We start from the raw sequence: 60,948 nt of genomic DNA on the forward strand, positions 1-60,948 counted from the left end.
GGAAACAAGCATCCTAGGACCGGTTTCGGGCTTTCAGCCCTCGTCAGCCAGGATAGCTTGATTCCAGTGGCATGGAGAGCAAGGGACTCACGTCTGAGCATACCCTTCCCACTCGGGGTGACAAATACAAAAACAACAATTGATGGACAGAATGCAGAACAATGTCATACATTCACCCCAGTACAGAGATCTGGGCCTAAATCCATCGTTTTTTTTGCTCACCATGCCATTCCAGTTTGAACCCAGCCATATGCAAATCAGTCTTGACCCTGTGCCCCATGGGAACAGTCCAGCCCGAACTGCCAAGCCAGGTCCTCCCTGGACTGGAAACAAGCATCCTAGGACCGGTTTCGGGCTTTCAGCCCTCGTCAGCCAGGATAGCTTGATTCCAGTGGCATGGAGAGCAAGGGACTCACGTCTGAGCATACCCTTCCCACTCGGGGTGACAAATGCAAAAACAACAATTGATGGACAGAATGCAGAACAAGGTCATACATTCACCCCAGTACAGAGATCTGGGCCTAAATCCATCGTTTTTTTGCTCACCATGCCATTCCAGTTTGAACCCAGCCATATGCAAATCAGTCTTGACCCTGTGCCCCATGGGAACAGTCCAGCCCGAACTGCCAAGCCAGGTCCTCCCTGGACTGGAAACAAGCATCCTAGGACCGGTTTCGGGCTTTCAGCCCTCGTCAGCCAGGATAGCTTGATTCCAGTGGCATGGAGAGCAAGGGACTCACGTCTGAGCATACCCTTCCCACTCGGGGTGACAAATGCAAAAACAACAATTGATGGACAGAATGCAGAACAATGTCATACATTCACCCCAGTACAGAGATCTGGGCCTAAATCCATCGTTTTTTTGCTCACCATGCCATTCCAGTTTGAACCCAGCCATATGCAAATCAGTCTTGACCCTGTGCCCCATGGGAACAGTCCAGCCCGAACTGCCAAGCCAGGTCCTCCCTGGACTGGAAACAAGCATCCTAGGACCGGTTTCGGGCTTTCAGCCCTCGTCAGCCAGGATAGCTTGATTCCAGTGGCATGGAGAGCAAGGGACTCACGTCTGAGCATACCCTTCCCACTCGAGGTGACAAATGCAAAAACAACAATTGATGGACAGAATGCAGAACAATGTCATACATTCACCCCAGTACAGAGATCCGGGCCTAAATCCATCGTTTTTTTGCTCACCATGCCATTCCAGTTTGAACCCAGCCATATGCAAATCAGTCTTGACCCTGTGCCCCATGGGAACAGTCCAGCCCGAACTGCCAAGCCAGGTCCTCCCTGGATTGGAAACAAGCATCCTAGGACCCGTTTCGGGCTTTCAGCCCTCGTCAGCCAGGATAGCTTGATTCCAGTGGCATGGAGAGCAAGGGACTCACGTCTGAGCATACCCTTCCCACTCGGGGTGACAAATGCAAAAACAACAATTGATGGACAGAATGCAGAACAATGTCATACATTCACCCCAGTACATTATTCTCTAAAAAATAAAGAAAACAGACAAAATAGAAAGAGTGAACAGTCAGTACTTTGAAATGATTTTCTATTGTGTTCAGTTTACACATACCACCAACTTCCAATGTATATGTGTGAAACAATGTGTTAGAAAAGAGTAAGTATCTCACGTGCGCACCACCAGAGGAGCTACTGGCAGGTTCTCACCAGCTTGGCCACGTTTGTTTCATCATTGATAACTTTCTCAAAACAAAATGGTATGTCCAGTGACTGTTCACTCTTTCTATTTTGTCTGTTTTCTTTATTTTTTAGAGAATAAGGCACGCTGGATTGGGTCATACCAAGATATTAACTAGGTGATTGAGGTTTATGATAAAACTATCTTCCCTCTTCCTAATCCTAGCTAAATCAAAGAGTGCCTTCTTGTGCCAGATCTTTGTTGTTAATAACAGTGGGGGATAGTGACTTCTGTATTATAATGCTATGATGTCCCACCCTGTGACTAAAAGCACTGTGTATATAGACATTGTTTTAAAATTGTATTACATAGAGTATAAGATAGAATGACGCAAAATATGCAGAGAACCAGTGGCTATTATAAAGGAAGTGCTTAACTTCCATTTCAGGGGTTTTGCAGCAGTTTCAAGATATTTTTCGAGCTTCTCATTTCTCAAAAGGGTGTAATTTGTGATATGTACGTACATCTTTCAATGCACTTTGTTGCTTGGTTTTACTCCAAAGTGTCACTCTAAGTGTCAAACATGTGGCAGTTCAAAGTGACTCATAAGGGCACATAAACCAAAGAAATGTCACACATAAGCAATCTGAAAACTTGGCAGCTATGTGTATATGTTTACCTCATCTTCATTGCTTGATTTTGCTTGTGAGGAAGTGTCACTCCTAGTCGTTGAAATTATAAAAATGTCACACATAAGCAATCTGAAACCTTGGCAGCTATGCTTGTAATGAAACTTGAAGCAACCATTTTGTGTCTGTTTCCAACAAGACAAAAAAAAAGCGTTATTGTTTGCAATAAAATATGAGCGATTAGCGTATCTTGCATACACATATGTATTAACATTAGGCATATGTTGTATCTTCCAAATAACACAAGTCCAATAAAGTAGATTTAAGCAGGATTCTTTATTTCCAGCCCCTGCACAGCAGGCACACCCAACACGAACGGTCTCCCAGCAGAACTGACTGCGAAGAGAATCCTAACAACATAATACAATTCTATGGTTCTAGATCCTTAGTACAATTCTAACATTGACTTACAACTTACCAATGAAGCACACTACACAACCCCCCCCAAAAAGGAAAACAACAACAACAAAAAACTTAACTACAATCAAACATTTCTAGACATTTAGGTTTCTTAACAATCCTCCCGCTAGAAGTTTTCATAACATTCTTATCACTGGAGGGTACAACAGAGCTTGGGGAATATTGTAAGTTTTCATCTAACACAGGATTGAGAGTGGAAAAGGCTTCTCGAGTGTCAACAAGTTCAGGAACAATAGTACCCCTATCATCAGTAAGATTTGAATTTCCAACTTCCGGAGTGATATCTAAAGTGTCTAAGCACCCAAAAAAGGTTTAATTACACACATTATCCATTTTACTACCATTGCTAAATCTAACTTGTGCCAGGCAGCTAAAGTGCCAAACTTCACCATTTTGTAGCAAGGCAGTGTTATTCATGACCTTTACAACCAACTTCGGTTCGCTAAACTTACTTTCTCCCTTGGGAACTTTCTTAGCATTTTTCACACGGACCCATTGACCTTCACTCAAATTTACTTGCTTAGTGCCATGCTTTTGGTCATAATAAGTTTTGTTTTTCATTTGATATTCTTTGATACACTCTCTCACTTCAGGTATGTCACACTGAATCATTCCATTTCTGTTCAATCAGCCAGGATTAATTTTGGAATGAGGAATCCTACCTCTCATTAAGGAAAAAGGACTTTGCCAATAGTACTATGGATAGTACTTCTATAAGCCCAAAGCAACTTCTTCAACGCCTCATCCCAAGATAAGTTACTTTTATTGGCTAGTTGAAGAACTCCTTTAATACTGCGGTTGGCTCTCTCAACGATACCATTTCCGCTAGGATGATATAGAGCAGTGGACTTTTGTTGTATACCAGAAGCAGCTAAATAATTCTTCATTTCAGATATTTGAATTATACACCATTATCAGATAAAATTAACTTGGGAAATCCCTCCCTTAAGAAAATGTCATCTAAGAATGTGATTACAGTTTTGGTGTTGATTACATTCACCACACATACTTCTAACCACCTGGAAAAAGGGTCTACAAGAACTAAAAGGTACTTTTGTGAACCATCTTGCCATAAGACAGGTCCCATGAAGTCTATAGCAACTACTTCCCAAGGAAGTTTTGGGAAATTAGAGGAAGCTAAGGGTGGATTAAACGTTTTGAGGGTTTTATCAGAAACTTCACACTTGATGCATGATCTCACACACCTCTCCACCTCAATGTCTATTCTAGGCCACCAATAAAGTTCTTTCAAGCGGAGTTTGGTGCGTGTAATACCTGAATGTCCTTCGTGACATAAATCAAGTATTCTGCTTCTTAAACTCTTCTGAGGAATTACCTTGTCACCTCGTAGAACTAATGAATCATAATGGCTGAGTTCATCATGAACCTCCCAGAAACCTCATTGGCAAACTTCTTGTCCATACCACTCCAACCTTTCACAATTAATTGTTTAAGTACAAGTAAGATTTGATCAGAGTTTTCAGCTTCGAGACATTCTTCCTTACTAAAACTACTCTGAGTTTTGTCAAATGAAATAGAGGCGACAGAAAAATAATTCCAAGAACTCTTATTCACTTCAGTTAATGGTAAGGACATACGGCTTAAAAAATCAGCAGTGAAATTTTTGACACCAGGTACATATTGTATATCATACATGAAATCCTATAGTATCATAGAGAGTCTAGCAATTCTAGCTGTGGCATTAGTCAAACCCTCAGTGGTTAATAGTTTAGTAAGGGGCTTGTGGTCACAACGCAAGACACTTTTTCTGTCCCACAGAAATTTCCTGAAATGTTCTAGGGCCCAAACACACGCTATGGTCTCACGTTCGATTACAGAGTAGCGTTCTTCAGTGGGGGTGAGGGAACGTGATGCAAAGGCAATCATAACTTCGTTATTATTGTCATCTAATTGGGTTAAGACACTATCTAAGCCTTTGCTCCTTGCATCAGTGGTGACTATAGTATTTCAAAAGGGTTGAAACCTTGAAGGTTAGGTGCTTGAGCAATTGCTTTCTTTATCTCTTCAAAAGAGTGTTGACAAGAAGCACACCAAGTGACTTGTACCTTGTTTTTAAGTAGAGACCTCATGACATGAGTTTCTTCAGAAAACGTATCTAAAAACTTAGAATAAAATTCACAAGTCCCAAGAAAGATCTGAGATCCCCCCTGGACTTGGGTGCAGGAGCTTCAATAATGGCATTAACCAAACTGGTTTTAGGTATGATGCCTAAAGAACTGACTTCATGTCCCAGGTAAGTAACTTTCTTTTCTGCAAATTTGCATTTAGAGAGTTCTGCTGTCACTCCCTTGTCTTGTAGTATACTCATTACTTTTCTTAAATGTTCATAGTGGATTTTCTTGCTAGCTCCCATAACCAGGACATCATCCTGGAAAAACACTAGTTCCTGCATATCACCAAACAACTCATACAGGAGTCTTTGGAATACCGCAGCTGCGGATGCTAACCCAAATGGCAAACGGCGAAATTGAAAACAACCAAAGGGGGTGCAGAAAGCTGTAATATGTTGACTCATAGGATGCAGAGAGATTTGGTGATATGCACAGGATATGGTTGAAAAACATTTAGCACCTTTAGTTAATGAAAGCATTTTGTCAATCCTAGGAAGAGGAAACTGATCAATTATAATATTATCATTCAAATATCTGAAATCAATACACAAGCGAATTTTCCCATTGGCACGTCTGGTGATCACAATGGGAGCAATCCAGTCAGATGCCTCTACTGGTTCAATTATATCAGCATCCTGTAATTTTTTGTGTTCTTTTTTTACTTCATCTTGTACGATTATGGGAATATGACGTACTTTGTGAATTTTGGAAACAGCATTGGGTTTGACCAGGATCTTGTGTGTGAAAGCATCAAGTTTCCCAATGCCACCATCAAAAACTTTAGGAAATCCTTCCAAAACCCACCTCTTTGTATTCTCAGCATCGCACTTAACTAAAACTTGTTCAGGGCTGTTAGGATCCAAGATAATATTAAGTGAACATTGATCCTTCCACCCTAGAACAGAAGGTCCATCAGTAGCTACATATAATTTGCACAACGCTCTTCTACCTTTAAATTCAAACATGAGAAATCTATAACACAGCATTTCAATTTTTTGTCCAGTAAAGCTTTCTGGATTTACATCAGTAGGCTGCAAGTAAAAACCAATGGTGTTAACAAATTTATCATCCCAAATGGATCGAGCAATGATGGTGAATGGAGATCCCGAATCTGCTGCAACCTGCAGAGTTATACCACCAAAAGAAATCATGCATAAAGGTTTGTTACTATCACCACCGGTAATGTTTACAACAACATGTTTCATTGCACTAGAGGAACTAATGTCAGAGTTCTCAGGAGATTCATCATCATCATTATTATCTGATAAGTCTGAACCATTATCTGTAATACAGGTAACACAAGACTTTTTGGAACGTGTTCTTCTGCACACTCTAGAGAAATGACCTGTAATTCCACATTCAAGAAATTTAGCTGATTTTGTAGGACATCTGTCAAATCTTGCAGTGTGTGATGTGCTTCCGCACATCACACACACGAAACCTGATTGGGTGATGTTTTCTTCCTTCCTCAGGTTGGTATTTTGATATGACTTCGGGTTGGTATTTTGATATGACCTTTGTAGTTTGTAAGTAGGAGTCTTTCCTCTTTTATTGTCACTGATCTTGTTCAAAGATATAGCTTCATTGGAAAGAGTTACAGCTTTAGCACATCTTTGAGAAAGTTCCGCTTTTTTAAACTAATGTAATGATATCCTTGAGACTTGCTTCACCCTCAATCCACACCCTGTCCTGGATACTTTTGTTTTTGGTGCACATAACGACTTGCTCCCTGATCATGTCATCGTGTAAAGTGCCAAATTTTTTAATGCAGACACAAAATCTTTAATAGACTCATCGGTGTCTTGTTTACGTTTATAGAATGTGTGTCTGGATACAGCCACACACACAACTGGTGAATGAATAGTGGTCATAAAGATCAGCTATTGCATATTTGAAAACATCTAAGTCACCACTTCTTTCTATTTTCTGCATTTGATTGTATACCCAGAGACCTTCAGGTCCTAAACAGTGCATTAAAAATCTTTTTTTCCTTTCCGGGGACATGACACTACCATTGTCTTCAAGAGTTGCAATGCAATTAAAAAAATATTCCTTCCACTCCTGCCATTTTACATTAGGTTCCCCTGGGCTAGTTAAAAATGCTTTGGGATTATTGAGGTTAATGCTGACACTCAAGGTTTGTGCAGAGCTGGTTACTACAGACATTGTGCTGGAATTTCCTTCCATTTGATATTAAACTATGTCACAATAAATAATGGGGCAGATTTATGAGGCCCTTGCGCCTCATTTACGCCACCATTGCGTCACTTTTGTGACTCAGCGGCGGCGCAAATCCTGCGCCATGCTGCGGGGTATTTACAACGTGACGCATCTGGGAGATGCGTCACGTTGTAAAGCCCTGCGCCAGCAGTAGGCGTACCTGTGCAGGGGGGGGCGTTCCGTCGCAGGAACGCCTCCTAAAAGTGGCTGAGTGAAATCTACAAGATTTCACTCAGTCACTTTTGAGCCCATGCTGCGTCAAAATCCTGCGCCTGCTTGAAGCAGGCGTAAGGATTGACGCAGCATTGTGAAGATAGGTCCCCCCAAAGCATTGCTGGAGCTGCGTCGTGCTTGCGACGCAACTCCAGCAATGTGCCACTTTTACGGCACAGATGCGTCACGCATCTGTGCCGTTTTTGCCCCATGGTGCGCCGCATTGTAAATGCGGCGCATCCATGGTGGCGGAGCTGTGGCGCACAATAACTGGCGCATCCCTGCTGATATGCAGGGATGCGGCAGTTATTATAAATCTGCCCCGATGAGTAAAGAAAATGTATAAGTTAAAAACAATCTTACTGTGATGTGTAAGCACACTGCAAACTGCTAGAATCAACCGCTGAATTTTCTTCAGAAAGCGGTTGAAATCGCCGAAATAGTAGGAGAAAATGAACAGTGTTAGTGATAAAGTAGGTACTCAGTAAAGCGAAAGAGAGAGACAACAAAGATGGCCACTGGGGTCACGCAGAGTGACCTCGTACTTTTAAGCGTTGTGGCGTTGAGACGCTGAGGCATATAAAGAGCCAGGAACGCAATCGGTGTAACGCAGGAGTAGGTCCGTAGAACACTTGTCCTTGTGTTCATGAAAACTGCCCGTGGATTGACAGCTGAAGGCAATTTGAAAGTAAGTAAAGCGCAGCGTTGTAGCGTTGCAGAATGGGGTCCCAAGGGGATCGGTGCACGAGCAGCTGTCCCCTTGGGAAATTTCGCGCGGTGGAACAGTCCACACAGCGCGTGAGGGCTCTAGGCAGGCAGGGGGCGGGGCTTAGCAGCACGAGCAGAGCAGGCAGCAGTTAGGGAAAACGGTGTTTTTTTCTTTGAGGAGATTGGGAGGCTGTTGTTTTTGTGACCCACCCACCCTCCCTATAAGAATACAATAAATAAAAAATAATAATAATAAATAATAATTTAAAAAAATAATAATAATAAAAAAAAAATAAAAAAACAATAAATATATATATATATATATATATATATATATATATATATATATATATATAAAGTCACGTTAGGTCAGGTAGCATATTCCTGGTTCACTGATTTTCCTTTGGGGGCGTTTTTTCTTGGGGGTTGGATGGTCTGGAGCGGGCTTATCCTTCCCTCTGGGGTGGGGGAGGGGCGTTGGAAAGGTTGATTGGGATTGTGCATTTCATGGGGTATTTTTGATGAGAAGTCTTGTGGGGAATATTTGGTTGGATAGCAAAAAGTTTCAAGAGTAATGACAATGGGGTTTTTGTTCCAAGAATGTTTATTGTAGCAAGATTCTAATTTATGTTGCCTGGCCTAATAAAGTGACCTTTTATGCTAAGTGCAAATATTTGGTGTGATTGTTCTTATTGCGCGAGAAAGAACACAAAAAAAAATATCAACTCACAAACTGGTAGAGTTCTTTGGCAGAGTTCCTCTTCTGGTTGTTACGTGTGAATTTTAAATAAACACACTTTGTAGAAAATGTCGAATTTACAGTGTGGTAAAATCGGACACAAAAGAATTTCTTGTAATTGGTTGGCACTGGCTGGACAATCGGTCGTCGCCGAAACGATGTTGTGTCTTCCAAATAAGACGAGTCCAATAAAGTAGATTTAAGCAGGATTAAAAATTTGCAAACATACGTGACAAGAATTTTCAATTCTATTAAGGACAAGGAGGCGAGGATTATGCTTTCTCATTTCTTTACTAGAAATGCTCAGCAGCCAATAAGAACACAGTATATGTAATGAAAAAACTACAATACCCATAAACACCAGGGTATGACGTATATAACCATAGAGTCCACAGTATAAAAGGTAATATGGCAAGTACAACATCCTCTTTCTTTGGTGAGGAGAGCAGTTCAAATATAAGGGAACAGTTCAAGAGTCACGATGACCAACAGGAGGAACAACCATCAGTAACCGCAGGAGTCCATAAGGAAAAAACATGCAGCACTGGAAGGCCACAGGACCCTGGTAGCAGAAAGCCATCGGATGCAGAAGAAACCAGAAGAAGCAGTAACATCGTCACTTCGGGTCAGAACCTGAAAAGAGACAGACTGCCGTAAAAAACATCCAATATATAATAAAATATAAAAAGGGGGGGTAAAAATATCAGAGAGCAATGAATTATCAGAAAAATATATAGTACATATGCAAAAAACATCAGTATAAATGCAAATAAATACATCAGAAGAAACACAATGGGTGGGATAATCCTCGCCTCCTTGTCCTTAATAGAATTGAAAATTCTTGTCACGTATGTTTGCAAATTTTTAATTCTATGTCAGGACAGGAGGCTCCAATTATGCTTGTTCAAAGCTTATCCACCACTACTGAGGCCACATGATCAATAGGTTTATAATAAAAAGATTTAAACATGGAATCAGAAGACCAATCTGCGGCCTTCATAATGTCAGACAAAGTAACACCCATTGAAAAAGCTTTAGAAGCCATAGCTCCCCGTGCCGAATGAGCACCAAAAATGGACACATCAATGCCGGCCTCAGACATAAGCCAGCGAACCCAACGAGCTAAAGTAGCCGGGGTAACAGGGCGAAAGGGCTTCTGCAAAGCAATCGACAGTTGACCCTGCAAATCAGAACGTAAAGAAGCAGTACATACCTCATAATCCTTGACGCATTGGACCACACAAAGGTTGGGATGGAGAGGAAAAGAAGGATAGGAAATCAATGAAGTATTCGTTTTGGTACGACGAGAGAGTCGAAAAGTGACACCCTCAGGGGTAAAACAACGGCCAGCCAAGTCTAATGCTCGAACATCAGACACCCGTCTGCAAGAGACAAGGCATAACAACATGGTCAGTTTAGCTGACAACTGTTTGCGGGAAAGCAAGGAGTTGGAAGGCCAGGCGTCCAAAAACTTCAAGACAATGGATACATCCCATAAAGACGTGTATTTAGGACAAGGGGGAGTCGCCAGGCGAATACCCTTGAGCAATTTAGTAATCAAAGGGTGTTCACCAACGGGTTTACCCTCAAGAGGTCTATGGCCTGCCGAAATGGCAGAACGGAAGTTGTTAACCGTCCGATAAGCTAAGCCTGAAGAGGCAAGAGACGCTAAAAAATTAATAATTAGAGAGACATCCGCTGTAGCGGGATCAGCCTCCCGTTGAACACACCAATCACACCATCGTTTCCAAGAACCTGAGTAGCGTTTGTGAGTGTTGGGTGCCCAAGAGTCACTGATAAATTTGCAAGCGTCGCCTGGAAGGCCTGGGACCGACCAACGGTCCCCGAAAGTCGCCAAGGCAGAAGACGGAGAGAGCCTGACTGGATCAGGGGATGCGGATTCCCGAGAGGGTCCAGCAAAAGATTCCACTTCTGGGGAAGAAGGATCGGCACCGCACAACACCTTTCCAGGAGAACTGGGAACCAAGCCTGAGCCCTCCACAGAGGAGCAATCAGAATCAGCTCTGACTGATAACGCTTTGTGCGAGCTAGGACTCTCGGAATCATCATGAACGGAGGAAAGGCATAGCACAGAAGGGCAGGCCAGGTCTGGAGAAATGCGTCCGTGGCCAGGGCTTCCGGATCCGGTCTCCAGCTGAAGAACCGGGGAAGCTGCGTGTTGAGGCGAGAGGCAAACAGGTCGATGTGACTCTGCCCCCAAAACCGACGGAGGGAGCGAAAGATGCGAGGATGAAGCCTCCAATCGCTGAAATCCCGAAGGTGACGCGAATGCCAATCCGCAATCCGATTGTTGCGGCCTGGAAGATACTTGGCAATAACAGTGATCTTCTTCTGTAGACAAAAATGCCAAAAATCTTTGGCGATCTCTGCCAGGAGCTTGGACCTCGTGCCGCCCAACTTGTTGACATAACGAACCGCGGACACATTGTCCATGCGGAGAAGAATGCAACAGTTGGACCGAAGAGGCGTGAAGCAACGAATCGCAAAGGACCCCGCCAGGAGTTCCAGACAATTGATGTGAAGAGACAACTCCTGAGGGGACCAACGACCCCCGTTGAAATTGGACCGCACCGGGCTCCCCAGCCCCACAGGCTGGCATCGGACTCGATCACCATCTCCGGGGAAACCCCGAACAGGGCTCGCCCATTGCAGGCCTCCATGTTGTCCAGCCACCACTGCATCTCGCACCTCGCCTCCTCTGAAAGAGGAATCTGATCTGAATAGCGAAGACCCTGCTGGAGATGATGGATCTTCAACCGTTGTAATGCCCTGTAATGCAGAGGACCTGGGAAAATCGCCTGAATTGAAGATGCCAAAAGACCGACTACACGAGCTATAGATCTCAATGACACAATCCGTTTGGAGATAATCGAAACCAACTCCCGTTTGATGTAACTGTTAGAAGGCGACCTCAGAGGGGCCCGGAGGGGGCCCTGACTGCCCTGAGACCCACCCTCGAGGTATCGTAGCCGGGCACTGGCGGGAGACTCCTCAGGGGAGGAACCTCGTATCTAGGATCGCACACTCGGCACCACACGACAGAGAGACACCACACCAAGAGTTCTTACGAGCAAATCTTTATCAGATCAAAGTGGTAAGATCTTTATGATCAGCTAGGCAAATATATACAAGCAGAGCGTGGGCTCACAGAGTCTTGGAGGGGGTTCAGGAGGTAGCGGGACAGTCTTTGTGGATAAGAATCAAAATGCAGGAGCGTACCCGGCGCACAGCTCACAATCCTCGAGCTGGGGGATACGCTTGTCGTCGTGGGGTCCGGCGGGACCAAGAGAGTCTGTGGGAGCCACGAGTCACTCAGCGGGGCTCGGTTACCAGTTCGGTGGTCTTACGATCTTCGAGGAGCCGCGAGTCACTCAGCAGGGCTCAAGCACAAGTTCGGAGGTCTTACGATCTTCAGGGAGCCGCGAGTCACTCAGCAGGGCTCAAGCACAAGTTCGGAGGTCTTACGATCTTCAGGGAGCCGCGAGTCACTCAGCAGGGCTCAAGCACAAGTTCGGAGGTCTTACGATCTTCAGGGAGCCGCGAGTCACTCAGCAGGGCTCAGGTGTTCCAAGGCGAATCTGCCGGACAGTCCCAGAGCACCCCTTGTTATAGGGCGACTCCTCTTTGATGTCCGGAGTCTGTGCAGGCAGGGGTCTTGTCACCTGGGGGTCGCTTGTTGGGGTTTCCTGCCATTGTCTTTTGATCCTTTCAGGGCTGGGTCGGGAGGAGTCCCAGACGCCCAGCAGGCGTGGAGCCAGCCCTCGGGGAGGCCGGCAGGTCGATCGAAACCCACCGTCCCAGGGAAGCGCAGAGGTGTGATAGAAACTGCTCCTCCCTCTCTCATCCCAAGGGGAGCGTGGTGTCCTCCAGCCGGAGTGGCGCCTCTAGGCCCGGGTCGCGCTGGGGCCGGGCGGCCATCTTGATGCATGAAGTGGGCACGCGGGCCCGGTGTGGCCGAAGGGAGGAAGGCCACGGACGGGAAGTCTGGGTTGGGTGCGTGTGAGTTCTGGTGGGAAGGATCGGCTAGGCCGTGGGTTTGGGGGCTGGTGTGAGGTGCAGGGGTCATGTCTAGCTATGTTACGAGGGCCGGGTCTAACAGTAACAAATCTTCTGATTGGGTAAAAGAAGCTGACAGGTCATAGAATTGACCTGGAAGCCTAGAAAGTCCATCACCTGAGAAGGAATGAGGACAGATTTCTGCGGGTTCACAAGAAATCCCAGGGATTGTAGAAGATCGATCGTCCAATCGAGATGCAAGATCAATTTGTGAGGACAATCTGCCATGATCAGAATGTCGTCCAAATAAACAATCATGCGGAGACCCCGAGCGCGTAAGTGTTCCACCACTGGCTTCAGAAGTTTCGTGAAGCACCAGGGTGCCGACGAGAGGCCGAACGGGAGGACTTGATATTCGAACCAGTTCCCTTGCCACTGGAACTGGAGAAACCGCCGATGTGGCCTGAAGATTGGGATTGACAAATAGGCGTCCTTGAGATCTAGACGAACCATCCAATCTCCCGCTCGGAGAAGATCTCGCAAAAGATGGATCCCTTCCATCTTGAAATGTCGGTAAACCACTCCGCCGTTGAACTCTTTTAGATTGAGGACCAGGCGGGATCTGCCCCCTCGTTTCTGAACCAGAAACACAGAACTCACAAACCCTCTTGGATGACGGGTAGTCTGAAGAATAGCCCCTTTCGCAAGAAGGGAGTCGATTTCCGATTAAATGATCTCCTGATCCTTAAGAGAAAAAATCAACTGGGTGGGAAGGAGGGATTGATGCGTGGGCTGATAAAATTCTATTTTGTAGCCCTGAACAGTTTCGAGAACCCAAGCATCGCTGGAGATTAACTGCCAATTGTGGAGAAAAAACTGGAGCCTTCTCCCCAAAACCACTTCGGAAAAAGGAATCAGCCTCACCTGAAGTGTTGGAGTCGTGATGACCTCCTTGTTGTCCTCCGAAGCGACCCTTCCGGAACTGTCCCCTCCCTTTACGGGAGGGATAGAAGTTGGAACGGGTGGTAAAGCCGGAATCCTGTCCACCTCCACTGTGGGACTGAAATCCTCGCTGGGAATTCTGCTGGGATCCTCGGCCGAACGAACGTCCCCTAAGACGTCCGGCCTTTGCAAAAACCGGCCGAAACGCCCGCCGCAGCGAGGCTTGGGCCTTGTCAAGGCCACTGATAGTGGCCACAAAACTAGAAAGCTCTTTGAGGCTGACCAATTAAGAGCCCCTGAGCCAAGGGACCGGCCTCTGAAGAGGAGAGCTCCGCCAGCCTGGGATCCAGGCGGAGAAGGATGGAGCGGCGTCGTTGGCATGAAAGCGCTCAATTGGCATTGCCCAATTGACATATGGCCCTCTGAGCCCATTCAATGAGTTCATCCGGGTTTACAAGAGCTGATGACTCCTTAGCAAGAACACCCAAATCCAAAATCCAATAAATCCAATAATTTATCCTGGCAGGAGCGCCAAGATCTGTCCAAACCTTTTTTGGGGTCTCTGGCGTACTTCTTAAGGTAGGTGACCATGGTAGGGTCAACCTCCGGGGTCTCGGCTAAATGGTCCGCCAGATCTGGACGGGGACACTCAGATCTCATGCGGGCCCGGACATCCTTATCAAAAGGCTGGCGAATGTGTGATTGCACATAATTCGCCACCGCTGGAGAAGGCAACCAAGAAGAAGGGGATGCATAATTTCCGAAGGTTCAAATGTTAGAATGGGAGGATTGGAAGGAGCGTCTACAAAATGCTCCTTGCGAGCCTTTTTTCGAGGAGGTGGTTCGAACTCTGAAGAGGAGGAATGCGCATCGTCAGCATCAGGATCAATGAGGGATGAAAACGAGGTCCCAGCCGTCCTCTTAGTAGAGGCTGTGTCCGAAGACAGTGTTTTAGCCAACCTCTGAAAATCAGACCTATGAGGGTTGACAGGGGACTTTGACGCACGTGCAGGCGGCAACCAACCCTGTTGCTGTGCGTAAAGAGATAAATGACGCTTCAAAGGATTAATAGCGCGCAGAAGCGCCTTATTCACGGAGTGTTGCACCCCTTGATCCAGCGCCTCCACCAAATCATGCTCCAAAGAGCCAGAAGGATCCTCCTCATAATAATAGTAGTCCTCCTCATAATATTCCTCCATCCTGACACAGAGTGTAACAATATTCAATGCGCACAGGAATGACGAAAATCAATAGTGGCCAAAGGCACAATGCAGGGGGAGTGAAAAAACCCCACAGCAAGCCAAAGTGTAGATTAGAAATCTGAACACTTAATCAAATTAGTTCAAATGTGGAGGGAGGGCTTGCTGTCAGAAAAAACTAGCACTCTAGGCAATGCCTATGCGTATTTATGCAGCCCAAACGTTTTAAATATCAAATGGGCGTAAAATGGGGCAAATACTCAGGCTGTGGGCTCTCGGCGCGAAGCGACCGGTCTGACAGGCGAGAAACACCTGATTCTGTAAACAAATATGGCCGCCGCGCATGCGCGGTAACGACCGCCCGGTATTTCAAAAGACGGAGCACTCGCAGCGCTAGCGAGAGCCTCCCAGCCCCTGTCTCCCTCTCCACAAACAAAGACGCGGGCGCGAAGCACCCGTCCCCGGGAGGTGAACCACACGCTCCCCGCACGTTAAGACAAGCGCGGCGAGCGGAAAGAAAAAAGCAATGCGTGCCGATAAATAGTAACCATGGCGATGTAAAGACAAACACTTTGAACGCTACAAAGCATTGAAACCCTGGAAGCAATATGCTACAGTATCAAGCATGTATACAAAATCACAGCGAATGCATTAGAATATGAAAGAAGCACTTAACTGGCTGCGGAGCAGCAAAGAAAGAGGATGTTGTACTTGCCATATTACCTTTTATACTGTGGACTCTATGGTTATATACGTCATACCCTGGTGTTTATGGGTATTGTAGTTTTTTCATTACATATACTGTGTTCTTATTGGCTGCTGAGCATTTCTAGTAAAGAAATGAGAAAGCATAATCGGAGCCTCCTGTCCTGCATAGAATCCATAACACGATTCTATGGTTCTAGATCCTTACTACAATTCTAACATTGACTTACAACTTACCCATGACGCACAATACTACAGCCGCCCGATCACATTGTCTGATAACCTATGGCTGCAGTCCTGGTTCAAAAACTACAGCAAGCTCATGAAATATCAAATTACTGCCCGCCAAAACATCAATGAAATCACGAGAGGAAAATAGCTGGCAAAAGATGGGGTAAATCTTTAGTAATGTACATGCTGGATGGGTTAGAAGAAACTGCCAAGTCACGACTGATAAATATGACGCTGACATCATCGCCGCGCGAAGGCAGGCCTACGGGATAAAAGGCAAGTCACTGTCATCTGATCAATTACCTAAGTCCCCAGTGCTCTGAAAACGTCACAGTCGAAGGGTAGAAAATGCAAGTCATCGTTAATGAAGAAGTCAGTGTGTTTCTAGCAGTAAAAGCAGCTGGACTCCCTAAAGAAACGTACTGTTTTGGAGCAAGCGTAAATAATATTTCCACAGCTGATGTTCGAAATGTATTTAGTGAGAAAAGGAAACTTAGGACAGTTCCAAAGTACTCTGAATGTAAGCATATATGCGAGGATCATATTCGAGGGGCACGAAAGTTGACAGTGTGTACGTTTTTCTTTCGATGTTTTGATTCACTGGAAGCCTCATTGTTTTCGTAAAGACGTTTAAATAATTATTTTAGTGGATATTATTTTTGTTTTATTCACAGTAGCATTTCATTTTTAGTGAGTTAAAACATTCAACAACTTTTATTCCATTTTGAGAAACCCGTTTATCCCTTTGCTGCGTACACTATTATTTGGACCATGTAGGCGATTACCATACAAGGATTTCCAGCAAAGGTATTCGTCTGGGGTTCAGCCGTATTTGTCCTTCATCGATGTCTCTGGCTACGTACGTATGCTGAGGACGCGGGTGCTCGTAGCCATAGAAACAGAGTCACAATTCTGCTTGTCAGTCTCACGCCGTACGTCATTTATGCGACGTGATGCAGCAGAAAAGGCGTGGTCGTTCAGTTAACACTGGCCCTAGAAAGAGCTGGAAGGCTTCTTTGTAAGCGGATATTAAAGTCTACGCGAGCTATGACTCAGCACAGGCGGATGGATAAATACTGCTGGTGTGGCAGTTTCGGACAGTGCATGCCCAAAAGAAGAACGAAGACTTTCAGTACCCGAAGGAGAGCAGTTTCCAGGTGACCCAGGCTAGAGACATTAATTGCAATCTTACTGTGGACAGGTAGACTTTCAAGAACGCGCAGACCCGAAGGCTCCTGAGGCAGCCGGACCACCACACAGCTGTTTTTGAGGGAATAACCAGCAGAGGTGAGCTTCTTCATAGAGTTTATTTGAATGTTGTTGAGCTGAGCTTTTTTTTCCGCAAGTGTTATTTATTCTCTTTTCTGTCGGCCGTGTTTTTCGCCGCTTGCTGAATAAGTCAACTAATGTAGCAGGACGACTGTGTGTGTGTGTGTGTGTATATATAGTCCTCCCTATATTAGCACACTCACCATAACCATATTGGAAAAGAAAAACATTCCGTATAAGCTCCCCTGGAGTCCTTTTCCAGGGTGGGAAACCTACTTTCGTATTCATATTCCTTCTCATTTATTTTCTGTCTCTCTCGATAGATAAATAAAACAATTCAAGTCGTTAAACTTGCTTGGAATCCGATTTCCATAGTTTCTACAAGTGTTTCATTTGTGAGTGTTTTTACAGTGTTAAAGTTGTTTCTGCCCCCTTTCTTTAATTTCCATGTGTTTTTACTATATTTTTAAATTCTATATTGTAATTTGTTTAAGAAAATTAATATATCGTAGATTTTATGCATACTGTTGTATGGTTAAATCCGAGAATTTGAAAAAAAAGTTGTTTTGTAACATTGCTTGTTTTGAAGGAGACCAATGGCGGTCAGCTTTTGAGAATTAGCTTCTGTTGGCCTAGAAATAGGGTAACTGATCATAATAAATGGGGACGGTTTGAGGAGTGTGATTGTAAGCTACATTGTTTGAGATCATGCAGTAATAGCAAGGAGGAAAACAAGCATTGGTATATCCAATAGGTCTCGCCTTTGGGGCCTTATAAGTGTTTAGGCAGAGCTATTGACTTTGCCAATGTGTTTAAGCTGGCAGATTCCGAGAGCAGGCTGAGGTGGTGTTGAGTGATGTTGAGGTGGTAGTGGTGGTGACTGGTGCTGAGACGATGCTGAGGTGATGCTGAATGATACTTAGGTCTTGCTGAGTGATGATGATGTAGTGGTGTACTATTGCCAATGCGATGCTGAGTGATGCTGTGGAGGCGCTGAGTGATGCTGTGGAGGTGCTGAGTGATGCTGTGGTGGCACTCAGTCAGTGAGAGAGTCAGTCAGTGAGAGTGTGCGCCTGTGAGAGTGTGCGCCTGTGAGAGTGTGCGCCTGTGAGAGTGTGCGCCTGTGAGAGTGTGCCTGTGAGAAGAGTGTCTGAGAGAGTGGGGTAGAGGAGGGGTAGAGGAGAGGTAGAGGAGAAGAAGAGAGGTAGGGATATATAGGCAAATGAAAAGGAAGCTATCGACTTCAGGAATGTGAAAGAAAGCTGTCCTATCTTGAAAGCTGATTACAAGCATTTTCTGAGAAACGCTGCGAAACTTTCAAACCACGGAGTCGTTTGAAAGTTTCGCCGCGTTTCTCAGGAGATGCTTGTAAACACGAATAACCTGATTTCATTTAATTTAACAGTTGGCTCCGCCCAGGATTGCTTAGTAACGCAAATGACAAGGAAGTTATCGACTTCAGGAATGTGAAAGAAAGCTCTCGTATCTTGAAAGCGGATGACCCATGACGAGAGAGGAAAGTCATATGGCGCCTCTGCACGTAAGCATGCGCCCGTAACCGCAAGCTCTAGGCCACATAGGTAGCATTTTCTGAAGCCCTTACTAAAAGTCTCGCCAGAGCAGCGCATGCGCTGGCGAGACCTAAAAAAGGGGAGCTCATTTGACTGTGGAGGAACTAGGAGGGTCCTTACTGAAGTCAATGACGAGATCCTTCAAGAATGGGCTGTTTAGTTCCTTTTTGAATAGTAGGGACACAGGAAGAGGTGTTCAGCTCCTCATTCCTTAGTGGCAGGTTTGGCTTGAGCTCCGTTTTGGATTTCTTGCTTTCAAGTCTGGCAATATCATGAACAGCAGCATCAGTTGGTTAGTGTTTTACATTAGTGGGCTATTTTCACTGATTTGTAGTTGCAGTTCTGAAGGGGTAGCTAATGAAAATCATTTATGGTGTTGATGTGGTCCTATTTCTTCAGTTGTTTGAGGGAGCCGGTTCGGCAAACAAGACACCGTTCACTGGGGCCCAAGTATCCGGGATGATGGCGAGTAGGGCGCAACCCTCATCCAGGTGGGAGAGTGCAAGGCATCTTCCCTGGGGCTGTCAGTGGTTACTGGGCATTATTTGCGTTGAGTACTGTTGTTTACCAGGGTTTTCCATGGCTCCCAGAAAGAAAATAAGGAGCACCATAAAAGTAGAAGACATAGTATATATCAGCCTTAAAAGGTACTATCTTGCATATTGACTGGCTATATTTCAAATAACACGAGACACCAAGGTTCATGCAGTACTAGATGAAATGATACAGGTTTTCTTGTCCAAGCTCATTAACTCTCTTTTTTTGTCTTGGGTTCAGTCTACTAGTGACACCAATGGGCCAGATTTGCCATTCAAAATCCTACAAGTTGGTTATATGTGCACTTTTGGCCTTATTTTCTCATCTGTTTTTGGTACAAGGCTTGGCAACTTAATGTGTTTTTTGTTGTTGTTGTAAAATGGCACTAAAACACACTACAGAAAATAATTGGAGAGAGAGTGGAGAAGAGTAGTTGAGCGTAGGCCTCGGCGGAGTTCCGCATAACCAAAAAACTCCGCCTTTCTACGTGGAGTTCCGCAAGCAGCAGAGTGCATTAGGTCGCACTGATTTTTAGCGCAGAGTATTTGTCCCGCGCTAGAAAATCAGTGTGAACTGCACTACGCACAGCACAAGAGGGTGCTGCTTCTTTGTGCCGCTCGAGTAGATGTTCTACTTGAGCGGCAGCTTCCTCAACGTGAACTGAAGGTTTCTCAACGCGACTGCCCGCATTGAGAAATCTCGCTGGGAGGTGGTCCAGCTTTGGATTTTCCACGCTCATCAACTTGATGTTGGCGAGCGAGGAAAGGAGTGGAGTTTTTCAGAACTCGGCGTGCCCCGCGGAGTGCAGAAAACACCGTGAGCGGAGTTCACCGCCAAGGCCTAGTTAAGGGTGAAACTGGTCTCTCAGTTATAGTTCACATAAGAATCACTGCTGGTGCCAAAATTTTGATTGTTCCCAAAGACGTCACCCAGGGGTGTAACAACTTAAACTGCGTATGAGCCAAAACTGTTAGATCAGTCAGAATGTTCAGTTAGTAGGACATTCATGAGACCGGTGGCACCATGTGGACCTACAGGCTTGCAAGTTAGGGCTGGGAACTGTGATAGAATGTTAGTACACAATGACAGTTGTAGAGTGGGATATCTGGCAATTGTTATAGCTCTCAAGATGATGAGTATGATTCTGTAGCCAGTGTTGACAATACTTTCAGATAAACATTGATAATGAAAAACCACTGCTACTGGAAAAGGGCCCATACATGGTCCCATTAATTATGTAAGGGTACCAGGCAAGGTACTGATCGCCACATTTGCAGCCCTGGGGTGCTCCTCTGCAGGTCCTTGATCTCTGGTCACGTTGATGCTTCTGTGCTATGCTCTGTTGAGCTGAGCAGCAAAGGCCTTATGTCGTCTAGATGACTCATTCCCACAAAACATCTACCTTGCAGACTTCAGTTGGCTAGGCCTTGTTCTTTGCCAGAAGACTGCTCATCTCACACCAGGCAGTAATGTCACCCTTTTTCAATGGTGAGGCCTCTCCATGCTTTCTCGTCTGTTCCTGGCCTTCAGAGAAAAAGTAAACAGAAGGTTCCTGTCTCATAAACCTTACTGAACTGGTCCTTGGAGTTTCCAGCAGAAGTCCAGACTAATGGGTGGAAGATGCCAGCATTTGACCTGCTTTGGTGTCCCTGACCTGAAGGCAGGGCCACACAATTTCTGTAGCCTACTGTTCGAGTTCCACAATTTTTAAATAAGTTTAGTGCCTTGGAGCTCTTATATCACAAAAACACAGGCCACCTAAAGTGTAATCTTGGTCCAAAATGTAAACAGTCTTTCAATTTGGACACCATGCAGGCCAGAATGTGTCAAATGGGCAGGATATTAAATGTTTCCTTGCCATCTGTGGACTTATGTTCCTACAGATAGGAATAAATATTGGCCTGTGCTACTACAAAAGTTGTTCTCTCTTTTGTCAGCAGTACGAGCTGGTCCCGGGCTGTCTCGGATTGTTTGGAGAAAGTGTCTTCAAGGGTGAATCCGAGCAATTTTTCATTTGTGGATAGTAAATTTGCGAATCTGTCTATGCGAATGACAGATATACTTGCTGGGCTTGTCCGTTGCTGAAAGCAAAGAGGAATTCAGTCCTTTTTGGGTCAGATACACACTTGGCATGGAATTTTATTACAGTCCATCCGGTCTTTCTCGCCTGAATGTAACAACCCACTCCCTGTTTTTAAGGCCACAGACTTCTGCAGGTAGCTTTATATATAAGAGAATATTGATATAGAACCAAATACTGCACTATCAAAGACTATAATTGACAACAAATGATTTTATCTGGATTCCACTACGCAGCAATATAGATCTTTTTATGTTGTCTGCTAAATAGCTAACTTGTTAAATATTTGTACATGTTTTGCTTGTGCCACAATTTCTAAACATTCACGAAGGCCAGCCATCGGCACATAAAATGCAGATCTTAAAATGTGTTCCTTAAAAGTGTAAATAATATACTGTGAGTCTGCTAAAATCCACATATGTGGAATTCTTGATTGTGGGTTTGCTTGTGTTTGTAGGGAAGTTGTGACACCACCCATTGTTTGACCAAGGAAATCTTCACAGACTCATATCTTAAAATGGAGCTTCCAGACTTGGGAAAGCATTGCTCAGAGAAAACATGCAAACAGCTGGGTAAGAAACTGTACACTATATACATAAACGTTTGTACAAGCAGCAACTAAGAAATGTCTTAAACATCTTCTGATACTCGTTTTGAATGTGAGGGTATCATAGACATTGCTGCTTCCACACTAGCAGAGAGGAAGCAGTCCTATTCCTCCTATTGAAAATGGTGTTGCTGGTATGGGACTGGCATACATTTTCACAAAACACTACTAATTTCATGTTCTCGCAATGAGTAACTACGACGAGCGAGAGAAAAGGGAAACTGGATGGGGTGGATGGGGGTGAAAAATTAAGTGCTAATATTTTTGAGCTTTGGATGTAGTCTATATTGCATGTTAATTATTTTGCCCTTCTGATGCAACCTCTCTTGTGGGTTTAGAGCTTCAGATGGGTGAGGATCAAAACAAAGGTTGTGTGGACTGGATTCACAGTCCGTAATGCTACATTTACGAGCCAAGTTCCTTCCTTACCATTTTATATGATTGGAATTGATGGTCAATGGAAATCCATTACTCCATTTAAAAGATGTGCCAGATACTGAAACACACAATTTTGGGTTGTTATGTGAAATGATAAAGCTTTAATGATTATGATGGAGACGCAGCAATTCATAACATTGTATTAATTAACTTGCTTTATCTTTGCAGATTTCCTGCCCTTTAAATGTGACGCATGCAAAGACGTGTTCTGCAAAAACCACTACAAGTATGAGCAGCACAAATGCAGCTCAGCGTACAAGAAGGTAGCGTTGCCAAATAAATATTTATTTGTTTGCACTCAGATTATTTCCACAAGCAAACCCCAGGACAAAAGGTGTTTAAGGTACAATCTTCTAGCAGCAGGAACATTCTCATGGCTTCCAGGATGAAATGTTAACTGTAACTAAATTTAATATATGTGGTTTGCTGACACTGTACAAAGCTGTGTTTCTATGTTCTAATACATCTTAATAGGACCCACCTCTATCAAATAAAACCAAAGATCCACCTTCATAAGTATGTTGGCTCTCTGCTATAACACCAGTTAATGCGACAGTCAGAATCTTTTGTTTAATTAGTGGGTATGACAATCCCTGCAACTCGCACTTATCCCTATGGTGTATTCGAGCAGGTTAAACCTCCTGAAATACACCTGGGTAAAGCATGGTTTGTATCAGGACATGCTGGATGCTACGCCCCCTTATGAAGGATAAAATTTGTAATTGGAGCTGTCGCACCCAATAAATTCTGAACCTTGTGATGTATTATTTCACCGTGTGCAAAAATGATCTCCCCCGATCTGTGTGGCACTCTTAATTACGACTTTGCCTTTTGAGGTCTCACTGAGTTCCAACACCAGCCTACGTGCCCATTTGCAATTGGTCAAAAAAACCATACCAGTAGAAAATATTTGAGAACTGTTGAGGGTGCAACCCATGTATTGTACTGGGAGTGCCATAGCTGTATAGGTCTCACTTACACATGCAAAGTACTGACTGCACAAAAATCTGTGTTAACTATGAAGCCGTTTCTGGTTGGTTATTAGGTAGTACAGCAGTTGCAGGCTGAAAATAGTATAGCCCCAATGGATCACAACTTGGCTTAAAAGTAACTCTTCCCCCCCCCCCCCCCCCTTTCCAAATTGAAATGCCAATTCTGGTTTGGCGCTGGACGTACGTATGTATTTCATTGTTTATTAACCTCCAAAATTGTACACTTGGGAGTTCCTTAAATTCAATTTGCCTGCCACTATGGCTGCCATATGTTGTGAAAAGTCTTTAATGTCTGAGAATTGCAAGTCATGCTCCCGTGATATTGCAAGTCAAATGTATAGTTAGTTGCTTCCTGTGCAGGGATCGGAGCGATTCCATGTTTTGCGCCACTGCTCCTCGCCTACAGGCTTCATTTAGGGCCTGCTGATTGCAGGTTGAAACCTTCATTCCATTTGGTTTTAACAGTTTATTTTTTTTAAAACATTTAAAACTCAGCTATGTTTGCACACAGAGTGTATGTTGATAAGTGTCTACAACAACTAAACAGGAAGCCTAAGAGTGTGTTAACAGCCGATTGTATTGACTGATGCTGGAGGCAGGTACACAAAAAAAATATTCAACCAATTGAGTGCAATTCAGTGTATTCCATAAAAAGTGTCACTCCAACCAGTTTTTTCATAACCAGAAGTATTAATGTGTAATATCCCTGATTCAATGTGTTTTCAATATTTAATTTTAAAGCATTACTTGCAATTAATGTGCTGTAGCAGAGTACATCCCACAAGTGACTGGTTGAAACCCAGATGAAAGAAGAATGCAATGTGACCATTTCAGCTACTTCATGCATAGGTTTTAAAATCTTGATAAACTTCTGTTAGCTGCTGTAAGAAAATACATTATTTTTTAGCAGCTCCCCACTTTGTTGTCTATTTATCCTGGCTTTAGAATTCTGTTTACTGTGCCACACCAAACTGTGGTATAGCAGCTGCGATTCTCCATGAAACCAAGTGCTAGGCATTTGTTTCACCTAATAGGCATTTTTTTTTTTTTTTTTTAATATAAATCTTTTTTATTAACAATCATCGACTTTCAAGGCTCATAATAATGGTACAATCTCTGTCCAGGCGAGGCAGAATCTGACAACACTTATAAACATCGCACACAGGTAGGACAATTTCAAGGAGAAAGCGGGTTGTCGAGGGCAATGTCTTGGGGTGGAATACAGATGTTCCCTCTGAGTTCCAGGGCCCCCAGAGACGGGACCACTTTTTGGGGCAGCCCGAGCAACAAAAACCGTCTTCTCACGGAACATTCACCAATCCATACTTATCTTCCATGCACCCAGACCTAATAGGCTTTTAAAAACATTTTTAGGTCGAGCCTAGAGCAGTGCATGCGCTGCTTGCTCGACTTTTAGTAGGGGGTAAAAAAAAGTGCTACCCACAAGCTTTTGGTGGCCTAAAGCTTGCGCGCAGCCGCCATCTGCCTTTCTCTCATTAAGCCTTCAAGCCGTCATGGCTCATTAAGTGATTTCGCGCGCAGCGCGCACGCACACAACTCCCTCCGCCTCTCTCTCCCGCTGCAGCCCCCATCTATACATTCCGCGCGGCCAATGCTTGTTGCTTTTTTCGCCAATTCACGCCTCTTTTTACCCTCTTATACCCAACTCTCATCACTCATTTTGCCCTTCAATGTCTCCGCCTGTTTCTTCCTCCCCTTTGCCTCTCTTCCGTCTGTCAATTTCGTCTCTGTCCTCTCTCCTCGTCCCTTCCTATCGCAGTCGCTCTCCTGTACTAGTTTTGCTTTCCCTCCCAACTCCTGCTCCTCTGCCTCCACCCCTCTTCAACATTCCTTCTCAGTGTGAAGCGGTCATCTAACCCCTAAACCATTCCTCTTTTCTGCTCCTCCTTTCCTCCTTTTCTCTCCACTTGCACCGCTTTCTTTTCCTGCTCTCCCTTTTCTCACCTTTCTTTGGTTTCCTCTCAGCCCGCCTCTCCTCCCAGCCCCCTCCCCCCCCCTCCGTCTACTGTTGCCCTGTAATCCCCCCTTCTTGTAGGCGGGAGGCAGGCTCAATGAGCCCCTTTGGGGATGGGGCCGGACTGCGAAGATACAGCACGGATTGCAAACAATTGACATTTTCCCATAAACTCGGGCTTGGGTGCCTGATCCCTGGATCACACACACAGCTATTGATTCCGCTTGATTTGTCCTTGTTAAGTTATTTCTCTCTCTGCTGCAGACCGGGGGTAATTCCATAAAGCGATTCCTCTGCCTGCCTCATCTGGCGGGGATGAAGGGGGGCACGGCGAGGCCGCTCAGCTCTGGTGGCATCACTCATAGCCTGGCGCCGAGCATGTCAGCCGCTGCGCTGGGCCGGATTTTAATAAGATCCCTGGATGGAAGCTTCCTGCGCAAAAATCAATTCACGTCTGCTGGTGGCTCTAATAGAGAGGACCCCGGAAGCGACATAGAGGCGAGTGTCCCGGAGACACTGCGCCATCAAGCGTCCCAAAGGCGGCGCGCAGCCCAGAGACTCTACTGCCCAATCAAAAGCGTCCTGGAGGCACTAATGTGCCATTCCAAGCTTCCTGGAGACACTTCTGCGCGATCCCAAGCTTAACGAAGACACTTATGTGCCATCCCTAGCCTCACGGAGACACTACTGCGCCATCCCTAGCCTCACGGAGACGCTACTGTCCCATCACAAGCGTCCTGGACGCCCTAATGCACTATCCCAAGCTTCACAAATACACTATTGCGGCATCCAAAGCTTCTCAGCGACACTACTGTGTCATCGCAAGCTTCCCAGAGACACTACAGCCCCATCACAAGCGCCTGGAAGCACTAATGTGCCATTCCAAGCTTCCTAGAGGCACTACCGTGCCATCCCAAGCTTCTCAGAGACACTACTGCGCCATCTCAAGCTTCCTAGAAACACTACTGCACCATCCCAAGCTTCACAGAAACAATACTGCACAATCACAAGCTTCCCAGAGACACTACTGCGCCATTGCAAGCTTCCTAGAGCCACTACTGCATAATCACAAGTTTCATGGAGACACTACTGCGCCATCCCAAGCTTCTCAGATACTAGTGCACCATCAAAAGCTTCCTAGAGATAATACTAGTGCACCATCAAAAGCTTCCTAGAGACAATAATGCACCATCACAAGCTTTACAGAGACACAACTGCTCCATCCCAAGGTTCTCAGAAATCCTACAACGCCATCCCAAGCTACTTAGAGATACTACTGTGCCATCACAAGCTTCCTAAAGACACTACTATGCCACCGCAAGCTTCCCGGAGACAATACTGCACCATCCAAAGCTTCTCTTAGACACTATTGCGCCTCCGTACCCTTCCACATGCCTAACAATGCTGACATGTGACATTCATAACTCACGTGGATGGTTGAAGGACCCATTTGAAGGGGACTGGCAGACTAACTTGAAAAACATCAGAGGCCAGTAGATGACTTTCGGGCCTGGTCAGGAAAAAGACTGCTTTGCCACTATAGCCTGACCAGCTGACAGTAACCACACTTGGTAAAGAGAGTGCACAGGAGGTGTCCCTCTAGACCACTAACCCCGATTCTGGATTTCAGTTTGTGTCACAAAAGTACCTCCAGTGTATATGCGCCAATGTCATGCGTCCTGAAGCAGGGGGCCATAAAAGTTGCAGCTTGCTATAGTGAATTAAAGCCCACGCTCTACAGATCCATCGAACTGCATCCCAGCACACATACTTTCGCGAGCATGCCAAGGATGCTAGTGGCCAATGGCACGCTTCCTGAAGATACTATTGCGCCATCCTGGAGACACGGTACCATCAGGCATTCCAGATATAGTGTGCCATTGCGAGTACCAGACACACTTCCAGGTGATCGCAATGGTTCCCAGATACACTGCGCCATGAAGCATCCACATCATACTATTGTGCTACCTTCATGTAGAGCAGAAGCGTCCCGGAGACGTTACGCCATCAGGCGTCCCAAGGATACTGTGCCATTGGTAGTTCCTCAAAGACAAAATGTGGGCCATCACATGCATTACTATTATTATTATTATTATTATTATTATTATTATTATTAGTAATAGTAATAGTATTAGTAGTTGTAGTAGTAATAATAGTAGTATTAGTATTATTTTTTTATTGCGCATACGTTCACTTGAGGAGAATAGACAAGTCAAAAAGACATAAAAGCAGGACGGTAACCAAAGTCACGAACCAAGAGCCGTAGAGTCGCCAAGCCCCACCCGGGAGGCTGCGCTAGAACTTCGAAAACAGGAAAGCTTTCACAGTGTATTTAAAAGCTCGAAAGCGTATTCTGTGTCTCCAGAGAGAGGTTGTTCCAGCACTAGGTTCCAAGAATACAGAAGACTCTACCACCACAGAGAAGCAAGTTACACAGTGTGTATGTGTGTGTGTGGGTGTTGGGTAGTAGCTGGTAGGGAGTCATGACATCCATTACTGGATGGCACACACAAAACAAGCATTGGCATAGCCAATAGGTCTAGCTTTTGGGACCTTATAAGTGTTTAGCCATGCAACAGTTGATGTTGTTGCACAAAGGATATTGTGCTGCATAACTAAATACTTATAAGGTCCCAAAAGCGAGACCTATTGGCTATGTCAATGCTTGTTTACTTTCCTGTAATGGCACCAGTGGCATGGAAGTTAAATCCTGTATGTGGGCTTGTAGGAGAGTAGGATCTGCACTTATGTTGCCCCCACTTTTTTTCTGATGTATACACTGGTTTCTGGCTATAGTCTGGCTGGGTCCCTGCTAATCGGGGCCCCAGTCTCACTGATCTCTCTAAACAACTTGGTTTGCATATTAGATGCACTAGTGCTTGGATACTGTGGTACCTTATGAGCCCCTAGTATATGGTACCTTGGGTACCTAGGGCATTGGTACTTCACAGGCCTACCAGGGGCTGCAGCATGTATTATGCCACCCCTGGGAAGCATTCTCAATCTGACACCACAGGCCTGCTACTGCAGCCTGTGTGAGGTAGTGTTAGCACCCCTCACTGAGGTATAGGTTCCTATATCTCACCATACACACACATATAAACCTATCAGCCACCCCTTTTGCAGGCCCTAACAATCCTGAGGGCAGGGTGCTTGGTTTACTATGTGAGGGGGTGCTTCTGCATGAGCAGGACCCCTCTGCAGCTGGCAGAGTCTATTCTCTGCTACTGTTTGTGGATGCGGTTAAACCATATATTCTTAAGTGCATTATAACCTCGCGGTAAATGCTAACTTTGGAATGACTGCATCAAAACATGTCGTGTTTGGTGTCAAACAACTTGGAATCATACCCCCGCACCAGTAACTGGTGTGGGAGTATGATCCCACCCTTCTAGAGGGGATGACATGTACCCACTGTACTAAACGGTAGAAATCTCCTAGAGCCCTGGCATCACAAAATGGATGCCACCAGCACAGACACTGGGCTGCCCTCCTGCTGCTGACCGAAACTCGCAGTGGAGGAAGCCCAACAAAAGGCATCCTGTCACAGGGAGGTGTCACCACATCCCAGACAGGATTTAGTGTATTGGAGCTGGGTGGGTGCACTCTTAGAGTGCTTTGAAGTCCTGCACTGGGTGAGCAGTACGCGCCTCTGTGCATATGCCAGCTCAAACCGGTTCAGGGGCTAACTGCCCCTGCTCTGGCGTGAAACTGGACAAAGGGAAGTGGGTGTAACCACCCACTACCCTGACCCTCCTAGAGGAGTGGTCATAGAGCTAGTCCCTCCCCTATCTTCACTATAAGATAGCAAGCATTGCCAATGCAATTCAGATTACCCTGCACGACGCTCTACAAAGAAGAATCCTGGCCCTTCGACTTTCCACTATCTTTGGAAGACTGAAGACTCTCCCTTGGAGTCAAGGAGTGACTCCCCTGCTTGGTAGGCACCTATAACCTCAATCAACGGTTGCAAACTTCACCGCTCCCGCCGGAGTCCGAAGTCCCTGCGGCCCTAGAAGCGGATTTCCTGACCTCTCGACGGCCATTTTGGGTCCCCAGCGAAGCTGTGGCATCTGGACCCCACGAGAAACTAGGAACGGCAATACCTGGGAACCGTGCACTGATTGCGAGTGCAAACCCTAAACCACGTTCTTCGAACTTGTGCTTTGGACCATATGTGGCCCAAGTCCCCAGCAGGTCTTGTTCCAAACATCAGCGGCCTACCCCGTCCCGAGTGACCGTGGGCTCCTGTGAAACTTTTCCTGTGGCGGCGTCTTCGCGATCCCTTGCCCGTTGGCTAGTGGGTCCCCCGAAGACTTTCTCAACGATTCAAAGGGCTCTCCTGGTTGCTCCGGGCCTGCCCTCACTTACCCTCGCTGGGTAAGTCCATCAGACCTTGCTTGTCTGCATCACGACTATCTTCAGTCCACACGAGACTTGCAGTTGCCAAGGCTTGTTGGCTCCAATCCGGTTGCCGACACAGTCATCAGCTGCAGACGTCGTGGGACACTCCGAATCCAGCTGCTGGTCATCGTCGATCCCTCCTGGACCTCGTGAGCGAAGAGACAAAACACCGTCGACGACCTAAAGCGACGCGACATCTGTGGTCATCCATCTTGCTGGCCACCGGTCACTGGCAAGTGACTTTGAACACTGTCCCTTCAATTTTCATGTCCTCTTCATCTTCAATCCACCTTCGAATTCCAGCGGACACCTCTTCAGTCGTCTCAAGCAGCAAGTCTTCATTGGTCTCCATTGAAAACAGCATCGCGACCCGACACCAAAAGACACCTATGCACCCGGCTTCCCTGGGTGAGGTAACTCGTGCACTCCGGTGCCCAAGTGTGTGTTGGCCCTCGAAATACTTACCCTGTAAGTGGCTTGCTTGTTGACTTCTTCGAAGTGCCCTAAAACTTTAAAATCCAAACCGCGACTTGCTCCATTGTGACCTATAGGAAACCCGCGGCTGTGTTTAGACACTGCACGCGTCTCCCGTGGGCTTGTTACTTACCTGCTAACACTGCAGTAGTGAAGCCCCAGCGATTCCCAAGGCCCTAGGCGTTTGTCATTTGCAAGTCGACTTTGTTAAACCATTTTTTTAGTATATGGTCTGGTACGCCCCTTGGGCTCCAGCCATATTTGTGTTTAATTTATTGAGAACTGTTGACATTTGAATGTTTACCTGGCTTCTAATCTCATAAAGAGATTAGTAGAGTGTGTCTAGAAATAAATACATATATATTTGATATATATACCTGTGTGGTGTCCTTTTCATTTGGTAATTCAAGAGATTATAAGGTAAAACAAGCTGCTTTACATTCCTCAGAGACTTAGCCTGAAGGCTGCTCTCCACAGCTACCACTAGGATAGCTTTCTTTAAAAGGTTGTCTTAAACCTATCTACCATAAGAGTCGATTTGGACTGGTGCAAGGTGGCCACTATAACTAGTGACCAGCATATGCCAGGCCAACTTCTCACAGGGCTGTAGTGTCTTTACACCACCCACATATATGACAAAATATATGTTCCCTCTATAAGTTCCAGGGCCCCCAGAGACGGTACCACTTTTTGGGGCAGCCCCGAGCAACAAAAACATTCTTCTCAGGGAACATGCACCAATCCATACTTGCCTTCCATGCTCCCAGACCAAAATGGGTTTTTAATTTTTTATTACTTTCCTGTAATGGCACCAGTGGCATGGAAGTTAAATCCTGTATGTGGGCTGTAGTGTGGCTCCACACCACCCACATATATGACAAAATATATGAATAGTGAGGCCGCAGTTTAAAAGTGCAGCATCAAGACATGGCAAGGAAAAGTGCCTGTGCCAAGTAGGAAAACTTAGTTTCATACATCGGGCAAGTCACCCCTAAAGTGTGCCCAATAAGTCAGTCCACATGGCTGGCTGCTTAAAGTATACAAATATAGCATACTACACATTGGAAATAGTATGCCCCCCAGTTAACAATTGCTCTGAAACAGTTTTCACTGTCGAGGTAAAGCTACATTTTCTTTCCTCAGACCTAGGTATAAATAAAATGATTGTACATCTCCACCAAAACAATGCTATCAAAATTACAGAAAGTTATTTTTCACTTTTATTTCAAAAAATCAAATTCAATTGTGATAACGTTAGTGAAAATAGTAACTTAAGAAGGTGCACTCTGTGCTGCCTAAGTGAAAACCAGTTTAGATCTGACTTGCCTCTCCTCTCAGCAGTGCTCCAAAGTCTCAGCACACATCCTTGGAAGGCAGCTAATGACCCTGCTCTTGGATGATAGTAGTTTGGCCTCTGAGGCCAGAAAGTCAGGAGTATTGTGCTCATTACGTTTTCTTAATTGGTTATGGAATTTTATTTTGTTTTCTTGACTTTAAAATTGTTGTACTACTTGAACGTACATTTCGTGGGTCAGATGGCTGCTTCTTGTACCCCAGCAAACACGGGTTGAAAAGAGATTTTCTAGGGATGTGTTTTAGCCTAACCAAATTGTGTGTAAGATAGCAAGTGTACTCTGCTTCCAAATTAGTAACAACATTTCTGATGGCTCTCTTTTTACTCAAGCAGGTGTCTGTAAAGAATCTATCTATATATTTGTATTGTTTTATTTTAATAGGACGTACAGGTTCCAGTTTGTCCAATGTGCAATGCCCCCATCCCAGTCAAAAAAGGTGAAGTGCCTGATGTTGTGATTGGAGACCATATTGCCAGAAACTGTAAATCTGATTCTCAGCGTAAACAAAAGGTAAATGATGTTATAATTTGCTGCAGATTATGAGTTTGATTTTCCTGTAGTATTAGAGATGCTCTATTCTATGATTTAACTTTTATCTACTTGTTTCATTTAGAGTTAAATACAAGAGAAAAACATAACCTCGTCTACAACCCAGAGGCTGGCGCACACACTGGCGCACACACACAAATATGTGTATTTGTAAAGCGCACGTTTGCCCATAGGGTATCTTGCCGCTGAATAACAGATGCTTATTGTTACCCAACTCAGTGGTACTCATTGCATGAGATTATACGATAGAAAGGGACTGATTGACCCAGTCAAAGTCAAAAGATACTTTATTCGACAGCTAAGAGTCATAAAAGCACAGTTCATTTCAAGACATAGGTACTTAAAACCTTAAACATTAAACAATTGTATTCTAAAGATACCTTTTTATCTGTTCTGCATATAGTATCCCAATTTACAAATTCATCAAACATCTATAGATATACAAACAAAGCAGTAATATAAGGTACAAACATACAATGAATAAATGACCAGAATATATTGAATCTATCTCGTGAAATACACATTAAGTAACCGAACACACTGACTCTGGAGCCGACAAGCTTTTCCTGTATCTAATGGCCGCTATTAAAAAGCTTGCAACCCCCAGGCAAACTGTGGGAGAAAGTATCATTTGAAGATAGGTCAAAGCCGGCCTCACTGACCCAGTCTCTATAGGGATACATTTAGTTTGTTGACCAAATCAGTGAACATTGCAACAGTAGTGGCAGCGCATTCAGTCAACAAGCTGCAGGACATTCGGATAGATCGGGCATGAGCGTTCTGTAAATTCAGAGGAAAGAGACTGTATGAAAGGTGTCCTTCTGTCCCGTAATGTCTTTTCTTTGTTATTGAAGATGCTGTATTTTAGAGGCAAATTAAAGACTTTGCTATTCAGATGACTGAGCTTCAGTATTGTTCTATTGTTGGCCAGTTCTTCTTTGAAGCTTTGCCCATTGCTTTTGAAGCAAGGCCAACTTCTGCCCTATGAGACTGAGGCAGCTCCAAGTTAAGATCTTAAGCCATGTGCCCTACTTTTAGGGATCTTTGAGCCACTTTCTCTCATGAGTAGCACGCAGCTTTGTAACAGTCTAAAATTTTACTGCAAAGAAAGTGTGAGCGATATGATGCAGGTGCCATACTGCACAGCTTTAAAATTTAAGCAATATAAACTAAGCTCAAGATTTTTTTCTCCCAAGAGATTGATTGACGTGTATCATACACAATTAATTGAGCTGTCTCTAGGCACCATCCACTTGTGTGTTCGGAGACTGCCTTTAACTAGCTGCAAAGTGTCCTGTGGGTACTTTGGTCTGGTATTATTTGTGAGTTGTCCACTTTTTTTGCAGAATTATGGTACCAGAATGGTAAAAGAATGTATTTGTATTAAACAGCAGAGAGAGGCTGCCTGGCCCAGCCATACAGGATAGCTGAAATGTATAATTCTATAATCTTACAGAAATGTCTCTTTTTGGTTTTGCTTACAACCAGCTAACTTACTACCTCAAATAAATACTCATTTAAAATAATAAATGTGGCTCTTGCATAGCTGTTACTTACAGCAGTACTAATTATCTGAGAACCCTACACCATAATTCACAGAAAGGTATTTGTAATATTCTCATGAATCTGTTCTCTTCCTACCTTTCTGACAGATCTTCAGGAACAAGTGCTTAAAACCGGGGTGCAAAAGGAAAGAACTCATGAAGGTGGTGTGCGATCATTGTCAAGAGAACTTTTGTATTAAACACAGACATCCATCGGATCACAGTTGCAAAGGCAGCGTTCGTCCCCTCTCAAAAGCAGGGTGAGATTACCAGTATTAACTGTTATTAACTTGTAGGGATTATTAACCTTGACCTGCTCATACTCTCATATTTGCTGGCTTACATTGGAATGGGCACTGTCTGAGTGACGTCTTTGTTTTGCAGACGCGCAGCCATCATAAGGGCAGAGACATGCTCTGACGCAGCATCTTCAATGCGTGAAACTGCAGCTCACCAGCCACCTCAGTCAATCAGGTATAAACCAATAAACATTAACAGTTGTCCCTTTTGGGTTGATCCAGCCAAGCTGATTTCATTCAGGATTTTATAATAATCCAGATTACCATTTTAAGTTACTAGATAATATACTTATATTTTTTAGGCCTGCACAAGACCAAAAGAAATGTTTTTAAACTGAATTCTTCTGAAAGATATTCAGTGCCATTAATGTTCCCTGCATGGAGTTCCCAGTGGGTTGCTATTGGTGCTTATGGCATTGGAATTGGCTGTTACTAAAGATATGAAATGGTTTTTGTAACTTCTACATTGAACAAGGCACAAGATGTGCTTAATTACTTGCCCTCGGTGCTTCATTTGAGCCGGCGGCTTCCGATGCTTGGCACCAACACTTAGGGGTTGATTACGATGAAGCCTGGAAAGGCTCCAACCATTGGTCTGAGCCTTTCAGGGCTGCATCTCGGTTTAATTTCCAACCGCCGCATTACAATGCTTGTGGTTGGAAATTAAACTGGCCGGTCATCATGGCTGGCTTCCGAGGGGCTCAAGGAGGTGCCTGCCACACGGTGCAAGGAGGAACACAGACTCCCTTTCCACTATGGGAGCAAACTGGCTGTAACACAAGCTCCCAATAGAGGAATGGGAGGATCGGTCGCATCATTATGAAGCAGTCTGAACAGTCGACGAGAGGTTTGTCGGTCCCGTTTCCGCTGACGTCGTAATAGGCCCCTTAATTGGCAACACTAGTACTTATAACAATCTGCCACATGGTGGCACTGTTTGTCTAATTTAGAGAATAGCTCAACAACAGTTGTTTATCAATTCAATATACATTAAAAATTACTAATACCTGTTACCAAAGCCATTCTTATAGCTTTGGGGGCCTGCAATAGTCAGAATTGTCGCACTTGTAGTAGTGGGATGGTTAGTAGTTGTGTTGTACCTGTACTTGGTAGTACTGACAGAGGCAGTGGGCAGTGCAAGCGGACATAGCCTCCTGATGAGTGCCCGGGCCCTTATTTTTTTTGCAAATTAAGTACTGCTTACCCTGTAACTAAAATGGCACGAATACAGGATGGGTGTTGTGGAGAATGACATGTATATTTAGGATTAATTAACACAGCTCACCTCTTTTCTTTCAGTGCTTCACTGTTGCCGAGGAGCTGTGGGATGTCCTATGCTGCCACCTGGCAGAATGGATTGGTAAGTACCACCTAATCTCTCAGGCCTCCCATTGAGCTCCATTGCAATGTGAACTTTGTGCTTTTCCTTTCAAAGGCTATAAAGGACAAGGGAACACAATTCAATTGGTCAGGGACCTTGGGGAAGATACAAGTTTTAAACACAGTGGTCCCTAAACATGGACAGTAATCGTAGGGAAAGATGAATATTGATTCAGAATCAGTAATATATTTAAAGCTGTCCAGCTGGACACAATTGCTTTTAATTTGTAAAATTAACACAAAAATAATAAAGTGGGACACAAGCCTGCATCCTACTGAACGTGTATAAAGAGCATAAACCTAAAACAGAACAAGCATTGGTCGCGCGTGCGAGACTCCATATGTGGAGGGGGAGAAGCGGGGGGGTGTGTGTGTGTGTGTGTGTGTGTGTGTGCGCGCACGCAGGGATACGGTTATAACCTATTTTTACCACAAGTAAATTGTCAATTTCACTGCATTTACTGGTTTGTCACCTATCACCACCCCTCTATTATTAATGTTATCGAGTGATGTTCAACTCGAGTGGACTGAACAAACCGAGTGAAATAATTAGTTCGAGGCATATGAGCTGCAGATTATGCACTGTGCATAGATCGCCATCTGGTGTTGGGCCCGGATGTTTGCAGTTTGTTTTTCTTCTTGGACAGTGTTTGGAAGTCACGAGTTTGGTGACTCCTCCTTCGGTCCGTACTGCGCATGGGCTTCGGCTCCATCCTCAGATTGTTTTTTTCCGCCATCGGGCTCGGATGTAATACTTCGTGCTCCGGCTTCGAACCTTTCCAGTTCGACCTTCGACGAAAAATCCTCGTCCATCGAGATTCTTCAGACAAAATCATCTTCTTCATCTCTCTCTTCGGCACTTCTTCGATTCCAGGCATCGGCGGCGGCCTTCGGGCCTATCTCGACTCTGGTCTCGGCCGATGGAAAGGACTCCCTTTAAGAAGTGCCCTAAATGTGGGTCTAAATTTCCCCACACAAATTTACATCAGGTGTGCAACCTCTGCCTCTCTCCCGAACACGAGGCCCGAGACTGCCCCGCCTGCAAGTCTTTTCGATTGAAAAAGACTATTCGGGATCGAAGAGCTAGACGCACCATGGCGCACTCCTCGACCTTGGCTCCACCTGACCTCTTCGGAGAAGACATCGGAGCTTCGGGACAGCAGCACACCTAACAGGAAGACTACCTCGTCAGCGCTTCCGAGGCCGACGACTATGACGTGGAGGAGATCACACCGGCGCAGAGGGTCGTGAGTACTCTACCCCCTCCCACTCCCGCGCCCACACCGAAAGAGACTCCGGTTACACCTTCGCCTCCGGGCCTAGGCAAAACCAAACATACCGCTTCCATCACCCCACCTTCGGGCCCGGTGAAGAAGCATCATAAGTCTCCCGGCGGCTCGGGCCAGCCTACTAGCGGTGCTGAAAAACGCCCTTCGGCACCGAAGAAAACCACACCAAGCTCCGTTCCAAAGCCATCGGTGTCGAAACCTGGCCTCTCGGTGCCGACCAAACAAATCCCTCGGCGCCGAAACTCCCGTGCCGAAACCTGCCTCTGCACCGAACAAAAAATCGGAGGCCCCGAAAGAGCATGGCACAGATAAACCAAAGAAGCCGTCGGCCCTGAAAACATCGGCGCCAACAGGTCAATTGGTGCCGGAGGAACTATTCATGCCAGATCCTCGACAAAAGACTGTAACAAAGGATCCAAAGACTGGACATTTGACTTTGTCTTCAAAGAAAAGACATTTAGACAAGCCAGCTCCTCCTCCACCGCCAAAACGGAAGGACTCTGCCACATCCCCTTTCAGAGTACCTTCCCCACCGCCTCCACCTCCCCCATCTCCGCCCCTCCACCTTCTCCACCCTTGCCTCATAGCTCTCCAACCCCGTCTCCAGACCCTGATGACCAAGGGGATCCATACTATGATCCAACAGATGTCCCACAAGATCCCACCCCTCCGGAGACACCAGACCCATGGGAGGATTATCATAATCCAGATGTCCCAGATGTACCTCAGGATGATCTTTATCCATCCAGGCCATCTCCACCAGAGGACTCCTTGGGGTTCCACCACTTGTTACAACGGGCGGCACATTATCATGGGGTGGAGTTACACAGTGATCCAGTTGAGGAAGACTTCCTACTTGATACCTTTGACATCGCAGATAAATCTACTGCCATACTACCCATGCTTAAAGGGGTGACCAAACATGCGGCAGAGGTTTTCAAAGACCCAGTCAGGGCTAGAGTCTTAAACACCAGAATAGAGAAAAAATATAAGGCCGCCCCCACAGATCCTGCCTATATTAAAGGACCTGCACCCTTAGACTCATTAGTGGTATCCACAGCTAGGAAGCGGTCCAATTCTCAGTCATCGGGTGAGGCTCCACCACCCGATAAGGAGTCCAAGCTCCTAGACGCGTCAGGCAAACGCACTGCCTCGCAAGCTGCCAATATGTGGCGTATCGCCAACACGCAAGCGCTGTTGGCAAGGTACGACAGAGCGCACTATGATGAGCTGGAGACTATCATGCAACATCTCCCAGAAAAATATAAAAATACGGCTCATGAACTAATACAAGAGGGAAAGACCATTACCAACACCTCTATTAAATGTGCAATTGACGCAGCAGACACAGCTTCCAGGGCTATAAACACCAGTGTTCTGCTTCGCCGCCACGCCTGGCTCAGAATCTCAGGCTTTAAGCCAGAGGTACAAGCATCTATACTAAACCACCCCTTTGACCAGCAACACTTATTTGGCCCAAAAGTAGACGAAGCCCTGGAAAAATGAAAAAAGATACAGATACGGCGAAGTCTATGGGAGCATTACAGTCCCACCCTCCTAGACGCTCTTTTCGCCGCTCCTCCTTTCGAGGCACTGGCAGGGGCTACTCTGCCGATAACGCCTCCACATCCTACAAGTCCCCTCCTCAGACTACCTTCACAAAGGGTTATCAAAGAGGTGGATATAGAGGAAACAATAATAAAGGCAGGGGCAAAACCAACACCGCCCGTTCTACCACACCGCCCACACAATGACTTTCCCCCGCTCCCCCCAGACCATTCCACTCCAGTCGGGGGCAGACTACAAAACTTCTTTCAAACCTGGGAGACCAAAACATCAGACAAATGGGTGACCCAAATTATTCGGTCAGGGTACTGTCTCGAATTAACATCCACCCCTCCAAATATTCCACCCAGGCACCGTACAATGTCGCAAGAACATACCACATTGCTCAAACAAGAGGTAATCTCCCTCCTGCAAAAACAGGCTATAGAGCAGGTCCCCATCAATCAACAAAATTTAGGGGTCTACTCTCTGTACTTTCTGATACCAAAACGAGACGAGACTCTACGACCCATTCTAGACCTCCGGCCTCTAAATGCATACATACATTCAGACCATTCTAACATGGTAACTCTCCAACATGTTTTCCCACTCCTCTGCCAGAACGATCTTCTCACCACACTGGACTTGAAAGACGCATACTTTCATATTCCAATACACCCTTCTCACAGAAAGTACCTCCGATTTGTAGTGGACGGCCAACATTATCAGTTCAAGGTTCTCCCCTTCGGGGTCACAACCGCACCAAGAGTGTTCACCAAATGCCTAGCAGTAGTGGCGGCACACCTCAGAAGACAACACATTCACATCTTCCCTTACTTGGACGACTGGCTAATAAAAGCCACGTCCTACAACCAATGTGTGCAACATACAAACCCTACCATCCAACTACTTCACCAGCTAGGTTTCACGGTGAACCACCAAAAGTCCCAGCTGATACCGTCTCACACAAAGCAATACCTCGGTGCCACTATAGACACCTCAAAAGCTATAGCCTATCCCAATTCAGCCAGAATCGCAAGCATACAAGCCTTGCGTCAAAGATTCATTCCTCTGCACTCTCTCCCAGCAAGAGTGTTTATGAAGCTAATAGGGATGATGGCATCTTGCATTTTCATAGTGCCTCATGCAAGACTCCACATGCGTCCACTCCAAGAGTGCCTAGCACGCCAGTGGAACCAGGCCCAGGTGCAACTGACGGATCTGGTGTTGGTGGACGGTCGCACCCATCGCTCTCTGCAGTGGTGGAACACCACAAATCTTTCCAAAGGGCGACTGTTCCTGGACCCGGTTCCTCAGGTAATTCTAACAACGGACGCATCGCTCTCCGGTTGGGGAGCGCATCTATTGCACCTCACAGTGCAAGGTATATGGACGCCACAACAAAAGTTACTCCACATAAACCACCTAGAGTTATTGGCGATCTTTCTAGCCCTGAAATAATTTCAGAAACAAATCTCAGCCAAAGCAGTCCTCATTCGCACAGACAATATGACTGCAATGTACTACATTCAAAAACCGGGGGGGGACACACTCTCCACAGCTCTCTCGGTTAGCACAGGGCATATGGAGATGGGCAATCCTGCAAAAAGTCTTTCTCCTGGCACAACACGTCCCAGGGATACAAAACACCATGGCAGATCTGCTCAGCAGACAAACGCAGCAAATGCACGAATGGGAACTGCATCCACAACTTCTTCACCCATTCTTTCACAACTGGGGGCATCCTCAGACCTCTTCGCCACCCACGAAAACAAAAAATGCCTAAGCTTCGCCGCCAGATACCCACACCCATTGTCCAAAGGCAATGCGATATGGATGAACTGGTCAGGCAAATTTGCATACGCCTTTTCGCCTCTCCCGCTAATTCCATTAGTGGTAAGGAAGCTACAACAGCACTCCCTCACACTCATTCTGGTAGCTCCAACATGGGCCAGGCAGCTGTGGTACACCACACTACTACAGCTCTCAGTGGTACCAAACCAAAAATTACACCTGTCCCCATGCCTCGTAACCCAGAACCATGGTGAGATCAGGCACCCGGACCCAGCTCAGCTCAACCTTGCGATCTGGCTCCTGAAATCTTAGAATTGGGATACCTTAACCTTCCCCCTGATTGCATGAACATTATCAGGGAAGCCAGACGTCCTACCACGCGAGCATGCTATGCCGCAAAGTGGAAAAGATTTGTTATTTACTGCCGTAACAATACAATCAACCCTTTAGATGTATCCATACAGCACATCATATGTTACCTGCTCTATCTACAAAGGTGTAACCTGGCATACACATCCATCCGTTTACATCTAGCAGCAATTGCTGCTTACCTGCAAAACAGACAGCATCTATCACTTTTCAGAGTGCCTGCTATTAAAGCTTTCATGGAAGGCCTTAAAAGAGTAATTCCACCCAGAGCACCACCCTCACCTGTGTGGAATCTAAACGTAGTTCTTACAAGGCTGATGGGACCGCCTTTCGAACCAATGCATAAATGTGAGCTACAGTTCCTTACTTGGAAAACAGCTTTTCTCGTAGCTATCACTTCCCTTAGAAGGGTTAGTGAAATACAAGCGTTCACTACACAAGAACCTTTTCTACAGATACATCACAATAAGGTGATACTTCGCACAAATCCAAAATTTCTGCCCAAGGTCATTTCCCCCTTCCATCTCAATCAATCAATCGGTGGCATTACCGTTTTTTTTCTTGCAACCTCAATCTGTTGCAGAAAGGGCTCTACATACACTTGATGTTAAAAGGGCTTTACTTTACTATATACAAAGAATGCAATCTTTTAGAAAGACTAAACAGCTGTTTGCTCGTTCTTTCCACCACATAAAGGCAACCCCATCTTAAAATCAGGGATAGCTAGGTGGATTGTAAAGTGCATACACATTTGCTATCACAAAGCAAAAAGAACATTATCTGTTCCACCTAAAGCCCACTCTACAAGAAAGATCGGGGCTTCTATGGCGTTTCTAGGGGAACATACCCTTAGATGACATCTGCAAAGCAGCCACATGGTCAACACCGCACACCTTCACAAAACATTACTGTGTAGATGTGCACACCAAACAACAAGCTAGGGTGGGCCAGGCTGTATTAAAGACACTGTTTCAAACCACTGCAACGGATACCGGTGGTCGCCGCTAGGGTTGGGTACTGCTATATAAACTATGCACACTGTATAATCTGCAGCTCATATGCCTCGAACGGAATATGCTACTTACCAGTATGCATCTGTTCTTGGCATGTAGAGCTGCAGATCTATACACGCCCACCCGCCTCCCCGGCTACCTGTATCCGTTCCAGTTTATCTTATTTAGATACAACACACATGAGTTTCTTTACTATTATCACTACGCTCCATCTTTTCCCTGCTGGCGAAAAACAATCTGAGGATGGAGCCGAAGCCCATGCGCAGTACGGACCGAAGGAGGAGTCACCAATCTCGTGACTTCCAAACACTGTCCAAGAAGAAAACCAAACTGCAAACATCCGGGCCCAACACCAAATGGCGATCTATGCACAGTGTATAGATCTGCAGCTCTACATGCCAAGAACAGATGCATACTGGTAAGTAGCATATTCCTTTCATATGCGAGTCTGTCCTCGTTGCTAGTCGGACACATGATATGTAAGACCCATTGAGCAGAGGATGCAAAACTGTGTGATCAAGGCCGCTGTGTTGGCTGAAACGCATCTTGGCTGACGTGCTGAAGAATAAATTGAAGAAATCTCATCTGGAGTTGGCTCCGTTTGTTATTATTAACTTTTGCCAAGCGTTCGATTGATATTAGCGGGGAGGATGTACCTGCGAGCCAACCACCCACCGCAGGACCAGCAGCATCAGTCAAAGAAAGACTTGCTGTGCATCCGCGCTGTAGTCCGGAACTAAGCAGAAAGCAGCTGCAGTCACCCTTGCTGGAAAACCAGGATAATAAACTCTGGAAGATCGGAATGCGAGGGGCAGTCGACCGGACGGTTGACAACACATAGTGAATGTGAGAAGTTGGCCTGATATGTAGTGCTCACTATTCTAGTGATCACTGTGTATCATTCCAAACGACCCTTATTGATGATTGGTTGTAAGTCAACCTTTTAGACCAGCTATCCTAGTAGCGTGGATACGAGCAGTCTTAGGCTAAACTCTAGAGGGCGTGTTAAGCCAGCTGTTTACCATCACATATACCCCTTGAACACCAAGTGAAAGGACACCACACAAGTTGTTATGAAAATAAAAGGATATTTATTTATAACAAGACTACCCTGGCTCTTTATGAGTCAGGGAGCTAAGCACACTACAAAACTCTTAGGAAAATACTTCAGTTGCACAATTTACACAAATGCCCGAGGGGCACGAGAAACCATCTACACTAACAGTGAAATGCGAATGGTTAGAGTCTGGAGGTACTGATTCCGGAGTGTTCCGATCAGTGGGACTAAACGAAAAAGGAACTGGACACTTGTAGAGCGAACCAGCGATGGAGCACCGAGATGCTCGAGTTACCTAGCCCGGAGGCTGCGGCTGCGTGAAGTTCGGCAAGATGTCGGGAGTCCTCGTGTAGTCTCAGGAGCCTGAAAGAAGAAGTTGCTGGCAGGCGACCAGTGACGATGTTCAGAGCGATCCAAGCCTGGATCGGTGATGAAGAAAACCTAAAAGCAGAGGGGACTCAGTTCTCAACCGCTAGCCAGCGATCGTGTGGGTACCAGGGGGGTACCGGCTGAAGTCACCTCGACCAGGTGAGTGGGTGACGTCGGACTCGGCTGTTCCTCGGACAAGGAGGCGCGGCGGCGACCAGGATGGAGGGCGAGGTGTCCCACGAAGGTGTCTGCTGTCGATGATGCTGGGCCCAGGAAGGGGCAGCGGATCTTGGCAGTGGCAACCCAAGCGGGGGAGTCAAGATGGCGTCGGGAGTGGACCAGGAGGGTCCGTGGTACTCCTCTGTTGAAGGGGAGCAAGAGCCAGTCTGGAGCAACCAGACCGGTGATGCAAATAATCTTGGAGCGTCGTGAAGAGGGCCACAAGCCGGTCGGCAAGTGGTCGGACAACGCTGGGAACAGCAAGAAGCGAAAGGGCCCCCACGCAGATCTCGTGGATGCTGGGGAGACAGACTTCGATGCTGGAGCTGCTCAGGGTTTAGGGCTTCTCAAACCCTAGGTGCACTCACTCGAGGGTCCCTCGGTGGGCGTGCTAGATAAGCGTCGTGCAGGTTCTGAAGATAGCCGGTCCCGCAGGTCTCGTCACACCTACGACTCTCAGCTGGGCTGACGAGGTAGGTAAAAGGTCAGAGATGGCAGGGAACTCGGGTCTCGTCGAGCTGGGCAGTCTAGATCCGTAGGAGACGTACAGCAAACCGCAAGCGCTTAGGTGGTGCCTGCTGGTGCAGGGTGGCTACTCCTTAGCCACAAGGGAGAGTCTTCAGAAATAGTCAAGAGTTCCTTTCGTGGAAAGTGGTTCGTGATTCGGAGTTATCCGATTATCTGATTATCCAATTTTGGGAAGGGGACTCGCTCCTACCTTTATTCTAAGAAAAGGGGCTGGCCCGTGACTAGGTTCTACCTATGGGTGGAGCCAGGAGGGGGGTGGTTACACCCCTATCCTTTGTCCGGCTTCGCGCCAGCTCAGGGGCTGGTGTGCCCCCGAAACTGGTTTGAGCCGGGCTATGCACAGTGAGCACCGGGGTGCCACTTGCAATCACCTTCCTTTCAGCCCTGCCTACCTGGGATACACAAACCCTGTCTGGGATGGTGCTAACACCGCCCTCGACAGGAAACCCTTTGTCCAAGCTCCCCTTGCTGGAAGGTCCCCCAGCAGCAGGAGGTCAGACTTGTGTCTGGTGGCAGCATCCATTTTGTGATGCTGAGGCTTGAGTCAACTTTAACCGGGGTTCAAGGTTACTTCCATGTCGTGTCCCTCTAAAAGGGGGGAATGCTAACCCCGTCGCCAGGACTGGCGAGGGGTTCGTATTCCCATTCGTATTCCCATTCGTATGACACCTTACTCGACATGTGTAGGTGATGTGATGCCAAAGTTAGCAAATAACCGCAAGGATTATAATGCATTAAAAGTAGTTGGCCCGCGTCACCATGGAACGGCTATTAGGACTTGGTTCCGCAAGCCGTCGACGGGCTCAGCTCGCGCCAGAGCACCGTCCCACATGATTCCCTGCACTCTGCCTTCAGGATTGATAAGGCCTGCTATAGGAGTGACTGATAGGAATCCATGTGTCCATTTTAGGGTTTAGGTGTAGGAATACTACACCTACAGCAACGGGTGGTTACACCACGTGGCCCCAGCTGTCGTGCAGCCAGTTGTGTCAGATTTGGGCGGCCATTCCAGGGGTGGCATAATACATGCTTCAGCCCCTGGTAGGCCCTGGGTACACCGATGCCCTGGATACCTGTGGTATGCTGAGACAGGGACTGACAAGGCGGCCCAGTTCCAATTAGTGGATGCACCTAATGTACATGTGTGTTAATTTCGAGAGAGAACAGCTAGGCTGTGGGTCTGATTGGCAGGCCCACAGCCGGAGAAAGTCGTAAACCAATGAAGCAAAAGCAAAAAATCTGGGTGATCATAGGATTGCAGACCCTACTCTCCTACATGACCCCCCCCAAAACTTTGGGACAATAAGCTAACCTTGACCAGGTGAGTCTTCTTGCTCTAAGTGGAAATACCTGGAGAGCCCATCTGCATTGCCATGATCAGTGCCAGGTCTATGCTCCACTGTGAAGTCCATCCCCTGTAGGGAAATGGACCACCTAAGTAGTTTGGGGTTTTCACCCTTCATTTGATGTAGCCACAAGAGGGGCTTATGGTCGGTCTGAATCTTGAAGTGAGTGCCAAACAAGTATGGCCTCAACTTCTTCAGGGCCCAAACCACAGCAAAGGCCTCCCTCTCAATAGCTGACCAATTCTTCTCTCTGGGGGTCAGCCTCCTGCTAATAAAAGCTATGGGCTGGTCATGACCATCAAAATTCAGTTGCGATAGAACAGCTCCCACACCCAGCTCCGAAGCGTCTGTTTGGACAATGAATGGTTTGGAGTAGTCTGGACTCTTTAGGATAGGTGCTGTGCACATGGCCTGCTTTAGGTCATCGAATGCCTTCTGACAGCTGGCTGTCCACTGAACTTTTTTTGGCATCTTTTTACTTGTCAGGTCGTTTAGCGGGGTCACAATGGATCCATAATTTCTGACAAATTTCCGGTAATAACCAGTCAGGCCCAAGAAAGCTCGAACCGGAGTCTGGGTGGTTGGAGGAGCCCAGTCCTGGATGGCCTGTATTTTGCTCTCCAATGGTTGAACCTGGCCTCCACCTACAAGGTGGCCCAGGTATACAACCTGTGTCTGCCCTATCTGGCACTTGGTGGCCTTGATAGTGAGGCCTGCCTTCTGCAGGGCCTCTAACACTTTACTCAGGTGGACCAGGTGATCCTCCCAGGTGGAGCTAAAGACAGCGATATCGTCCAGATACGCCGCACAGAAGTCGTCCAACCCAGTGAGAACTCGATTCACCAGCCTTTGGAAGGTGGCAGGTGCATTTTTCAAACCAAAGGGCATTACCACGAACTGATAATGCCCACCCGGGGTAGAAAATGCTGTTTTGGGCTTGGCCTCCTCAGCTAACCTGATTTGCCAATACCCAGCTGTCAGGTCAAACGTACTTAAGTAGTTGGCCGAGGCCAACCGGTCGATAAGTTTGTCTGCTCTTGGTATCGGGTGGGCGTCAGTCTTAGTGACCGCATTGAGACCTCTGTAGTCCACGCAAAACCTCATCTCTTTCTTACCGCCCTGGGGTGTGAGGTTTCGGCACGAGCACTACGGGACTAGCCCAGGGGCTGTCCGAGGGTTCAATGACTCCCAGCTCCAACATTTTCTGCACCTCTGTCTTGATGCAGTCTCTGACATGATCAGGTTGCCGATAGATTTTACTCTTTACGGGCAGACTGTCCCCAGTGTCGACCTCATGGGTACACCACTTGGTCTGACTGGGTGTCAGAGAGAACATATGTCGAAAGGATTGAAGAACCTGTTTACAATCCTCTTGTTGATGTCCAGAGAGGCTGCCACAAAAGACAACACCATCTACTGATCCATCGTCAGGGTTCTGAGAGAGCAGGTCCGGGAGAGGGTCACTCTCCTCCTCCTGTCCCTCATCTGTGGCCATGAGCAAGCCCATGCCCTCCCTGTCGACATATGCCTTGAGCCTGTTTACATGGAGCACCCTGTGGGGGCTCCGGGGAGTTCCCAGGTCTACCAAGTAGGTGACCTCTCCCTTTTGCTCAATGATCGTGTGGGGCCCAGACCATTTGTCTTAGAGTGCTGCTGTGGCCACTGGCTCCAGCACCCACACCTTCTGTCCAGGCTGGTACACAGTCCGGACAGCCTTTTGGTCGTGCCAAGCTTTCTGTAATTCTTGGCTCGCCTCCAGGTTTTTAGACTCCTTTTCCATGTACTCCGCCATCCGCGAGCGGAGACCGAGCACATAGTCCACAATGTTTGATGCCGGCTTTCTGAGAGGTCTCTCCCATCCTTCCTTTACCAAACAAAGGGGTCCCCTTACAGGATGTCCGAACAGAAGCTCAAAAGGGCTGTAGCCAACCCCCTTCTGCGGGACCTCTCTGTAGGCGAACAAGAGGCAGGGTATCAGGACATCCCATCTCCGCCGAAGCTTTTCAGGTAGTCCGTGAATCATCCCTTTTAGGGTCCTGTTGAATCTCTCAACAAGCCCATTGCATTGTGGGTGATAGGGTGTGGTGAACTTGTAGTTGACACCACATTCCTTCCACATAGCAGTCAGATATCCCGACATGAAGTTTGCACCTCTGTCTGAGACGACCTCCTTAGGGAAGCCCACTCTAGAGAACACTCCAAGTAGGGCCCGTGCCACCACAGGTGCTGTAGTGGTCCTAAGGGGAATAGCTTCAGGATACCTGGTGGCGTGGTCCACCACCACCAGTATAAATTTGTGCCCTGATGCTGTCTGGGGTTCCATTGGTCCGACAATGTCGATCCCCACTCGTTCAAAGGGTACCCCCAACACTGGGAGTGGTATGAGGGGGGCCTTTGTCGTGCCACCTGACTTACCACTGGCTTGGCAAGTGACACAGGAGCGGCAAAACTCCTTCGTATCTTCGGACATGTGGGGCCAGTGAAAGTGTGGAACAATTCTGTCCCAAGTCTTATTCTGGCCTAAGTGGCCTGCAAGGGGAATCTCGTGGGCCAAGGTGAGAAGGAAACCTCTCAGAGACAAGGGGATGACCAGCCTCCTGGTCGCACCAGGTTTGGGGTCTCTTGCCTCGGAGTACAGGAGTCCATCGTCCCAGTACACTTTGTGGGTACCTGTGGCGTTCCCTGCAGCCTCAGCAGCGGCCTGCTGTCTGAGGGGTTCAAGCGAGGGGCAGTCTAACTGTGCCTTCCCCAGGTCTTCCCTGGAGGGTCCCCCTGAGCCCAGAAACTCAACCTGACCAGGTTCAAGCTCTTGCGGCTCAGTTTCCCTCAGTTCTTTAAGGTCAGCCTCCTCGGAGACTTGATCCACGACCTGGGGCAAGGGGGAAGGCGAAGCCTTACCCTTACTGCTCCTTTTCTTGGAAGGTGTCTGGTCCGTTCTTCCAGGATCCAGCACCTGTTCAGTGGGGCATCTTTTGGCCTGTGACCTGGTCACAGCAAGGACATGTGCTGGCAAGCCTAACATCTCCATGTGAGTCCTCTGCTCCACTTCTGACCATTGTGACGTTTCCAAATCATTGCCCAACAGACATTCTACGGGGAGGTCTGAACTAACCACAACCTTTTTCGGGCCACTTACCCCTCCCCAGTAGAAATCAACAACTGCCATACTGTGATTGGTAGTGACGTTGCTGGCATTGGTCACTAGGTAACTGGTACCTAGCATGATCTGTCCAGGGTCCACGAAGTTAGGCGTCACCATGGTGACACTGGCACACGTGTCCCTGTAGGCCTGAGCCACTTTTCCATTTATCAAAGGTGTCTGTCTGTATTTGCCCAACGTATTGGGACTGGCATCAGGGGACATATCCATATCCCCTGTACAGACAAGGACGGCCTGAGTGAGCGTGCCGACCAAGTCGTCACTCCCCTCGGTTCCCAAGGTTAACCCAACTAATGCCTTGGGAGGCGCACTACCACTGCTGACTGTACTAGGGGGCGCAGGTGCCTTAAGGGCTGCAGTGGCAGGAGTTTGCCCTCCTTTCTTGGTGCACTCACTAAACCAGTGAGTCTTACTTTTACAGTATTGGCACCACCTTTTTGACTGGCCTTCTTGAGTCTTCTTCTTCTGTGAAGCCTGACCCCCACCCTCTTTGGTTTGTTGGGGACCTGTCGAAGACTTCTGGTCATTTTGTTCGTTCTTGTTACCCTTTTGGTCTGCTTTCTTCTGACCACCCTGGTTCTGATTCTGGTTCTGCTTGACCCTTGTTCTGACCCATCTGTCTGCCTTCTTTCCCAATTCTTGGGGAGAGGTCAGATCCGAGTCGACAAGGTGCTGATGCAACAATTGGTTCTGACAGTTGTTTAAAATCTGTTCTCGCATGATAAGATTGTACAATCCTGTGTAATCAGTAACCTTGCTACCCAGCAACCAGCCTTCCAAAGCCTTAGTGGCACAATCGACAAAGTCAGCCCAATCCTGAGACTGAATTTTCTGGGTGTCCCGGAACAGCACCCGGTACTGTTCCGTGGTTAAGCCGAACCCATCAATCAGTGTGTTCTTCAGGACTTGGTAGTTGTTAGCATCCTCAGCTCTTGTAGTGAGGAGCTTGTCCCTTCCTTTACCTTCAAAGGAAAGCCACAGTATAGCTGCCCACTGACTTGGGGGGACGCACTGGACAGTGCAGGCCCTCTCCAAGGCAGTTATCCACTTGTGGATGTCGTCCCCTTGTTTAAAGGGGGGCACTATTTTACTCAGGTGTTTAGTGTCTATACCCCTGTCTTTCTCTCTATTGAGAATGCTGCCACCAGTGGGATCTAACCCACTTAATTTCTGCTCTCGGGCCAAGGCAAGTCTTTCTTTGGCGAGGGCAAGTTCTTCCCGCTCGATCCTCAGATAGACCTCCCGCTTCTTTGCTTCATGCTCCCTCCTCTGAGGGGAAGTCATTCCTCTCTGAGAAGGTGCCTGAGAGACATGTGTATGAACCGATCTGCCAGAGCCTCTGGAGAGAGACCTAGCTCGTCCGTTCCCAAGGTTAAGCCTGCTTGAGCGTGGGCCCGGGGCTCCCCCAGTTCCATTCTCATGCCTGCTTAAGTTGGTCCTTGTAAGCCTGCCGACTACCACTGGACCTTTGTCTGCCTCGTCTCCCGATAACTCGTCCTCGTCCTCCTCCTCTGTGTGGAGGTCGAGGTCTGGGTCACCGAGGGTTCCCTCTAAGGGAGGCATGTTCCCATCTGCACTGGGGGGACCTGGTTAGAGGACCTCCTAGCATCGTACGCCTCTAAGAGACCTATCAGTATTGCGATGGTAGGGTTAGAACCCTGGTTTAGCTTCCTGGAGGCACACAGTTGTCTCATCTCCTTGAAGCTAAGAGTTGCATATCGTGACACGACCTGTGGAGAGTCACTGACCACTAAGGGAGTCCCTGCAGACTCTCCGTGGACCGACATGCTTTTCTAGTGAGGTGTAAGTGTTGCACCTACCTACACTATGGGTTTACCTACTGATCCCTTGCTAAGAGTTGTAGTCAGGGTGTGCTAAGCCCTGTTACACTACAACAGCCGGTTCAGTAGAACTCGGAGTATTCTAAGTTAAGTTATATGTACCTGGGTACTTATGTGATCTTTCACTGCGATATTCTTAGGATACGTGTGTGGTAAAACAACAGCAAGCTCAAATCCCAACCGCTGCTCACCAATGTGAGAAGTTGGCCTGATATGTAGTGCTCACTATTCTAGTGATCACTGTGTATCATTCCAAACGACCCTTATTGATGATTGGTTGTAAGTCAACCTTTTAGACCAGCTATCCTAGTAGCGTGGATACGAGCAGTCTTAGGCTAAACTCTAGAGGGCGTGTTAAGCCAGCTGTTTACCATCACATATACCCCTTGAACACCAAGTGAAAGGACACCACACAAGTTGTTATGAAAATAAAAGGATATTTATTTATAACAAGACTACCCTGGCTCTTTATGAGTCAGGGAGCTAAGCACACTACAAAACTCTTAGGAAAATACTTCAGTTGCACAATTTACACAAATGCCCGAGGGGCACGAGAAACCATCTACACTAACGGTGAAATGCGAATGGTTAGAGTCTGGAGGTACTGATTCCGGAGTGTTCCGATCAGTGGGACTAAACGAAAAAGGAACTGGACACTTGTAGAGCGAACCTGCGATGGAGCACCGAGATGCTCGAGTTACCTAGCCCGGAGGCTGCGGCTGCGTGAAGTTCGGCAAGATGTCGGGAGTCCTCGTGTAGTCTCAGGAGCCTGAAAGAAGAAGTTGCTGGCAGGCGACCAGTGACGATGTTCAGAGCGATCCAAGCCTGGATCGGTGATGAAGGAAACCTGAAAGCAGAGGGGACTCAGTTCTCAACCGCTAGCCAGCGATCGTGTGGGTACCAGGGGGGTACCGGCTGAAGTCACCTCGACCAGGTGAGTGGGTGACGTCGGACTCGGCTGTTCCTCGGACAAGGAGGCGCGGCGGCGACCAGGATGGAGGGCGAGGTGTCCCACGAAGGTGTCTGCTGTCGATGATGCTGGGCCCAGGAAGGGGCAGCGGATCTTGGCAGTGGCAACCCAAGCGGGGGAGTCAAGATGGCGTCGGGAGTGGACCAGGAGGGTCCGTGGTACTCCTCTGTTGAAGGGGAGCAAGAGCCAGTCTGGAGCAACCAGACCGGTGATGCAAATAATCTTGGAGCGTCGTGAAGAGGGCCACAAGCCGGTCGGCAAGTGGTCGGACAACGCTGGGAACAGCAAGAAGCGAAAGGGCCCCCACGCAGATCTCGTGGATGCTGGGGAGACAGACTTCGATGCTGGAGCTGCTCAGGGTTTAGGGCTTCTCAAACCCTAGGTGCACTCACTCGAGGGTCCCTCGGTGGGCGTGCTAGATAAGCGTCGTGCAGGTTCTGAAGATAGCCGGTCCCGCAGGTCTCGTCACACCTACGACTCTCAGCTGGGCTGACGAGGTAGGTAAAAGGTCAGAGATGGCAGGGAACTCGGGTCTCGTCGAGCTGGGCAGTCTTGATCCGTAGGAGACGTACAGCAAACCGCAAGCGCTTAGGTGGTGCCTGCTGGTGCAGGGTGGCTACTCCTTAGCCACAAGGGAGAGTCTTCAGAAATAGTCAAGAGTTCCTTTCGTGGAAAGTGGTTCGTGATTCGGAGTTATCCGATTATCTGATTATCCAATTTGGGAAGGGGACTCGCTCCTACCTTTATTCTAAGAAAAGGGGCTGGCCCGTGACTAGGTTCTACCTATGGGTGGAGCCAGGAGGGGGGTGGTTACACCCCTATCCTTTGTCCGGCTTCGCGCCAGCTCAGGGGCTGGTGTGCCCCCTAAACTGGTTTGAGCCGGGCTATGCACAGTGAGCACCGGGGTGCCACTTGCAATCACCTTCCTTTCAGCCCTGCCTACCTGGGATACACAAACCCTGTCTGGGATGGTGCTAACACCGCCCTCGACAGGAAACCCTTTGTCCAAGCTCCCCTTGCTGGAAGGTCCCCCAGCAGCAGGAGGTCAGACTTGTGTCTGGTGGCAGCATCCATTTTGTGATGCTGAGGCTTGAGTCAACTTTAACCGGGGTTCAAGGTTACTTCCATGTCGTGTCCCTCTAAAAGGGGGGAATGCTAACCCCGTCGCCAGGACTGGCGAGGGGTTCGTATTCCCATTCGTATGACACCTTACTCGACATGTGTAGGTGATGTGATGCCAAAGTTAGCAAATAACCGCAAGGATTATAATGCATTAAAAGTAGTTGGCCCGCGTCACCATGGAACGGCTATTAGGACTTGGTTCCGCAAGCCGTCGACGGGCTCAGCTCGCGCCAGAGCACCGTCCCACATGATTCCCTGCACTCTGCCTTCAGGATTGATAAGGCCTGCTATAGGAGTGACTGATAGGAATCCATGTGTCCATTTTAGGGTTTAGGTGTAGGAATACTACACCTACAGCAACGGGTGGTTACACCACGTGGCCCCAGCTGTCGTGCAGCCAGTTGTGTCAGATTTGGGCGGCCATTCCAGGGGTGGCATAATACATGCTTCAGCCCCTGGTAGGCCCTGGGTACACCGATGCCCTGGATACCTGTGGTATGCTGAGACAGGGACTGACAAGGCGGCCCAGTTCCAATTAGTGGATGCACCTAATGTACATGTGTGTTAATTTCGAGAGAGAACAGCTAGGCTGTGGGTCTGATTGGCAGGCCCACAGCCGGAGAAAGTCGTAAACCAATGAAGCAAAAGCAAAAAATCTGGGTGATCATAGGATTGCAGACCCTACTCTCCTACAGTGAAGACCCCAGGTGAGCGACTCGGCATGGGTGTGGGGGCGATTATAAGCTGTCATTCACCAAATACCACATTTAACAACCACTTAAAAGCAAAAAATCAGCTGTTTTTTTTACGGCTAGACCGCAGAGCAATCCTCAGACCTCGGAACCCAAGGGCTCAAAAGCCGACCGGAGGAGGCAATGCAGAAGGAAACGGCGAAAGAGACAGGAAAACAGAACCAAAACACATACCAAACGAATATGAAAACGCAAGTTTATGGAGAATAAAGAAAAACTAGAAAAATCAATTATTAATCTTACGGACTTGACAATATCCAAAGCAGATAAAGAGATTTTATTGTTGGGACTTTTTTTTTTGTCCTGGATATACCATGGATTACCCCCAGGCAAGGATTGATACCTTCAAGTATGTAAGGAAATTAAAACTTCAAAAAATGCATGCATCAAATAACAGAGAAATAAATGTTAGTGGACAGATTAACCAATCACCAGCCACTATGACCAGTACCACCATTGCAGATCTTTCAGTCCTCTGAACCATGATGGAATTGGAAAACGAGGCATAAGATGTCACAATAAAGACACAAGACATCATATCTGTGCAAAATTTGCAAGGTGGGGATACTGTAATCACGCCGTTCAGGCCACGCTCAAGAGCAACCCCGACCACAGTAAAAGATAATATCGATACTTTTGATGAGTTAATCAATGACGGTCTAAAAAAGATCAATAAGGAAATTAATGCAAATCACATGAAGCGCACCGCTAATGAATGGAAGTACCATGAATTGGTGGCGAAACTCCGGAAAAACAAGCAGTTTGTGGTTCAAAACTCCGACAAGGGGGCAATGTTGTTCTCTGGCCTATGAAAATGTACTTGCAAGAGGCCCGCAATCAACTTAACCAAAGGGACTGTTACATAAAATGCAAGCATGAAGTAATGACTAAAGCACAAACTGACTTTATCATGGATTTGGAACATTGGTTTAAGGATAACCTACTCCCCATGACTAATATAAATATCTGAGAAATGACACTCCAAGAACTCCGGTATTATACCTAATACCTAAAGTGCACAAAAATACCCCCCCCCCCCTGGTCGTCCAATCATTTTGGCCAACAGGAGTATGATGGAGAACTGTTCCAAGTATATCTATTTCTTTTTTAAGCCCTACGTTGAAAAGCTGCCATCATATGTAAGAGACAGCATTGACTTTCTAAAAATGATATGCAACATACCCATGGAGCAAGACTGTTTTAATTGCACTCGATATAGCAACCCTCTACACAAGTATCGCCCATACTGATGGGCTGAGGGCCATGGAATTTTTCTTGAGTGATAGACCAGTCAGCTTGTGGAGACACACTTAGATGCTGATAGGCATGGCAAGAAGATGCCTAGAGGACAGTTTCTTCTTGTTTAAAGGGGCTTTGTACCAGCAAAAGTGGGGGACTGCGATGGGCACCGACTTCACCCCCAGCTATGCATGCTTGCATGTGGGCTGGTGAGAGGAGCAGGTGCTTTGCAGAGAACTCGCACTAACCTGGGAAAATAACATCATATTGTGGGCTAGATTTATTGACTATTTATTCGTAATCTGGAAAAGAACGACTGAATCACAGAACACTTTGTAAATCGTTTACATTTTAATGACAAATCTGAGGTTCACTGACACAATAATTACAAAACAGGTAACATTTCTAGATGTAAAAGTGTATGTTGCGTCAGGGAAACTTGAAACTAGACTATACAGGAAGTCAACAGCGGGCAACACTACGCTGCACGCTTCAAGCTTTGACCCAACCCACACCAAACAGAGCATCCCCTATGGCGAAATGCTACAAAGCAAACAGAAATTGTAGCACACAAAAGAACTCCAAATGACAGATTGAAATGAGCCAAAGATTTTGTGAGTGAAGCTACAGCGGAGCAACTATTGAGGCAGCAAGACTTGCGACGAATAGAAAGAAAAAGTCGAGGAGTTCTTATTTCTTTTGAACCTCAGATGCGTTTCCTTACAACATACAATCGCCAAAACAGAGTTTAGGGACCTGCTCAACAAAAACTGGCATATCCTTAAGACAGATCCAGTGATTGGAGAGATGCTCCCTAAATATCCGCCACTCACATATCGCAGAGCACCATCATTAAGAGATGCCATTGTCCAGGCAAGCCCAGAGAGTGACAAGGACCCAGGTTGGTTAAGAACTGCCCCTGGATACAAAAGATGCAGCAAATGCAGAGCCTGCAGTAAAGGCAAAACACAGGGTATTCAGAGGTACTTACAACTGCAAGACAGAACTTGCAGCGTATTGTCTTACTTGCACATTCAATTTACAGTATGTGGGTAGAACCACGCTGCAAGTACATAAAAGGATCTTGCAGCACATGAGAGCTATTACCAATGGTGATAGGTCATACCCCATAGCCCGTCATTGTGAAACTACACACTCTAAAGACCCTACACAAGTAACCTACTTCGTGATAGATGCAGTTCCAATGAACAAGAGAGGAGACGATAGAGTTAGAGCATTGTGGGAGTTAGAAATAAGGTGCATTCTGTTGCTCGACTGCAAAACGTCTCAAGGGCTTAATTGCGATGGAGAGTTCCACTCATGCCTGTAACATGATAGAGTAGACGATTAGCTTTATTTGAGTAGTAACGATTGAGTGCACCAGGAGCGCTGTATCTCCAAAAGGAGAAAATGAGAAGATGACTCCTTGTTTATCTGGCATATATCATGTAGTAAGTAGCAAAGCAACCATTATCAGGCACCTGCCGTGAATTTGAGGTGGTGGGAAGATGATAGGAGATTTTGTGATTCATCAGGCACTTGCCCCTGAAACAAATGTCTATAAACAGTAATGCGATATTCTAAAGTAATGTTTATATTCAGACACTTGGATATCTATTATAATGTGTACCCTTGCTACACATGTGGTATGTCAAACCCTTGATAAACTGCGACACGCGTCCCGTGTTTAACTGTAATTGTGCAGGGATACAGTTATAACCAATTTTGACCACAAGAAAATGGTCAAAATTACACTGCATTTACTTACTGGTTTGTCACTTACCACCACCCCTCTATTATTAATGTTATTGAGTGATGTTCAACTTGAGAGAAGAAATCGCATTTGGAGTTGCCTGAGTTTGTAGTTATTAACTTTTGTCAAGTGTTCGAATGTTATATATAGGTTTTATTTTTGGGGGGAAACTTTTAAGGGTAGATTGGAGTTTTGGGATGGGTAAAGCATGGAATCAAGGTGGATAGTGTATGGGATGGAAGGGATTTTTAGGGTTCAGGGATGGGTAGTGTATAGGGGTAGTAAGGGTTTCTTAGGGCTCAGAGGTCTGCAGTGTGTAGGAGGAGTAAGGGACTTTTGGGCTATAAGCATGGATAGTGTATAGAGGTAGTTAAGAGTTTTTAGGGGTCAAAGAATTGTAATAAAAAAACAAATGCATGTGTAGTTCGAACAAAAGTAATCCAAACTAACTGAACACTTCAATCCGAAGTAAAGCATCCAGCCTAACCGTATGGGAACTAAATAAATCCGATCTGATGACCTAAACCTATCTCAACTTTCTTGGGATCAAAGGTATGATGTAGTATATCAGAGATTCAGAGACGACTGGTAAAATAGTTTTTGATTTTAAAAACAAATCATTCTATCTTGAGGCACAACCAGGGACGTTTCCTGTGAGCATCCATCATCATCCTATATACAAGTTGAGAATGCAGCAGCACAAGCTTTCATCTCACGCAAGACGGGTACATCCGCAGTGCAAGCCTCCTTCAGAGACCAAATACAAACCACGCAGGATAAGCCAAACAAGTTTGTCGGAAAGTTATACAATTCTAACCTGTGTTTGAACGATTGTTGTTTTAAAAACTTACATGGGAGCAAAAAGGTCTCCAAAAGCTTAAACTACCTCAATATAAAAAGGTGTGTTTTTTTTAAAGGCAAGAATAGTTTTTCTGGCCTTCAAAAGTTAAATCATTTTGGGCTTTTTTAAAAGAGGCAAGACCCGTTTTCCAACTTTTCATGCCAGAAATGTGGACGCTGACAGATTGCAGAATCTCCTACGTTTGAAGCTGTACCAGGCTTCAGCAGATGAACAGCCTGCCTGCAAGGCAGCGGCTGGGTAGGGACTGGTTATTCTCTTTATACTCTTTGGTAAGGGGGTTAGAAATGAGAAGACAAAAAATACTGCTGTAGTTGTTAGTGAATGTGACTGATAATCTATTAAATTGTCTTTTTTAGAGTGAAGAGGAAGTGCTGAAGAGAGTCCTGGAGTTATCACTTGCAGAAGCCACACAGAACGATTCACAAACACCCAGGTACAGGCCTAAAACAGATAGCTTCTTGCCTAAATTCCACTTTCCTTCAGATTAAAAATCACAGCATTAATGAGTGTTTCTCATGCACACGGGGCTTGTCTAATTTGTGGTATCCAGGCATCATAATTAACCGAGTATACAGGTCTACTTGCATTCTGAATTCATTACCTCAAAAAAAAAAAAGGCTATTCTTGGGCTCATTATCTCCATGGACTCATATCAACGCAGTGAACCTCTTTTTAAAAAAAAAAAAAATCTTGCTTGTCTGCCTCACTCTCTAAACTGCCGAGATCCATGGAGCAAGACTAATTGTTGCACTATACACCCCCGGACAACTCTCAGAAGCCACCTTTAGATTTTTCATAACCTCCCTTCTGACAGTCTACACCACTTTACTAGTTAGACCAAAACCAATCCCAACACAATGCTAAATACCCAAAACTAATCATAGGACCAATGATGACTGCCATGTACAAAATCATGAGTACCAAACTGTGGTGTGGGACACTTGAGGTGAACGGCAACAAAATAATCCACAAACTCCAGCAGCACTGGCACAAACTCTCCACCTTGTGCAAACATCTTTAGTATTGATTTCTGTGTCAGTACCACTGCCCAGCTGCACAGTGGGATCAAGGAGCTCAAACACTTCTCCAGTACCCTACCCTCCCACACTTTATATCCTTATATATATTCAGGCTTGGTACTAAAGCTAACTTTCAGCAGTCAACCATAATATACAAAATTAACACTATACCCTTTTGCACATACAACCAGTGTGCACTGTCTCGCATTCACCATGCAACATCCTTCTCTGGCACTCAAAACGCAGACCATCAACTCCTTGCCATTATCAAGTCTCAGAATGTTATTTTTTTGATGATCTCCCATTGTTAACTCCTCAGAAGCTCTTTCTAACCTAATCCTCAATATCCACTTCCTTCTCACTTGTCCTCTGCTCACCAAAAATGGCCTGGTAATCCACTGCTGAAAAATCTCAACCTCACCCCCTCCCATCTCTTGGTGATAGATGAATCATTAAACTCTTACTGCATTGCTCACAATTGATTATGATACAAATTCCAGAGAGCGCCATATCCATCCAGTTATAGAGCCACATTAATTCTGAAGACATGCCGAGCAGGATTCAAGCCTTGCTTGAGCATAGAATCTACAACAATCCAGGTACCTGACAATGCCCTCAAGAATCACTTAGACCTAGTGATTATTTGCCAGTAAGCAAAAACAATCTCTTACGAGGCCAAACAATCACAGTAATTCTGTTTTGTGAATGAGTGTTGGACCAGTTTCCTGCTGAGCCGTAAGCAATATCCAGGTTTGCCGGGAAGGCTGCCACTGTGCAGCACTATCAGTAATGGATGGAAAGAAGCTGCCTGGAATCAGTTATTCCAAAACCCCTTCATTGTATTTTGTGTTGTTAATTGCACCTCCAGCTTGTGGCAGGGGGTGATATAGTGACAATCTAAATGTGAAATTAAGTATTTTAATGAAGACAATTTCTTTCTCCTCAGCTTACAGCAGGAGGATGCGACACCCAAAGTTTCTTCAACCAGTCTGGATGAAAGCATACAGTTACAAAGCAGGAAAAAAACTGTGGCGGGAAAATAAATCTGTCTAGCAATCCGCAGAAGACAGAACTCTGTAAATATTTTTTGAGGACATGGCTCGGACTTTTCACAAGTGCCTTAATTGCCCGGGGAATAGGCGGCCAGAGTGAAGACTTCTGGCATTTACCTATATGCTTTGAAAGCGGCCATTCACAATTGGTTGGCCTTTTGGTTTTATAGCTCTAGAATTACCAGCTGGCCTACTATTAAGCTGAAAGGATGAGATGATGATTACGACGATGCTGCTACCCTTAAATACTCATTTGGCATCTGTTTTATTTGTACATAAGCTTTTTGGAAGTCCAAATGATAAACATGAACATTTGTATCATTTAATGCATTCTGTTTTCATGTTGACTATTGCATTAGACGTCTACATTTGGATGCACATTTTTAATATAAGTATTTTTTATAGTTCTATTTAAAACCAAGTGGGTTTCGGGGCTTTGTACTACACATATGATGTACCATGGTGAACATTCTCTGAAGTGCATTATATATGCAGGTTTGTGTGTGTGTATTTCAGTTTAAGAAAGAGCATACAATTTCATAATATAGGTTTAAAAGTAATAAACAAAGACACTGTACTGTGCATGATTTAACAGCCCGAAAACAATTGACCGGAAATGGTGTATAATATAAAGTGCTTGTTTTAGCCATTCAAATACCGGCACCTCAGGCCGATAAGAAACTGATTTAAAACTTGCTTTGGGTGTAAGTGCAAACGACCTGACAGTAATTTGAATGGGATGGTTGTTATCTCACCTACTGGGCCACTGGTAATCCATTTTTAAATGGTAAGGTCAAAGCTGCATGTCACCCGATTTGTGTTACTAGCAAAGATTGTTTTTAATCAGCTGGTCTAAACAAGCACACTTTTATGGATACTCGTGGGGACGTATTCTCAAATTCCATCTAGAATAATTGTGACAAACCGCGTTTGATATGTAAAATAGCCTCTTCAGAATAAAATGCACCAATCCAATGTTTTCTACTGTTTTGTATAGTCTGTAAATAAAAAATGTTGCTATGAAACCGTTGTATGTTCATAACTGGTAGAGATTAGATCTATTGGGACTGGTGATGAGTGAAGTGACTGGCTTTAGAAAATTTTCCAGCATAAGCGCCAAGAATTTTAGATTCTATTAAGGACATGGAGGCTCAGATTATGCTTCTCAATCTTTACTGCATAATTAAACGGCATTCAATTAGAAAAAACAGTAAAACATTACAACTCCCACGCCTCCTTCAAGCCACCAATCATAGTAGTCCAATGTCTACAAAATAACGAGGCACCATCTTACTGCCTCTTTCTTTGCAACAAGCAGTCTTCAGTGTGAGTCAAAACAGGATACAGTTCCAGTTCTCAACGGAGATCAACTTCCAAATAACAGGTCCCACAAGAGACAAATTAACCATAGGGGTGAAGAACGCCACCCGACCAAGAAATTCCATATTCAGCTCTGATTGGAATCCGTTCCTGAAATCAAAAAGAAGTTCGAGTATCCGAACCCAAGAACCTTCTCGTCTCATTGGAGTAAAAAACAAATGTCAAGTATATCATATGACATCATGCTAGCTAAGAACCATTCTTACCTGTCCCACCAGGTGGGATAATCCTCGCCTCAGTGTCCTTAATAGGATCTAAAATTCTTGTCGCATATGCTGGAAAGTTTTCTATGGCAGGACCGAAGGCTCAGATTATGCTGGTTCAAAGCTGACCAACAACAACAGAAGAAACGTACAATTGGTTTAAACATCGAGTCAAATGACCAATCAGCTGCTTTAGGAATATCCTCTAACCTGGATCCCATGACAAAGGCTTTGAACGCCATCGCGCCCCTAGTCGAATGAGCTCTATCCACAGAAACCCCTATACCAGCTTCAGCCATGACCTATCGAACCCAGCGAGCTAACGTAGTGCTGAAACAGGACGGAAAGGTTTTTGAATTTATAAAAGCAAAGATTTTAAGCATTTAACAACACATCATTTGAGGAAATGCAGGATAATCAATTGAACGTGATATAGTCTTAGTTCTCTTGGATGTAATGAATGATACACCATGTGGAGAAAATAACCTACCTGCTAAATCAAGTGCACGTACGTCTGACACTCTGACAGGAGATGAGACACAAAAGCATGATAAGTTTCTCAAATTTGTTTTAATGATGAATCTTCATTCTTGGGCCACGATTCTAATAAAGACAACACAATAGAAACATCCTTTAGTTTTCTATCTGGGTGTCGAGGGTCGTGCGACCCTTATGCCTTTCAGTAATTTGCAAACAACCGGGTGAACTCCTACCGGTTTCCCATCTATGTGATTA

General features: G+C 46.0%; 1 protein-coding gene across 1 annotated transcript; it reads left to right on the forward strand.

Annotated features, from left to right (window-relative positions):
• Positions 1 to 16,836: 16,836 nt before the first annotated feature.
• On the forward strand, positions 16,837 to 59,655 carry ZFAND2A (zinc finger AN1-type containing 2A). Its single transcript, XM_085629263.1, has 9 exons — positions 16,837 to 17,144; positions 21,772 to 21,886; positions 22,528 to 22,622; positions 31,941 to 32,069; positions 33,761 to 33,912; positions 34,037 to 34,126; positions 35,251 to 35,311; positions 56,916 to 56,992; positions 58,525 to 59,655. Exons 2-9 carry the CDS (start codon positions 21,832 to 21,834, stop codon positions 58,619 to 58,621), a joined length of 756 nt encoding a protein of 251 aa, XP_085485389.1. The 5' UTR covers positions 16,837 to 17,144; positions 21,772 to 21,831; the 3' UTR covers positions 58,622 to 59,655.
• Positions 59,656 to 60,948: the final 1,293 nt, after the last annotated feature.

This window comes from Triturus cristatus, chromosome 10 (assembly GCF_964204655.1).
Source record: "Triturus cristatus chromosome 10, aTriCri1.1, whole genome shotgun sequence".
In the NCBI taxonomy this organism is placed as follows: Eukaryota; Metazoa; Chordata; class Amphibia; order Caudata; family Salamandridae; genus Triturus; species Triturus cristatus.

Bases quoted from the DNA above. Each gene is read 5' to 3' on its own strand.
- ZFAND2A (XM_085629263.1), top strand. From the start codon at position 21,832: ATGGAGCTTCCAGACTTGGGAAAGCATTGCTCAGAGAAAACATGCAAA. The intron at 32,070-33,760 runs GTAAATGATGTT...CCTTTCTGACAG, and splicing joins ATTCTCAGCGTAAACAAAAG to ATCTTCAGGAACAAGTGCTT. The intron at 56,993-58,524 runs GTACAGGCCTAA...CTTTCTCCTCAG, and splicing joins AACGATTCACAAACACCCAG to CTTACAGCAGGAGGATGCGA.